The sequence below is a fragment of the Solanum dulcamara genome, chromosome 10, assembly GCF_947179165.1.
Source record: "Solanum dulcamara chromosome 10, daSolDulc1.2, whole genome shotgun sequence".
Lineage (NCBI taxonomy): Eukaryota > Viridiplantae > Streptophyta > Magnoliopsida > Solanales > Solanaceae > Solanum > Solanum dulcamara.
The window spans coordinates 2,256,902-2,328,990 of NC_077246.1; the positions used below are offsets into that span (position 1 = coordinate 2,256,902).

Below are 72,089 nucleotides of genomic sequence, written 5' to 3' on the forward strand. Positions count from 1 at the left end.
ACTAGTCTAAATAAGGAAAGAGGTGAGAAAAAAAGCAAGTTGCATGGGGAATAGTAGAAATGAATCTGATATAGCTGGAGCAAAGCTGTAAGTAAGTATATAATATTATTATGATGAGCAAAAGGAATTGAATGAATTATGAGTTGTCAGTGTCAGCAGTCATATAAATTTTTTATTATAATTATATATTATATTATATAGTCTTCATTTGCTTTTGAATGAAAGCAACAACTTTGGCTTTGGCTTTGTTAAAAAAAGTAAAAAAGTGAACTATCTGACTTCACTTCAAACATTTTTTGTCTTTTTTATTTATTTATATTATATAGTCTTCATTTGCTTTTCACTTTAATCTTTTACCACTTTGTCACAAACTCTCCTCACCAAATTGTAAAAATTCTTGAGACATCTTCATTTCATATAATTGCTAGTCCACTCATCCTTTTTCTCAAACACCTGGACTCTAAAGGGCGGGAGCGGAGCCACATCGTAGCCAGAGAGTTTATTCGAGCTTACTTTGATAAAAAAATATATTATTTATATATAATTAAAGTAATTTTTTATATATAAATAGTAGATATCGAACCTCTTTTGGCTAGTTCGTGTGTCTACATTTTCAGATTTTAAACTCTCTTATTAAAAATCCTGACTCCGCTATTGCTAAAGGGAGTAAGCACTTCATTGGCTATGGGATGAGATAAATATATATATAACAACAACAACAACAATAATAACAACGATCCAGTAAAATTTTACAATGTGGATCTGGGGATTTAGAGTTATTAGAATATTGGTGTATTAGTAAAAAAAAAAGAAGTATTAAGTGGTAATTGAATTTTAATTGTTAAAGTAAATAATTGAAAATTCAACTACGTGTGTCACTTAGCGTGCTTGTATTTATTTTACCCTACCTAAGAACTTTTCATTTTTTATTTTTTTTATTTTCTTGATAACTCGAATTTCCAATCACAACCTCAAGATTGATGGTAAAAGATATTTATCATTAGAGTAACATTTTTTTGGTCAAATTTGTAGTGTTAGATTTTTGTCTACCCACAATAGAAAAGCCACCCCACTAGACAAGAGGCCACATGTCATAATGCATTCAAATCATTATGAATCAAGATATGAATAAACCATCTCAAGTAACATTTTTTTATTTTATTTTCAACGGGCATTGTAAACAGATCGTAAAAAAAAAGAATAAAAAGTAAGACTCTTATTTAAAACGAGGAGAGTAATAATAATTAATCAGTTGTAAGAAGTTTCTTCAAGTGTGGAAAGAAGTTTCCTTGTTAGAAATAGTAGTACTATTAATAGAACATAAATATAGAATATTAATGGGAGCAAAGCAACGCGTTATAAGGTGAACCACACAAATGATTAAAGCATCTGTCACCTTTTAGAGCACAGTATTTGTCTCTTCGTTTAGGACCCCCATTGATCATAATTCATAGAGTACGAAATAATATCCACCATGAATAATGATTTAAAAAAGTTTTCTGACCTGTGTTTGGTATTCATTTTTAAATTTGATTAATTTAAATTCGCGTTACATCAAGCATACTAAAAAGAGAAATGTTTTCTATTAAGATTTACTACTATTTTCACAATTTGAGATTTGTCCGAATTTGACTCGTAGGACGTAACATTTTCAATGAATTTTTGATATTTTTCATTTTTTATTTTTTTTATTTTCAATATTTAAATTTGAGACTTTAAATCTAACTAAATTTGAACGATTTAAGTTTTTTTTTAATTCCTTCTGATTATCTCCTAAATGTCTGGTGTTCGACACTGAAGATGACATTGTACAATTGCTCGAACAACAGATCTATATGAGAAGCCGATATTCTTTTTTATCGTTAAAGATTGTAGTGGAATGACAAGATTTAGTATTATTAGAAAATAAGAATTTTTGATGAAGTGTTTGATTAGACATTCATCGAGATTTGATTCGTAGGTAATGTTTTCAATGAATTTTTAACCTTTTTAGTAATAATTTTTTTTTAATTTTCTTGATTCAAATTCAAAACTTTAGATTTAACTAATGGTGGATGATTCAAGATTTTGATTTTATTCAAGATGACACTGTCCAATTGCTCGAACGAAAGATCAATATGAGAAGCAAATATTTCTTTTTTATTGCTAAAGATTGTACGGAAATGACACGAATTCAAATCTTAAGAAAAAAATATTTTTTTAAAAAAAATGATTTATTTTGAAGCGAGACATTCCGACGTGAAACCGAATGAATAAGTAAACCTACTTTTTTTACTAATAGAGAGTAAATACTATTGCATAGAGTAAGTTAGTTCAAGTATCTATTTTCCAAATTATTATATTTATGTTTAGACATTGACTAATTCTATAATTAATCACCACGTGACTACTTGAAATATAATTTGTGGTGGTACCATTTATTAATTAAACATAGTGATTAGTAGTATTAATTAATTATACACGCGTCAACTAAGATTAATATTGATCTGTTCTTCATACCAATTATACTTAATTAATTAAATTGCGTGATTAAGTCTTTCAATCTGAATATTAAAGATGGAATAAAAACAAGGATTATAATTGACTTAGAGTTTACTTTACGAAAATAATAAAAAATTAAAAATTAAGAACCTAGAAGAAGAACGACGAGTGTTCTCCTAATCTCTTGAAGAAATGATTATTTCGTATTTTAGGGTTTATTTTTAAGAGAGGCACTTTCAACAATTTTTCTTTAGTTTTTTTAGTTTTCATTGACTGAATCCAAAGATTAATTTTTTTTTATTAAGGACTAAAAAATTTCAACCATCTCCTTATAGCTATACTGATAAAAGTTAGGACGACTTAAAATTCCATCCACCAACATTAAAGTTAAAAGGTTTTCATTATTACCATATAATCATATATGTAGGTACTCCTCTTACTTTTAAACAAGTGTTCTCCTATTATTAATTTGTAAGAATATGTATATAATCATATCGCTTATATGAAAAATAATATGCAAATCGTTTTAAATATTTTCTTATAGCGTAAATATACAATGTAAGAATATTTATATCTTTAAAAAAGTCAATAATCCTAAATTAGATATTTAGAATCAAATAAGTATCATTAATTTACTTTTTCTGAGGAATTATTCGACGAATTAAAAAAAAAAAGAGTTCAACTTTTTTGTTCATCAATGGAAACTCGAATATTAAAAGGAGAAAAATAAATAAATTTACAATCCTTTTACTTTATCGTACGATCATATTGTCAAAATATTACAAATATAAAATTGACCAAAAAACAATCCTTAATTACTGGACTGCCCTTCCTTTTTTTTACTGTAGTTGCACCTAATCATAATAAATAATAATCAATAATCTAATAAAAATATAACAACAAATTTGATATCACACCTACACGTCCTCTCCACATTAAAGAGACAGAAGTAGAAATCTGAAATGAGAGTTCTTGGTAAGTCTATTTATTGAACCTAATTTATATTAAGGTTCGAAAGGATAATGTATACACAATTTTATTTTTATCTTGTAAAAATAGATACTCGAGATATTATCTAACTTAATTTCAAATATCAAATCATTAAAAAAAATGAAAAAAGAGATGAGATCATAAAGAAGATCAATAGCTGTAACACTACCATAGCAAACTGGAGATGGAAGAAACGTATAAAGTTCATCAATAATTTCCACCTATTTTTTAAAAAAAAACTAAAGTGTAAATTAATTATAAAAAAGAAAAGAAAAAGATTAGCAGAAAAACAACATTTTTTTTTATTTCAATGTTGCCATAAAAAACTCTCAAAACTAGTTGAAACCACATTTTCTAATCCTGTAAATTCCATATTACTAATATAATTCTCTTCACCAAAAAAATATTCACAATTTCTATAATTATCCCACCATTCATCTGGCTCGAATAAACTCAGCACTTCTTGAGTTGACTCAACCGATTCATAACTCGTTCCCAATCTCGGTAGCTCCACTATCTCACTCAGCTCCTCTTGCTGTCCCGTCGCCTCCGGAAGAATCTCTTCTTCGGGAGACAACGGTCTCGATTCCTCGTCGTTTTGCGAGCACGACGAGGAGGAGGTAATGCCCGAAACCAACGATAGGGAAGATGAGGATGACGTCAATATTGACGTCTCTTCTGGCGCTGTCGATGGTTCGGACACCGAGGATAAGGAGGAGGAAGAGTTTTTTGGGTTTAGGTGATCCATGTGAGCTGCTTTTACGGCGGCGGATTGGACGTCACGTGGGGAGCATGTGGCGGGTCGGGGCAATAAATGAGCAAATTGGGGGAAATTGAGTATAGCTGAGGTACCTTTAATGGACATGGCGGCGACGTCGTGAGCACGCGCCGCCATTTCCGGGGTAGCAAAAGTACCCAACCAAATCCGTGATTTCTTTTTGGGTTCACGGATTTCGGATACCCATTTACCCCATGCCCTCATTCGTACACCCACGTATGATGACAATGACGATGATGAGTTATTCTTCACATCAGTACTACGAATATGAGTAATATTTCCATCATTGTTCTTACTGATCTTGCAATTTGAAGATCCATATTTAACATCTTCGTCTTCTTCTTTTTCTCCCCTGCATCTTTTGAGTCGATTTTTCGAATTGATTTGTGGAAATGAGTGAAGAACAATAGAAGAAGGCAAAGAAGAAGAAGAGTTACAGCTAGATTCAGTACTTTCTGAACAATTGGTTTGTTCTGTAGGCATTATTATTATGTACGAAAAACGCCCTTTTTTTTGCTCTATTTTTTTTGTAACAAAACTCTTCACCAAAAACTTCGACTAGTAGGTCTGTATATTTGCAACTTTCAATAACGTGAACGCACTGTACTGGAGATGTTGAAAAACTGATAAAGCTTATAGTTTTAGTGAAGAAGAATTGAGAGAGAAAGTGAAAGAAAAGGAGAGAGTTGAACAGGGGAGGAACAAATTGAGTTTTTTTTGTTAAGTGGTAGCTAGTTTATATATAGTAAGAGCTTTGTTAAAGAGAATGTATATTGTGTCCTTATCAAGGAACAGTAAGAAGGAGCAGTGATGTAATTACTTTGGGCCTTTGGTCCGATCAAGATAAATAAGTTGGATAGATTCAATTTAAGTAAATAGTTTACTCCCTTGATATATATTTATAATACAGACAAATTCTCATTTTATTTGTTTAAGAGATGTGTCAAGTGAAGACCGGATAAATAAAATCATATGGAGGAAATATAATGTAATACCGGAAACAAGTGTGAAATTTTAGATTCATATATTATACTTTCTCTGTCTCAATTAATGTGATATTGTTTAACTTAATATTTATAGTCTAAACTAAGTTATTTGTGTTTATATGACTATAAATCATATTATTAAGGATTAAATTGATATTTTAAAATTAAATTATTTTAAGTATGGATTCAAGTCACATATATTGATGATAGTATGAATTCTTTTACACTATTGCATTGCTTGACATATGATAGCACATTATTTATTAATACTATTCAACGTACAATTGACCTTCAATATAGTTGCAACAATGTTATGTGCATATAATTTGAAAAAACTATATATATTAGATTAACTGATCATATATATAGTTGATGTTTTCACACACATATAAAAAACTATATATATTAGATTAACTGATCATATATATAGTTGATGTTTTCACACACATATATATACATATACATTAAGTTTTTGCTTTGGAAAATACGTATATGCACATATAGTTAATTATACATACTTTCAACTTCGTTTTTAAAAATATATGCATAAACTAATACACATATATACAACTATAAAAAACAGATCGAAAATCAAGGGCCGAAATTGAGAAACGATCTTGAATTTTTTTTCCTAAAATCAATAAAAAATCAAAGAACTCAACTAAGTCAGAAAATGATGGGTCGGTTAGAAAAAATCGACATCTTCCCTCAATTTCTTCGATAAAATTGAGGTATGTCGTCAATTTTTTAAAATAAATAATTGATATAATTTAATTTATATTCTCAAAAAACATTTTCTACTTAAAAAATTGACAGAGTTCCTCGATTCTCATTTAAAATAAATAGAGGAACTCCATCGATTTTTTAGAAAAATCAACAGGCGTTCGTTGATTTTCTTTAAAAAAATCCATCAATTTTCTTTAAAAATTAAAAACAAATCAAATTCGTCGATTTTTAATGTCACTATATTTTATAAAAACAAATGCAAATAGCGTTATTCATAAAAAATTCATTAGAGATTTTGGATTTCAAACTTATTTTTATATTTGCTAAATAAATTTAAATTAGTAAATTATAAATAGTTAAATACCAAATAGTCAACCAAAAAGATCTAAGTGAGGGGAGACAAGGAAAGGCCTCACAACCGACCGAAGCCTTTACCCATCCAATCCTTAATTACGGAGCACACAACCAGAGAAATAAATTTAATTTTAATACATAGAATCTAATTATTAAATATTAATTAATTAGTATTCTATTTAATTAATAATATACTCAAATTCAGAAACACTTACAAATAAGGGAAGTAGACTTAAATGACAAGCATTAATTAAAACAGTGTGGGGGTGGGGTAGATTTTTGTATTTTTATTTTTTTAACATTAAAGTGAGAACAAGAATTTATTATTATTATTATTATTAAAATAATAATTTAGAAGACTAAGGTGTACTTAGAAGTGTAGGAGAAGATTAAGCCTAGATTTAACCGTCTAAAAAGGACAAAGCCGTTTTTCCAAGTGACTTTTTTCTTCACTAATCATAGGAATATGGTAGGATCTCTTCTCTTTTTTTTTGTTTAAATATTTGAGGCTCGATTGATCTAAATTCATGTTGAAAATTTTCACTTTAAAGGATAAAGTACTTTTCATCGAAGGCGACTTCATGTCAAGATACAAATTCACGACTTATCTTTGATTAAAAATAAAAAAAAATACATATCACTTCATCGTAATCTTTGATGATCAAATTATCTATAACCTAAATTTATTTTGAACGCATTCACTCAATTACAAAAATTCTCTTTTTTTTCTTTTTGTCACTTTCTTTCTCTTCTACACCGCCCATTTGAATTTATATGACATAATTTTATTGGATGCATAATTTAAAAAAAAGAATTTTTTTTTGGAAACTTGTAATTATAAATATGCTATTATTACTATAAAAGCTTCTTAATTATTAGAATAAAATAGAAAAGTTTTAACATGAATGAATTATTTATGTATTAAAATAGCATAACTAATATCTTGTTTGGTAACTTTTTAGTTGTTTTGTATAAAATTCAGCCCATCAAGTATAATTTTGGTTATCATTTTACATTAATCTCACGTAAATAAAATATATATAAGTTATTAGTCAATTTATATATTATTTTGCCTTAAATTAAAGGTGAATAACTAGTAGTCTAATATATGGATTAGTTATAAATAAAAACTAAACTCTATGCAATTAATTCATATATTATTTTTGCTCGTATAATTCTAATCAACAATCAAACGATCTTTTTGAAATAACATAATACAATATATTATTAATTTTGTTTTTTGATTTTCCACCCGGTGTCCGGTATTCACATTGGAGCTCGACTAAATTTGGATTCGCGCCGAAAGTCCCACATTTGGGGGTAAAACGTTTCCTAACAAAGGCAACTCCGTACTCAAAGGAATTAGAATTCGAGACCTCTTGATTAAGAATGAAGGAGTACTTACCACTCCACCTCAACATTTATTAGTATGTGCTATTAATATTACTAAGATGAATATGATGGTTTTGACTTTGGATTGGAATGGGGTAATATTTTCTCCCTTTCACCAAAGATTTAATTGCTATGTTTGAGTTGGAAAGTGGAGAAAGAACTAAAATATTCACCTTACTTGGTAAAAGAAATAGTTGGGGCAAGTCAAAGGTTGTCTTTAGATCTCTTTGTCAGCCTTTTTATTAGCTATGGCATGTGAAACAGTGAAAGAATGAGATACTATTTTTAGCTATCCACTCCAAAATAAAATACTCTAAGATGTTTAATAATACTTGTTTAATTTATAAAATTAATAAATAATTTATTATTATATGTCTATTTTATTTTTATTATTAAATATTATTTATTTTTTAATGTTTAGATGACTTGTATTTAATAAGAGTGATTTGGTAAAATTATTTCCATCATTTACTACTTCTTAATTGCTGTGTCAAGTTAATAGTGGACAACTATTGTTGGATAGAAAGAGTATTAACAATCTTTTATTTATTTAATATCCACGAATAGATATTTTTACTATCATGAATTTCAACAACAATAACAATAACATATTTAGTACTCGTAATTTTATAAGTGATGTCTAAGGATTTTTATAACTTCCTCCGTCTTATATTAGTGGAGCATTATACTAAAATAGTTGTCTCATATTAGTTCTCCACCTTATTAAATCAAGAAAACATTAATTAATTTTTTTCTATATTACCCTTGCAATTAATTTTTTTTTTGAAAGTGTTCATAATTGTTTGTAAAATTCCCGAGAAACTTTTTAAGGGGTGAATTAGTAATTACCTTCTTATTTATGATTTTTTAAGTAGCAAAATGAAAAGTGATCAACTAATATGGAACAAAGGAAGCACCATCATTACCTTAAATAATGATTTTTAATTTTCACTACGAATAGATGAGAAATTTGTGTTATAAAATATTATTTTTCCACCATACTAGATCACTAAGCAAGCACACGATAGGAAACAAATTCTCATTGAAATACTAGGAAGCTTCCTAATTTTTTTGTGTGAAAACACTGTTTAAATCAATCAAAATATCCATGAAAATAGTCACTGGACATTTTTCAGTTGCAAAAATAGTGATTTTTTAGTAGTGGCTGAATTTCTCATATACTAAGTTTCATTACACTAAAGAGTTTGACCTATATACTCCATCCGTACCTATTTACTTGTCAAATACTTTCTAATTTAATTTTCCTTTTGACTTATTAATTTTGACAAATCAAGAAACGATAATTTTTTCCTTTCTATTATATTCTCAATTTATTAACATTGAGTTAATGTCTTTGAAAAATATAGTGAATAAATATTTTTATAACTCTATCAATTAATAGGGGTAAAATGATAAACTCACTATAACAATAATATTTTTCTTAATAAGAGTGTCAAATCAAAATTTGACAAGTAAATAAAAACGGAGGAAGTATATCACTAGTGCAAAACTAAAATTTATATTATCAAGTCTTCTTTATTTATTGTAGTAAAAATATTTTAATTTCAAAATTATAAATCTCATATTTTAAGAAGGCTTACCTTTAAATAGGAACGAATTTACAATTTTGTTTATAATCGACAGAATCAATAAAGACTTCATTTATACATTGTATTTGTATTAAACGTCCATTGAATATGTATATAGAATATATTTAGAGCTTAAAAATTGTCTTTTTTAGGATCCAAAATTGATAAATTCAAAATTGTTACTCCGCCTTTTGTCTGTAGATATTATTTAAGTAATCTTATAGAGTAATATATTTTCTATTGATAGTGTATATAAGCAAACTTATATTCTTAAGAATAAATACACAAAAATGTGTTGACGTGTCTCATCATTGATTCTTCCTCTATCCCATATATAATAGCAGAATCAGAATTTTCACTCAGTAGATCTAAAATCTAAAAAAATAGACATACGAACTAGCTGAAGGGGTTCAACATCTACTATGTATATAAAAAATTATTTTAATCATATATAAATAATGTAATTTTTTGCCAAAAAAGATTCAAATGAAACCCCAAACCATAAGGTGGATTCGCCCTACCCATATATATATATATATATATATATATATATATATATGAAGCTATATTTATCATCATGTTGGTCAAATATTTTTATAACATTATCTTTTTCAGATATTTTTCTTATAAAAACTTGTCATCTAGCTATAATATACTTTTAAGTTGCTATATACATAAGTTTAATTTCTAAAATTCATACAAAAATTAATGCATTAATTGACCCTCATGTTTTGAAAGATGTCACCTATTTGGTACGACGAGAATAAATTTGTTATTAAAACATAAATAGCAGTTGAAAAATCAAAGAAAGAGGTCTATGAGACATTCTTTGACTTCCCTAATAATTATTTACCTACAAGGTACATAGCAAAATAAATCCAAACCCGCTTAATTCGTTCCACTCTTTTGATATTTTTATAAATTGAATCATGATCTGTTTGTCGAATCGAACCCAAAAATGATTCATGAAACAAACTTTGGGGCCATGAAACTAATTTAATCTAGGTTGAATCCATCGGTGCTTTCTAAAGCTGGCACCAACTTTCACTTAGACATCTTAATTATAATTTGTTTATTTTAGACACATTATATTATGTCCCGCTATGTTATTTTGACACCTTTTTGACAATTAATTAAAATTACAAAATACTTATATCCATCGTAGGTTACTTGGCTTATTGACTAATAAAAGGAAGACATGTGTCAGTTTGATTCACAAAAAAAGTAATTAATTATACGAAGAAGAAGAAAGAAAAACTATTTAAACATAGTTAAAGAATATATTCAATAATAAAAGAAAAAAAGTCAATTTCTAGAAAATTCATTTCAATCATCAGGAACTCCTCCTTATCAGAAGAAATTAGTTTTGCCAGAAAAAATTATGAGGATCAGATCTAATTTTTCCAATGACTTTTCATATTTTTTTTTAGAGCTAATAATTTTAATTTTAGATAAAATGTGTTTTGGTGGAAGAAAAGAAGGGAGCGAGAAAGAGAATAATGACAATGTTGAATCTCCATCTTTTCCCGCGAGGTTGTGATGGTATTTTTGACATCTGAATTTTTTTTAAAAAAAGTAGTAGTAGTTGAAAAGAAATATTTAACTCACAAATTTAAAAAAATTAGTCTGTGAATTTGCATTTGATAGAGGAAGGATCAATAAGTTTTCTTGCATTACCACTAGATCAGAATTATTTTTAATTTTCTTCTTCAATTGGCTGTTCTGTGACTTCCTAGGATCGAGAATAAACATTTAAATAATAATGAAATTCAATTTTGGAGAAGCTCAAGTGACGAAGAACTAAATAGTTGTTGTAGAATTGGTTTGGAGGAGTATTTATCGGTAGTAATTTTTTGGTGAAGTTTATTTGTATTTTGTTCTTTTATGTTCTTGTAAAGTTTTTTCAAAATCAGTGTAATGATTTGTTCAAAATCAGTGCATTGCCATATTTTTATAAGATTTTTCCAAATTAATGTGGTGGTGGTTTGATGAATGGTGGTGGAAGGTGGAAGGAGAAAGAGGGAAGAAGAAGAAAGGGAAAAAAAATATTTTTCACAAAAAAAAAATGTTTTTCACGAGCTCAAAATTAGTGCAACACACGCACTCTGTCAACTCAGCAAAAAGTGTCAAAATGACATAGCAGGACATGACATGAGGTATTTAAAATGAACAAAGCCTAATTAAGATATTTAAATAAAAATTAATGCCAACTTTAAGAAATCACCGTTGAGTTCAACCTTTAATCTCTTTTCAATCGTTTAAATTTGACTTAGCGTGCCTATTTACTACCCTAATACATACTAGACTCATAATTTGAGCAATTTATAATTTATGACTATAAGTATTTTAAAGTTTTTAAAAAGTTGTACCTTATGTAGGACTATTTTTTTTTTATTAATTCCTTTAAAGTTGTTAAAGGTAAAAGCATATACATACAAAAGAGAAAAACGACTATATATGTTCCTCAAGTGAAGTGATTAAACACCAAACGTGAACCATGCTTCGAATTAGTAGGCAATTTTGAGGCTCATTTGACTTTGATTCCTAATCAAGGCAGTTTCATAATTTAAAATTTATGAATTCGAATAAAAAATTTTATTAAAATTTATCATAATTAAAGTCAGGTCTCTAATTTGCTTATAACTAACAACATTTTGCGATAATCAATCACTAATATAATAGTATTAGGGGCCCATTTTATTGTTTAGCTACATACTTTGTCCGTCAATAATTCCTTTTTCTTTAGTAGGGTTAGTTTATATAAATTACCATGATTTTGTTTGTCCGACCCAAAGATATATATGTTGGGTTTAATTGATAATTTGAATGGGATATTGAGGAGAAAAGAAGTGAAGGGAAAAATGATATGTTCTCTCTTGCTTTATTAAATAAGTTTTGGTCCCACATAGGTGGTGGAAAAGAAAAGTCTCCTACCTAAAAGTAGAAGTACTCCTTTATGTTGCTAAAGGGTCAAGAAGAGGGTCACCCCTTGCGCCGTCGTCGTCGTCGCTCGCTCGGCTCGGCTACGGCTACGGCTACGGCTACGGCTACGGAATTGATTGATAATTTTCTTTAATTTTTAATTAATTAATATTATTTATTTAATTAATTAATTAAGTGAAAAAATCCTGACCCGTGACTCGTGACCCGCGACCCATTATCTATTCTCAACAGGTGCCTTTTAACAGTCTATATATATCTGTTAATCCTCAGAATGTTCCATACGAAATTTCTGAAATACCATCTTCTTCTTCTTTCTGCACTTCCTAAAATTCGTGTGAAATACAGCCTTCAAGTGGTTCGCAGTCACCAAAGATTTGCAGTACCTCTACTTTGGTGAGTAAATATTTCTATCCTGGGAGGAAATATTTCAAAACCTCGGGTACTTTGAGGGGAATAATTTCCTTAAGGACACACTGTGTATTCAGTGGGCTCGATTTTGTTCTAACAATAATTTTTTATATACTGTTATTATTTTCAGATTCATTCCAGATTCTGTTTTTATTAAGTTTATAAGTTATTGTTACTGTTTAATATTTTTCAATACAGTTTACTAACAATCTTAAGAAAATTATTGTTATTATTGTTTTCTGATCAAACTGTATTCTGTTTTTGGAAACTAAAACCTGTGTGGTTTTCTACTCCGTATGAAATAAATATTTTGACTTGAAGAGTATAAAAACTTCGTTGGAATATTAAAGTTCATACTTGTACAACGATTTGAAGAGTATAAAAACTTCATCATTGTTTTGTAAAAGGTCTGATATTCTGAAATATTAAGACTGTTTGTCTATTTTTTTATAGTGAAAAGAAATGACAAGTGATACTGCTACTACTTCTGCGACTGTTGCTGCAATAAGCCGCACTTCTGTTCCACCGGTAGAAAAACCAGGAAAATTTTCTGGAGTCAACTTCAAAGGATGGCAGCAAAGGGTGTTCTTTTGGCTTACCACTCTTGGTATGCAGAAGTTCACCAATGAAGACCCTCCTGTGCCCGCTGCTGATATGCCGGCCAATGAAAAATTTATGATTACTGAGGCATGGACACAAACAGATTTTCTATGCAAGGGCTACATCCTAAGTGCTTTGGATGATGATTTGTACAATGTCTACAGTGCTGTGAAAACTTCTAAAGAATTATGGGATGCACTTGAGAAGAAGTACAGGACTGAAGACGCATGCTTGAAAAAATTTGTGGCTGCTAAGTTCCTAGACTATAAAATGATAGATAGCAGAACTGTTGAAACCCAAGTTCAAGAACTACAACTTATTTTTCATGACCTTATTGCTGAAGGTATGGTAGTTAATGAAGCATTTCAAGTGGCTGCGATGATAGAAAAGTTGCCTCCTTCGTGGAGAGATTTCAAAAATTATCTAAAGCACAAGCGTAAGGAAATGAAGTTGGAAGTTCTTGTGATTCGTCTCAAGATTGAGGAAGATAACAAAACAACAGAAAAGAAGTCACGTGGAAATTTAACAAGTATGGGAGCGAACATCGTTGAAGATGCTGCTCCAAAGAATAAGAAAAGGAAGCAACCTTTTGGAAAGAATCAGGAGCAGAACAAGAAAAAGTTCAAGGGCAATTGTTATAATTGTGGGAAAGTTGGCCACAAAGCTCCAGATTATCGTCTTCCGAAAAAGGACAAGAGAAAGAGACAAGCCAATATGGTGGAAAATAAAGAAGGTATTGATGATCTGTGTGCAATGCTATCAGAATGCAACCTAGTAGGTAATCCTAAAGAATGATGGCTTGATTTGGGAGCTACTTCGCATGTGTGTGCAGTCCGAGAAGCCTTCTCTACTTATTTCCCTGCAGCACCTGATGCGACGATCTATATAGAAAATTCTGCAACTGCTAAGGTTGAAGGATATGGAAGAGTATTTCTGAAAATGACATCCAGCAAGGTGGTGACTCTGAACAAAGTTTATCATGTTCCAGAAATGCGAAAGAATTTGGTGTCTGCCGGTCTTCTTATCAAGAATGGATTCAAGTGTGTTCTAGTTTCAGACAAAGTAGTTGTCAGTAAGAATGAAGTGTATCTAGGAAAAGGCTACCTCACTGAGGGTCTTTTCAAACTAAATGTAATGGTTGTTGATGATAATAAAGTTCAAGCTTCTTCTTACTTACTTGAGTCAAATAATTTATGGCATTCACGTTTAGGACATGTCAATCATAAAACCTTGCGAAAACTGATTAACTTAAATATATTGCCTAACTTTGATTGCAATAAATCAAAATGTCAAGTATGTGTTGAATCTAAGTATGCTAAGCATCCTTATAAATCTATTGAAAGGAATTCTAGTCCCTTAGAATTGATTCACACAGACATTTGTGATATGAAGTCTACACCAACTCGTGGTGGGAAGAAGTATTTTATAACTTTTATTGACGATTGCACTAGATATTGTTATATGTATTTGCTTAATAGTAAGGATGAAGCAATTGATGCATTTAAGCAATACAAGAACGAAGTGGAAAATTAATTGAATAAAAAGATAAAAATGATTAGAAGTGATAGGGGTGGAGAATACGAATCTCCTTTTGAAGAGATATGTTTAGAATATGGAATTATTCATCAAACTACTGCCCCCTACACACCACAATCAAATGGAATTGCAGAAAGGAAAAACCGAACATTAAAAGAAATGATGAATGTTTTATTAATAAGTTCCGATTTACCGCAGAACTTGTGGGGGAAGCTATCCTTACAGCTAATCGAATACTCAACAGAGTACCCCACAACAAAACACAAACTATTCCATATGAACTATGGAAAGAAAGAAAACCCAACTTAAAATATTTTAAAGTGTGAGGGTGTTTAGCAAAGGTCCAAGTTTCTTTGCCCAAAAGGGTAAAAATCGAACCAAAGACTGTGGATTGTGTTTTTATTGGCTATGCTACAAACAACAAAGCTTGTCGATTTTTGGTTCACAAATCGGACAATCCTGAAATTAATGTTAATACGGTAATTGAATCAGATAATGCTGAATTCTTTGAAAATATTTATCCGTATAAAATTAAATGTGAGTTCTCAAGTGAAAAATCTAAACGACCACGAGTAGAACCAAAGGAAAGTAAACCAACCGAAGAGGATCCAAGGCGTAGCAAATGTCAAAGGTTATCTACTTCCTTTGGATCAGATTTTGTGACATTATTGCTTGAAAATGAGCCTCAAACATTTAAAGCTGCATTGTCTTCTTCTGATTCAGCATTTTTGAAAGATGCAATCAATAGTGAGATTCAATCAATTTTAAATAACCATACATGGGAATTGGTTGATCTTCCTCCTGGAAATAAACCTTTAGGATCAAAATGGATATTTAAAAGGAAAATGAAAGCTGATGGCACTATTGATAAATATAAGGCAAGACTTGTGGTCAAAGGTTATAGGCAAAAAGAAGGCCTTGATTACTTTGACACATACTCGCCGGTAACAAGGATAACATCTATTCGGTTGTTAGTGGCACTTGCAGCTGTATATGGTCTTGAAATCCATCAAATGGATGTTAAGACGACTTTCTTAAATGGAGAATTGGAGTAAGAAATTTACATGGAACAACCTGAGGATTTCGTAGTTCCAGGTAAAGAAAGGAAAGTGTGCAAACTTGTTAAGTCACTTTATGGATTTAAACAAGCACCTAAACAATGGCATGCAAAATTTGACCAAACAATATTGGCAAATGGATTTAAGATTAATGAGTGTGATAAATGTGTTTACATTAAAAATACTCTAAATCATGAAGTCATTGTTTGTTTATATGTTGATGACATGTTGATAATGAGTAAAGACATTGCCGATGTAAATGCTACGAAGCGTATGCTTGCTAGCAAATTTGACATGAAAGACTTAGGGGTTGCTGACTTGATCTTAGGAATTAGAATCCATAAAACTCCACAAGGTCTAGCATTATCACAGTCACATTATATTGAAAACATACTTGATAAGTTCAAGTATTTAAATTTCAATGTTGCAAAAACTCCAATTGATGTAAGTTTTGCACTTCAAAAGAATGAAGGTAAAAGTGACTCACAATTGGACTATGCACGAGTTTTGAAAAGTTTGATGTATATTATGAATTGTACACGATCAGATATAGCATGTGCTATTAGAAAGTTGAGTCGATTCACGAATAATCCCAATCAAACTCATTGGATGGCAATGAAATGAGTCTTGGGGTATTTGAAACACACCCAAAACTATGTTTTGCATTATAATAAATATCCCATAGTAATTGAGGGATATAGTGATGCAAACTGGATCACCGGATCATCTGAAGTTAAATCCACAAGTGGATATGTTTTCACCGTTGGTGGAGGAGCAGTGTCTTGGAAATCATCAAAACAGACATGCATCACCCGCTCTACAATGGAGTTTGAATTTATAGCTTTAGACAAGGTTGGTGAAGAAGCTGAATGACTCAGAAATTTTTTGGAAGATATTCCATTTTGGCCCAAACCTTTGGCACCCATATGTATACATTGTGATAGCCAAGCGGCAATAGGGAAGGCATGAAGCGTTATGTATAACGGAAAATCGCGTCATATTCGACGATGACACAATACTGTTAGACAACTACTCTCTAGTGGTGTTATCACTATTGACTACGTAAAGTCAAGAGATAACGTATCAGATCTACTAACAAAAGGCCTATCTAGAGAGGCTGTTGAAAGATCATCGAGGGGTATGAGGTTAAGGCCTAGGACAAGTCATCATGGCGGTAACTCTACCTAGTAGACTGGAGATACCAAGAACTAGGTTCAAAGAGATCAAACAAAGTTATGATTGGCGGTTAAACATTGTCAAATAATTCAACCCATTCTCGTGATAATGACAATGTTCAGAAACAAAGGATAAAACCTTAAGGCTTTTTAATGAGTTAATAAAGCATTAAAGATTTTTTAATGATTATCTAAGTCTGGTGGAAAATGACTAGATAGTGTGTCTATAGGACTACACGTTTAGAAATCACCTATGTGAATATGAAGTATAAGCCGCTTCAAGGGGAATGACGGTAAAGGCCCATTCTCTATGCATTCACGAAACCAGACGGTGTTCATGGCTGAAACGAACACAACTGTGAGAACCATAGACGGTTGATGGTTAATTGTGTGACTTATGTTGTCTAGTTATACAACAAAGTTCGATGGTTCAAAGATATCACATCTACCGATTAATCGAGTATATCTTATATAAGTTCACTATGAAAAGTTCAAAGGAAAACCTACTTATTCAGATGCAATTAATCTTCGCTTGTATATCACACACTTATCCGTGCATTCCTTTATCTTGTAGACATTCCCCATTCATATGGGGGATTGTTGGGTTTAATTGATAATTTGAATGGGAAATTGAGGGGAAAAGAAGTGGAGGGAAAAATAATATGTTCTCTCTTGCTTTATTAAATAAGCTTTGGTCCCACATAGGTGGTGGAAAGGAAAAGTCTCATACTTAAAAGTAGAAGCACTCCTTTATATTGCTAAAGGGTCAAGAAGAGGGTCTCCCCTCGCGTCGTCGTCGTCGTCGCTCGCTCGGCTTTGGCTTTGGCTTTGGCTTTGGAGTTGGATTTGGATTTGGTCAATTGATTGATAATCTTTTTGGACCAAATTTCCTTTAATTTTTAATTAATTAATATTATTTATTTATTTAATTAATTAAGTAAAAAAATCCTGACCCGTGACCTGTGACCCGCAACCCATTTCTTTCCCGGATTAATTTAAAAATATTTCCCTCCGTTTTTCCAACGGATTTTTGAAAGGTTGCAACCTTGTCGAAAAAGTTGCAAACCTTTTCTCAACAGGCAAATCTATTCCCAACAGGTGCCTTTTAACAATCTATATATATCTGTTAATCCTCAGAATGTTCCATACGAAATTTCTGAAATACCATCTTCTTCTTCTTTCTGCACTTCCTAAAACTCGTGTGAAATACAGTCTTCAAGTGGTTCGCAGTCACCAAAGATTTGCAGTACCTCTACTTTGGTGAGTAAATCGTTCTATTCTGGGAGGAAAGATTCCAAAACCTCGGGTACTTTGAGGGGAATAATTTCCTTAAGGACACACTGTGTATTCAGTGGGCTCGATTTTGTTCTGACAATAATTTTTTATATACTGTTATTATTTTCAGATTCATTCCAGATTCTGTTTTTATTACTTTCATAAGTTATTGTTACTGTTTTTATATCACATTATAAATAAACTAAAATTAGCTACAAACTTCATTGCTAATTCACGCATAATTTTTTCAAAACTAACAAAATTTTGTGATAATTCATCTCTATTCCATCGTCGCTAAATGAAATAAGAGATCGATTTCACGATTAAGCTATAAATTTGTCCGCTATTTTATTTTAATTTAGTAGTAGTTAGTTAATGTCAATTACCATGAGATATCCATGCATGAATTATTTTTTTTGAAAAAATTGTCTAATTACACATCTTATTTTATCACAATCTCTTAAAATTTTCTACCATTTAAAAAAAAATTCAAAAATCCCCTCTCGAATACATCACTTCCCTCTTGCTGATACATCCATATCCCCCTCTCGGATTCATCCCTCCTCTCTCGGATACATCCCTCCCTTATGTATCCGGATGTCTGCTGATGTATCTGGAAATTCAGTGATGTATTCGAAATTAATAAATTTTAAAAAAATTTTATAATTTAGAAAAGAGTATAGAAATAATATAATTAGCTAAAATTTATGTAAATTACACTTTTTTTTTTAAAAAATAAATAAATAGAAAAGAAAGTAATAATAATGAGACAAGATGGTTATTACACTGCCCCTACTAGACTGTTTTTCAAGTTGTAATTTTAGACATAACAATCACAAGTCCACGTGGATAACATGTGCACTGAGAATACATTGAATGTTATTGTTTCCTCTGAAAAAATCAAGAAAAAAATTGGTTGCTTTTGATTCTAGTAATTACTTGTGCTTCTTTTAACATTTTCTTGAAAGTTCTTGCAATATTCCTTGACCTTTCTCGGACTAATTTGAATTTGCAATGTGTAAAATGGATAAAATTAATAATAACCATTGTCATACATGACATTTCGAGTTACATAGGTGATCATATTCTAGAATATTATCATAGAATTTCACCTGTAAAATTTAAAATTTCATATCATTAATTAACTTTTTTTTTAAAATAAAATAAAAAGCAAAAAATAATCGACAAACGTCATTTCTACATGTAAAACTTTACTTTCTGGCTCCGATTAATTTAAATTTACAATGTGTAACACGAGTAAAATTCATAAATAACCATTGTCATGCAAAACATTTCGAGTTACATAGGTGATCATACTCTGGAATATTGTCATAGAGTTTCATATGCAAATTTTAAAATTTCATAACATTAATTAACTATTTTTTAGAAAAAATAAAAAACCAAAAATAGCCGGCAAACGTTGTTTCTACATGTAAGACTCATTAAAAGAGCCTTATAATATAATACGAGTTTAACCTTTATTCACTCATAGTAAAAAAGATATTTATACAATCAATTGTATAAGATAATAGTAATTGATAATGTGATAAAAATAAGAGTCAATATTATTACTATTACTATTATAATAGGTAAATTAGGTCGGGTTCGGGGAATGATCCGACCACAAGGGTTTATTGTACGCAGTCTTACCTTGCATTTCTACTAGAGGCTGTTTCCAAGGCTTAAACCCGTGACCTCCTGATCACATGACAACAACTTTACCAGTTACTCCATTACATGTATATATAACTTAAATTAGATAATATTATTTTATGAGATAACGTTATTTTTAGTTTACCAAAATGTGAACTTTATGACCAGTATCTGCTTCCCATAGAAATTGCTTATTCTAATAATTTAATTATTACTATTTCCCATTTTCATATATAGGGAGGAGTAAATATATGATTCTTTTTTTTTTTTAACTGACACTTTTCATATGATATTAATGAGATCAATAAATTGTAGTGGATGGGTTCCCATTAGGATTTAAGTTATATATGTTAACTAATTAGCAGTGAAATTACTTGTTAATTTTAACATGTAATAATAGATTAGTTACCATATTTACTATATAGTTAATCAATACTTATCAATATATTTAGCTTTAATTAATTAATAAATTATTCTGATAATGTAAGTATTTTTTTTACACCATCGATCTACATTCATTCCCTCCCTTGGAACTCTTACATTTAGGGTATTTTGGCACAAAGGAAAATATATTCTTTCTTCATCCTTAACCAGACGTCTCGGGTTTGAGTCCCTTGAGTACGGAGTCACCTTTGTTTGGGAGTGCTTTACCTCCAAATGTGGGACTTTCCAGCGCGAATCCGGATTTAGTCGGGCTCCAATGTGGGTACCGAACACAGAATAAAAAACCAAAAAAAATAATTAAAAAGAAATGTGTTCATGAAAAATAAATAGGTTTCTTTTAATTTACTTATTCTTTTTGTGTACGATATGTAAGTAAAATATATTCTAAAAATATTTCTATATAAATAGTATAAATATTTTTTCTAGTCTAAATAAAAAAAAACACGAAATAATGAGTTTTTTCTTCCTTCAAAAAGTTGCACTTGTCTTTTACTAGAAAAAAGAGTTGACATTAATGTAAATGATTTGAAAGTATCTTTTTTTTTAATAACAAAAAGTAAAGTTTTTAATATCTTAATATATGATTGATTAATCTTTCCATTGAAATTATCACGTTTAATTTAGAAATATTGCCTTAAGAGAATAATCTGTCTCTGCCTAAATTTTTTCCATATGAAGTCAACAAATGTAATGTACATGCATTATTAATTTCCGACAAGTTCAATGAACATAAACTTAATATTTATTATTTTATTATGCTCGTGTATGTTTATTTATTAAATTGTTCATGTTAAGTCATTTAAAGAAAGTTTTAATTATTTTGGAAAAATAGTTTTCGATTAAAAGCCTGAAATTTACATGGGGGGGGGGGGGGGGCGTCTTTTGGATAACATCTCAACAAAAGATATTTTTTTTATTTTATAATTTACTCTTACTATTAATTATTTATTGAGGAACTTTCAAAAATAGAAAAGACTTGAAACATAATTAGGTTCCTTAGCTACAGTTTGCTAATTATGTTCCATAGTTATAGTTTCAGTTGCTATGCCAATTTCCGTTTGTTTATCTCGCTGCATTATACAAATTGGGCCTTTTCGTTTGTATATCTCGCTGCATTATACAAATTGGGTTTTAAAATAGATTGTATATACAAATACAAATTTGCTTTAGAAAATTATATATGAACTCCTAAATTCATTTTGTATACAAATACAAATCTTTAGATATTGCATATGAGCCCCCCAAAATTTGTAGATGAGCCCTGAAATATACAAATACAAAAGAAAATACAAATTTGCTTTTTAGATTTTTATATGAAACCCTAAATTCGCTTTCAGATTTATATATGAGCCCCTAGATTTGTATGATAATAAATTTCATTAAACTGTAGCCGTGATTTATAATTATGTGAAACTATAGCTATATTAAATAATCCACTAATAATGCTTGTCAATTCACATAATTTTTCCTTATTTATTCCCTTAAGCATTTTCAAAGATCTAATAGTAAACATTAATTAATAGGATTAGTGTGATAAAATAATCATGTCAATTATTATTTTCTTAATGAATGTATCAAGTGTAAACGAGACAAATAAAAGTGAATGAAGGGATATTTCTTTAAAACTTTGGGGATAAAAGCTATTTGCATTTTTCAAGATTTTGGGGTTGAGGTATAATTTAAACTTTGAGAATAGGGATTACTTTGTATTTTTTAAGACTTTACACCTTAAGTTTAAATCTTTTAAACCTAAATCTACCTAATTATTAAGAAAGAATATTCTCTTCATGTTTAAAACTTATGGTGTACATATTCACTAGGCCAATTAAAATTAAAAAAGTGGGCTTAAAGTATTATTAGAAAATGACATTTCAATTGTATTGCACAATGCATTATAGATTTCCGACAATTTCAATGGAATATAAACTTTGTATTTATTATTTGATCATGTTTATGAATGCTTATTCACTAAAATAGCTCATGTTTAGTCATTTAAAGCAAGTTTTTTTAATTACAAGTACTTTACATTGATTTGTGATAATTGTATGAAAATTGAAAATGAAGTTACTAATAATTAATCAATGGCCCGTGTACTACATGAGAGGGAAAACACGTTAGCTTCAAAGACTAAGGTAATTTTTTTCGTATTATGATTAAGACGTCTCAAGGATACATATATCGAAATATTAAATTTTAGCTAGTGATGATGATTATGGTGCTGATTGGAGATGATGTATGTTGGTTGATGGCGTCGTTGTGAGTAGAAGATATTGGTGATGGTAGTTGATAGTAGTGGTTGATGGTCGTAATTGGTGATGGTGGTGGCTGATAGTTATGGTTAATGATGATGGTGGTTGATGATATACAATCGTAATTGATGATTGTGATTGTCGATAATACGTAATTAATAGTTATTGTGGTAATGATGATAGGTGGTTATAGTGTTAATAATAATTGATAGTGATGATTAATATAAATGGTGGCTAGTGACGATGATAACTAATTGTAGTAATTGACAATAATATTATTGATTGTTGTTATAATGGTTGTTGCGGATGGTTTACAAGCGACGGTAATTTATGTAATACAAAATAACAAAATACAAACACTCATTTAATGATTAAGGATCAAATCTAAAAAATAGACAAACTTTTGAATGATCAAAATTAAGATATTCAATATTACCAAAATGAGAAGGAAAAAGATTTGACCAAATTCATGTCATTTAGAAATATTAGTCATTTTGACAAACTATATTATTTTTAAAATAATGAAAAGTTATTTCTCACTCCTAGTTTTATCAGATCTATTTTTACCGTTTCAATTAATAAAATATTACTTAAGTGAGACGTTTTACAAAGGTTAAATAAAAGTAATTTTGATCAATACGGTTAAATGTCTTATTAAAGTGTATAAATTTTTAAAAATAATATGGATCAAAGAGAATAATTTATAAGCCAAAATAAAGGCTGCTCCTTATACTTATATTTTTTTAAAAAAATAAATGAAAAATTTACGTATCCCATAAAAAAGTTTGAAAAATCTATTTAGGGCCCAAAAGATCAAGGATAATTTAAATACAATGGAAATTGACAATGCAAACTAGCTGGCTTATCAGTTATCCTCAAGATTTCCCCATCTCTGCATCTGATGCGTAAAATATTTTGTGTTAGTAAAGTTTGGGAAAGAGTTTATGACATAAATAGTCTATTTTGATGCAAATATTAATGGCTATTTCCATGACTCAAACTCGTAACCTATAAGTCGCATAAAGATAATTTTTTTGTTGCTTCCAAGCTCCCCTTTACTGCACAAACACTACTAAAAACAGGGGTATTTTCCACCATAATCAGTGGAAAAAATGGGTTCTAAAACATGATTTTTCATCCCATTTTCATCGAATCAGCTTCATCGGGAAAATACATAGTAAGAAACAAATTCTCATTAAAATTCTAGGAATAACTAGCCACCGGACATTTTCCTTTTCTCACCAATTCAATTAAAATATTTGTCTGAATAGCCACCGAACATTTTATAATAAAAAATTTATTGAGAAAATAATATTTTTTTAATAGTGATAAAAAAAATCTAAAAAATTGAATGATAACATGCTGAATTTGTTGAAGCCATAACACATTTTCCAGGCTTTTAAAGCTAAGAATAAAAAATTATTAATTTTATTGCATTATAAGGTTACATATGGCTGCCCCATTTTAGTATTTCTCATTCAATACTCCCTGCATTTAGCCTTCCTACAGCTGTGACACTTCATAACGATTCTTACTAGTTCTTCTGACTCTCTCAAGGGGCGGATTTAAAATTTTAATTTTATGGGTTTGAAATTTTCTGAAATTCATAGTTCATTTAATTTTTTCGCGATTCGAACATATTATTTGTATTTTTCTTATGCGTTTTTAACATCTATCACAATATATGCGCCAAAGCTAGTTGGGTTGGTTATACCATCGGGTTTATCTGAATCCAGTACGTACTTTTAAGACTCGTGAAATATAATCTTATGCATAAAATTCACAAAGATTGAAACAAAGAGTAAATTTAAACCCTTAAATTTAAAAACACAATAGGTTCAATATAGTCCCACCGACCGAGATCCAGTACATATTTTATGGTCCGATTAATTTGAATTTGCGCTACATAATGCTTGTTAAAGAGAGAAACATTCCTTACTAGAATTTTTTCATTTTCGAGAGTCAGACTCTAAACAACAAAATCTTATTTATCTATCCCTTTTCGATGATAAATCCTCTTGTTATATCGTAAATCCTCCCCACTCGAACGTACGACATGCATTAAATTAAAAATAAGCAGTAGGCAGGTAGACTGGTAGATCAAAGATTCAAGTCTATTTGCATTAAATTGAATGTGTCTGAGTAATATAACTCTCAAAATCATAATAATCTTTAGTCTATCTATACGTACACCCTTTTAATTTATTAGCAAGCTATAATTTTTTTTTTTAAAATCTTGGATAGTTCAAGAATTTTTACTGCCAATGCTAAGAGATTTGTACATGTGGAAGAAGTCCATCGACCAAGATGTTGTAACCAACCATAGTACCACGAGTTGGATATTGGGCGGCGTGTAGTGACGGAGATAAGATTTTTAATTTTTAAAAAATAAAATATAGTTTAAAAAGTTAAACACATGATGAAGCTAATGAGATTTAGTGTAAAATCTATATAGACATCAAAAAATGTAATTTTTTAGCGAAGGAATATATCAAACTCTCATATTGGATAAGGATGGCTTCGCGACTGACAATATATTCATGATTTATAACCCATATTACCTATTTCTCTAACATAATTTATGAAGAAATTAAATAAGAAGGTTCATTTGAAATCCCTATATTCATCCCCAACTTAATATGTTCAAATCATGAATCAAAGTTATGGTGAAGTGTTAAATATTTCTTTATTCTTAATGACAAGTTTCAGGTTTTCTTGCCTTGGTGGGTATGGAGTCGCCCTTTTAATGAGCGTTCTACATTTTAAGTATTTTTTGACATAAATGCAGATATTGTGGGGCCCCAATATGAATAACGGATGCATTCATCTCTATCATTATCCTCTCATTTCACTTCATTACCTAATACAAGCCCACATAATATTGATTTGGTTTGGATCCTTGTACCAAACTTACCCTAGCCCAGACATTTTGGGCTATGTTATGGGTGGGTGGGGCTACATGATTTTAGTAATGTTGTTGTGATAGGTAGAAATGACACTTTTCAAACTTGGACCAGTAATCTGAAGTTCGAAAGTAGCCAAAACTCGTCAGAAGTTATTTCATCTCTCGTGAAAAAGACATAAAACTACAGAAATTATTTCATCTCTCGTAAAAAAGACATAAAACTAATAGCAAAATCACCTATCTTTAATGGAACAAAAGTTTAAGTCCATATTTTTACTTCAAGCAGATTATGGTACAACTTCATGCAAAAAAAACAACAAAAAACTGCTGTACAATATACAAGGGAACAGTTCCTCTCCAAAGCTCATCTTTTTGGAGGCTAGGAAACCTATGTGGCTCGACTCTCCAAAAATACTGTTGCACGCATATTAAATCCTCTAAAAATGCACTTACTTTTGGAGGATCCAATACAGACCTGATGACATTTTAAAAGTGCCAGAGCATCATAGTAGGAAAACAATTGTAACCATAATGTATTCAAACTTGTGAATCACATGCATCTGGAGAAACTTTCATCTCGCTTTCGTTTGAAAAACTCTATTGTACCAAATTGAATGAAGAGTCATATGAAACAAGTCGTATTTTACCGGCTTTGAGTGCCAAAGGAAATGGCGCTGAACCTTCCTGACAGCTAGTTGCATATCGAGATACTTCTTTTCCGGTATGGAGAGAAGTATGCTTTTCAAGTTCGGAATATCCTTCTCAGCTAGGATTAACGAGAATGCATCCCAATTCAAGACTCCGAAAAAGGGAGGCACGAAATTATCTGATATGATCACTGGCACACATTCGTAAAATATGGCTTCTACTACTCTCGGGCTGTTGACTTCATATCCCTTTGGGCAGATGCAGAATTTACTGCTCTTCATATGCTGGATATAGTTCATTTTGCTAGCAACGCCACTTGGCATTGGACCGAAGATCTCCATATTGGGATCTTTGTCCATCCAATGCTCGAGCAAGATTGGACGCAAGTATCCATGCATATTCCCAGCATAGAATGCAAGAACTTTCCTTTGAGACGGTGACTTTCCTCCGAGATCTCTTAGAGGATTTCTAGCAGACCGGACATATGTTTCCGGAAGGGACACATCCCTTCCTATTTTGAAGCCTAAGGTTATGTCAGCGTTGCAGAGGGCCTTGATACAGTGCTCCATGTGATGCCTCGTTTCATACGGAGCCTGTGATAAAATAAGATTATAAGAACAAATGTTGAACGAGTGGTATAATGTCTGGTAACTTGAAAATCACATACAAAAAGGTGGGCGTAAGAGATATATAAAACACCATCATACCCAAATTTTATACACTCCTATTTCAATTTGTTTATCTTACTTTCCTTTTTAGTCCGTTTTAGAAAAAAATGTCTCTGTAGTCCTTTTTGACAACTTTTAAGTCCAATTTTCCACATGGCATGTTTAAGGCCATAAGATTAAAATCTTCTTTACTTTCGTAAACTTTGTGCTAAGTCAAAACTATACAAACAAATTGAAATGGAGGGAGTATTGCTTTTCGATAATCTTTCAATAAGAACTTGCTAGCAGTTCTCTCTAACTGCCAATCTTACCAACAATATCTCAAGGCAAGATTTCCCTTAAAACGCTAGAAACTCATTTATCGAACCATAAAAGCATAGTGGATAACATGAAATGCATGAAGCTAAGAAAAGAAAAAGGGATGAAACAGTAACATTACCCAGTCATGGCATGCAACGAGAAAATGATCAGCCCCACCGGTTCTGTTCCAGAAACGGTATTTTGCTGCAATCTTCTCTGAGTATTCCTTCAAATACTGGCGTAGATTTGTTCGATTATGAGAATTACGAACGTATAGAGAATGCTCCAGCATCCTTGAACTAAAGGGCAGGTAGAACAAGTGAGCTTTTCGGGGATCCTTCACAACAAACTTATTGTTTCCCTCCATTAGTTTCATGAACCATCCCTCGGATGCATACAATCCTTTCATTATTGGTTGATGAAAAATGGGCTTCTCCCCTTCCTTGTAGACATAAACTTTGAGAATCCGCTCCATGAGTTCATAACTCCTGCAAATTCAAGGAGGTGTAAGTTAAAAATAAAAATAGCAGAAAATTCCTGTCCAGATTTGCTTACTAACAAAGCAACAAACCCAGTGTAATCCCACAAGTGAAGTATGGGGAGGGTACAGTCTATACAAACCTTACCCTCTACCTTTGACATAGTAGAGAGATTGTTTCCGAAAAACCCTCGGCTGAACAAACAGTGAAAAAAGGCAATAGCAACAAACAAAAACAACAACAAGATAACCAGATATCGAAGCGAAACAACAAGTAATGATAGAAATCTAAAACTAAGGGAAAGAAACGAATAATACTCAACTTTGGGAAAAGGGGAATGATTACTAACTACTATTCGACCCTAATCCTCAACCTTCACACCCTCCTATGAAGGGTCATATCCTAGGTGAGCACAAATAATAAATTTTCTATCTGTCAAATCTGTAGCACCATGAATAGTACCAATAGGCTCAAATTGATCTCTAGACAGAAAAATGCATTAGTGTTTTCAAATTAGTCAAGATTATTGTTAAGAGAGAACTGCACAGAAACTGACACGTGATTTTGAAAGATTTGAACCACTTATACGCATGAATAAGTCAAATTTCGGATTACGGGGAGGAACGAAAACAATCTTCGCACTACTTTATTTTCTCTAAGCATTTTATGTAAAATGATGCTCATAATCTGTTCACAAAAAAATAGAAACAAAGTATATGTTTACACACTGTATGCTCAACTGGATAATTGAAGCTTTTTTACTCTCTTTCTACTCTAGCTTTACAAGTTTTATCTACAAGGATTCTAGATTATACCGCAAGAGAAAACTAATGTAGAAAATATCAGCTTGTTACTCTCTCCGTTTCAATAATGTGACTTAGTTTGACTAGGAATGGAATTTAAGAAAGCTAAAGATGTGTATATGAACCAAATGCCCTATAAATCTTCTGGTCTTAAATATGTCATGTAGGATGTTGGATTTATGGAGTTACTAAATTAGAAAATGACATTCTTTTAGAAACATATTAAAAAGGAAAGTAAGATACATAAATTGAAACTGAGGGAATACTAAACAGCTACAAACCTTTTGAACATGGACAAGTTTCGAAAGGCGGGAGCATAAAGTTCTCGATCATTCCTCAGAAGTGGAGCCTTCTCAATCTGTAACCTAGCAGACAGAATTTCCTGGTCACGTTCCGAGGACCACCTAGGTCTCTGCAATCCAATTTAAACAAAATTGAGGACAGTTAATTCCATCAACACTCAACAGTACACGGAAGCAACAACTTTGAGCAGGAGAAGAAAAGCATACCATAGCACGTGAACGAGCACGATGCCTAACGAGTAACCTTTCCATCTGAGAGATTGAAGTTACTGTTTTTGGCGGCAACATGCATCTCATCTTCTTTTTGACTGTACTATTCATCATCATAAGCCCATTGCTTGAGACAGTGGTATCACTTTGCACCAACGAATGATTTCCATGATTTTGGAGAAGTTGAGTCAAATCTCCTGTTGGATACCTAGTAGTACGAATGAAGTTTATTTCATCTATGGTAACCAACGGCAAGTGATCTAGATGGTTTGAAGCAACCACAGACGACGAGTTAGTCACACTTGCAGCTTTAGTATCATTAAGCACACTATTTTGATTTGCATCTAACTCAGAGTCTGCTGAAAGTTCACCATTTGGTTTTACAACCTGCTCTAAAGAAAGGTCCCGTCTAGATTCATCGTTCTTCTGCATTGTAGTTTCCTCGTCCACGTCCACCACATCATCAAATAGATTATCATTCTCAATAGTTGCATCTTCAACAAAATCAGAGTCATTTTCCAGGGATTTGCCAACTGGATGATTGGTAGGAGGTTTTACCTCATCCTTCTCATTTATGCTCTCGTCGATTTCACCATTGTCCACAGTTTTCAAGCGATGAGCCAACATATGTACATCATCAAAGCTTGAAAGCTTTCCTGAAAGGCTTTCACCAATCTTTGCAGATTCAACGACAGAAGATTCTTTACTCGACAAACTTATCTTTTCAGGTAGCAGAATATTGCTCTCATATAACAGAGAATGAAGAGCATTTCCATACGGAAGCATCAAGGTCTGACAAAATAAATGAGTCACAGCCACCAAAACCACTACCAAAATCCATTTCCTTTTATCAATTTGACGCAGATACTGAAACTCCGAGCTGTACTTCATTCTAAAAGTTCACCTCAAAATCAATAACTCTTATATAAGTTAGGCCAATTTTCCCAAGCAACAAGTGCAAATAATATGGTCTGTTATATTACAAAAATAAATAAATTAAAAATTATGCATTTTGAATCAGAATTGTGATAGGATCAATAGAACCTATTCACATTTAATCAGACGTCTTGAATTCAAATTCTGAATATAAACGAATTCCCATTAAAAAGTGTTTTCTCTTTAAATGGTCAAATCCAAATTTTAATTATAATTTGATGGATTCACAACTCTGCCATCATAGCAATTCAAGAATCTGCTTCACGATTTCCTGCATAAAAATCGATAATTCGTAAAAATTCTTACTTGTTAATATTTATCGACACACAGAGAAGTACTTGAAAATCTAAAGCAGAAGGACGTTTTGGCCGCCCCTACTGCCTTCCACTCAAACTATACCTATTGAAACGATTTGAAAATTTTATATATTTCTTGAAAAGATTAAAGGTTATAAAACTAGAGGCAAAGTATCCCATTTATCACTACATAAACATAAACAACAACTACGCCTCGGTCTCAAACAAGTTGCAGTCAACTCAGCAATATGAACACTGACCATGTTTCCCATTTAAATTCTATCTCTGGCCAACATTATACAAGAAAATGAGAAGTACTAGAAGTTCTCTATATTTTCTACCGGCATAAGAATCTCAATTGGAGCTAAAAGAACTCTTAGATAGATAGAATCTAAAATGAAAAGTATTGATCATGATTAAAAGATATATACTCCTAACTAACTGGTATCGCCTACATAAACTAGATTTTGAAAAATATGTGTTTACACTTGTAATAAAGGAATACTCTACACCCATGGACTCGAAATTCCGAATCCACTAGTCAAACATGTAATGAAATTGAACTATCTACTCTGTAGAAGAGCTTGAATAAGCTCTCAATGTATAATCTTAAGCTTCAAATTCAAACCCCAAGAACCAAAACTACAACTAGGTATCACTAAAATGAGCATTAAAGTTACTAAAAACAACAAAAGAAGCTAAAATATGATCAACTCAAGCACAATATTTACCTTCAAATCAAGCTCCAAGAACCAAAACAACAAGTGGGTATCTCTTAAATCTGAACATAAAAGTTACTTAAAGTAAAAAAGAAATTGAATTTTGATCAAGCACAATCTTTAGCATCAAATTCAAACTCCAACAACCAAAACAACAAGAGGGTATCTCTAAAATGGGCATAAATGTTACTAAAAGCAAGAAAAGAACTTAACTTTGATCACCTCAAGCACAATCTTTAGCTTCAATTCAAGCACCAAGAACCAAAACACCAACTGGGTATCTCTACAATGGGCATAAATGTTACTAAAAGCAAGAAAAGAACTTAACTTTGATCACCTCAAACACAATCTTTGGCTCCAAATTCAAGCTCCAAGAACCAAAACAACAAGAGGGTGTCTCTAAAATGGGCATAAAAGTACTAAAAGCAAGAAAAGAACTTAACTTTGATCACCTCAAGCACAATCTTTGGCTCCAAATTCAAGCTCCAAGAACCAAAACAACAAGAGGGTGTCTCTAAAATGGGCATAAAAGTAACTAAAAGCAAGAAAAGAACTTAACTTTGATCACCTCAAGCACAATCTTTAGCTTCAAATTTAAGTTCAATGAGCCAAACAAACAATAGGGTATCTCTAAAAAGCTAAAAAGGAACACAATTTTGATAAACTCATGCATTCTTGAAAACAAACTCGACCATTTTCTACAAGAAGAATGATGAAATGAAGCATTACCCAGGAAAAAATCAAGAATTGAAAGTGAAGCTCAGCAGCAGCAGTCGGTAGCAGCCACAAACTCTCAAGTAAAAAAGAGGCAAATTTAGAGTAATAATTTGAAGTAGTTGAAAAGGTCTCATTTTTAAAGTTTATTGGATAAAAGTACAAAAATCGATTAGTTTTCTGAAATTTCGTAAATCAAAGCTAGTGTTTTGTAGTATATCACAATGGAACAAGGGTCAAAGAGTATATAGTTTTCTTTTATTACATATATATATAAAAAGACTATCTCTGTGGGGCAGCTATTATTGTTTGTCCAGTATTTTTTTCATGTTTTATTAGAAATTTTCCATTCAATTCAATTTAATCCATGTGAATAAAATTATTTTTGAGAGAATGCTTAATTCCTGGAACAAATTTTTTTGAAATATATTCGAATTAGTGAAGTTCAAAATAAATATTTGACACGTATAAAAAAATTAATTAAAAATACAATTGAGCTATATAGAAATTTTTCTCCACCCCAAATTATTTGTTGCTTTTGTTTCTCCATATTAATAGTGAATTTACACACAATTAGTGATGAATAATGCTTCACTTATCACCTTCAATGTGTATATATATATTATGTCGTTGCGTTAGGATCAACATGTGTGCAACTCGACTATTCCACCTAAGTATTTACCACCTAAATTATGTTATTCACTTCTCAATCACAGGCTATTGATAGAAAAAAATCATATCAGGATAAACATTTAAGCAACTCTATAGGAATCAGAAGAGAAAGATAAAAGTATCCACTCAATTAATATTGGAAAAAAAAGAAGACTTTATTAAAAAGGCATCCAAAGTGCATTACATGTACTTGTAGAAAAGATGCAACAAACAAAATCAAAATGATGCTTAAAAGCACTCTTTAAACTTTCTCTTCATTCTTCAATTCAATTCCATTCACCTCTGGTGAGCAATACCTTTTCCAAAACCAATGTTTTTCCCATAGCAAATAAATCTCCTCAATTGGAACTTGCTTTGTTTCAGGCAATAGAAAGTATATGAATACACTCATGATCATAATAAATCCAGAAAATACCAAAAATACGCCATATTTGAGGTGACATAATGACACCAAGAAGCATTGCGCGATTAGCGTTGTGAAGATCATGTTGACACAAACAACCATACTTTGTCCTGCTGATCTTGTTTCTAAAGGGAAAATTTCACTTGGAACTAGCCAACCTAGAGGACCCCATGATCTTCCATAAGCAAGAACAAATATGCATATTATGATTACTAGGAATATGCCAATTCCTTTTGGGAGTACTACACCTTGTCCAAACTTCAATGCTAGAGTGATGGCAACTGCTACCTGTTTGATAAAAAAAATTCTAGTAAAAACATGTACTATAGTGAAAAATTAAGAGAGGGAGAGTTGAAATTTATAGTAATGTTGATTGGGGCAAGTTGGTAGAAAATGGGAGATCAACTTCAGGATGAGAAAAGAATGATGAGGAAAGCACCTTGATGGAGATTTTTAAAAAGGGTCAACATAATGATTCGTAGGCGTATGGCCAATATTTGGTTGAAGTTGAAGTCGAAGTTGAAAAAGAACATTAAATGTGGGCACGGATTTCTCTTGAAAAAAGGTTGAAGTTTTGTGAGCGAAGACATTATATCACTTAAAAACATATCATACAAGTTTTTCAATATTGCACCAGTACTTAAAATACTAAAGTTCAGTAGAAAACGTGAGATCGACCTCAGGATGAGAAAAGAAGGCCAAACAAAGCACCTTGGTGAAATATCATACAAGTATTTCAACAAATTTTCGTTGAAAGATGAAAAAGAGTATTGAAGTTGAAGTTGAGAAAAAGATATTTGGATGTTGAAGTTCACTTAGAAATAAAACGTTGGAAATTTTGCGAGGGAAAACCATTACTTCACTTGAAATACTTTTCAAACAAGTTTTTCAACATGTAACCGGTACCTCGAATGCTAAGGTTCAGTATTTACAAATACTGACACCCAAATCAATATTTGCAAATACTGAACTTAACAAACATCAATTTCTTTACACTAACACCGTTTTTAACCTGCATTATTTTTCAGGTTTCTAATTAGATTGTCAGTGCACAGAAGTTAAACGAGAAATTACCATGACACATATCATCTCAACACCAGCTTCCAAGAAAAAAACTCTTCTACCAAACTTATCAACAAATGCCATTGAGATAAATGCACCGACAACAAGCGCGCCACCGGTGATAGCAGATGAATAGAGAGCAGCACCAGAGCCAAATCCTAAACTCTGGAAAATAACAGGGGAATAAAACAGAATAGAGTTCATGCCACTGAGTTGTTGAAATGCTGGAATTGCTAGAGCTCCAATCACCAATTGTGGTCTGTTCTTTCTTGACAGTAAGTTTCTGAATGGATGTTTTATAGCTCTTGCTGCATTACTTGCATCAATTAGATCAGCAAATTCTGCATCAACTCTTGTTGTCCCTCTAACTTTTTCCAACACTTTTCTTGCTTTCTCTAATTTGCCTGTTGAAAATATATTTCAAGTCAAAGTACTAAGTAAGTGACATAGCGGGATTTTCACTAAGGAAATTCAGAATATAAAGAAGTAACACATACGAAGAAGTTAAAGAGGATTCAGTATCCACTACATATATATAAAAGAATTTGACCTTTGTCCATTCAGTTTAATTTTCCGATGAAGGGGTTCGCCTCCTAGTACGGAGGCTTCAGGAAGAAGATACTTATCCGTACCCCTTTATTAGTAAGGAGCCATGGTGGAGCAGAATTTTCAGTAAGGGAATTCTAAATATAAAAAAACAGACATATTTTCAAGTCAAGAGGATTTAATATCTACTATGTATATACAATATAATTTTCTAGCGATTGATACTGTGAAAAAATTTACATCATCATGTCAACTTAATCGATTATAGCAAATTATTTTTTTTATTTTTCAAGTTAACATATTAGGATTGCTATGAAGATTTAACATATGATATTTATAAAATGATACTACCTCTGTCCCAATTTATATGATGCTTGGCACAAAATTTAAGAAAGAAAAGCAGATTCTTGAAATTTGTTGTCTAAAACAAACGTTACCTTGTTCTACGAGACTATTTGGCGTTTCAGGAAGGAAAAGTCCACCAACAAACATGAGTACAGCAGGAATTGTTGCTATACCAAGAGATAATCTCCATCCCCATGGATGGATTTTATCAGTTGCATAGTTGACAAAATTGGCTATTAATACTCCTAAACAAGTTGAGAGTTGAAACAATTGGTTTACTGCTCCTCTTACTTTTGCAGGTGCCATTTCTGATAGATATAATGGGACTGCCTGTAATATTTGGTAAACAAAAAAACAACATAATAAAATGTGATTGAATTGACTCAACAGGTTGAACTCGAAATGACTCATTAAACTACTTAAAAAATTGTATTGGATCGTGACAAAATCAACTCATTTTTTAGTAACTCGTCTAACTTGCTCAAGTTATGACATGTTTATTGAATTGATCAACAGGTTGAACTCAAAATGACTCATTAAATTATTTAAGATTGTATGGGATAGTCATTTTTCGAACTGATTTTTGAAAAATAATCAGTGTTTTTAAAAATTGGTTGAATAATGTGAGTTATGTTACATGGATCGTGACAAAATCAACTCATTTTTTTTAGTAATTTATATAACTTGCTCAAGTTTAAACGTGTCCAGTTATGACATGTTTATTGAATTGACTCAACTAGTTGAACTTGAAAGGACTCATTAATTTTTGTAAAATTTATACGGGTTAGTCACTTTTCTAAAAAGTAGATAGTATTTCACAATTCGCTAAATATAGACAATTTTGATGCGGAAACACCATGATAATCTCATGGACTTCGAACTTAAACAAGTGAAAAATCCATGATCCTGTCATGCGGAAATACTATGACATTGTCATGGATTTTGAACTTTAAAAAGTGAAAAATCCAGGATACTATCATGATTTTGATACAGAAACACTACGATAGTGTCATGAATTTTGAACTAAAACAAGTGAAAAATATAGGATACTATCACCATTTTGATGCGAAAATACTATGACATTGTCATGGATTATGAGCTTAAACAACAATAACAACATACCCAGTGGGATCCCACAAGTGGAGTCTGGGGAGGGTAGGGTGTACGGAAGCCTTACTTCTACCTTATAAAGATAGAGAGGCTATTTTCGAAAGAGCTCGACGCCAGGATGATAAAAAGCTTAACACCTCTCATTCTTATTACTTTTTCAATATGAAAACGAAAAAAAAACCTCAGCTCAAAAGATACATTTTCAGGTATAAGTAAAAATAAATAAGTAAATAAATACATAAGTAAAATAAATAAATACATACATATATATATATATATATTATATATATATATATATATATATAGGGAGAGATAGAGAGAGCATATTGATAAAAAAAAAAAGATGCAATGGAATATGGTAATCAAAACAAAACAAAACATTGCAACTCTAATGGCACGCCTGGACCTACGACCACCCTAAATCGACAAATGGCAAGATATCATTTTACCTCTACTAGAATTCTAGCCTAATTCGCGACCTCCACTCTTTTCTTTTCTACCTATGAGGTTAAAGCAAGTGAAAAATCTAGAATATTGTCATGTATATATAAAATCCTTAATTTACCTATCTTGATTCAAGGAAACTTTGGACCGGATGAGTCATGACTCATATGTTCATTCTAACATGCTTCAGTTGAACATCATTTGTCACCTAAAAATTTATTTTTTTAAGACATTATATATTAAATTTTGAACATCTTTAACGAAATTATGAGTAAGTTCCGACTTACCTGGTTGCTAAACCCAATGCCAATGCCAAGAAGACATCGACCAATGATGAGCACAGCAATGTTTTTAGCAGCAGCATTAAGGACAGCTCCCAAAAAGAAACTAACAGCACCACATAGAATACTGGCTTTTCTACCTTTATTCCTAGTAACATGTGATACACCAAATGTTGAAATTAGTGCAGCAATATACAAAGATGATGTGAACAATGTAAGTATTTGATTGTCATATTTGCAATAATCTGTTTCTTCTAGATGTTCTTGTTTCCTTTTGTACACTTTTGGGAAAAATATCTTCAAGAAATCATCCATCGAACTCACACCACCTGGAAAAAAAAAAGAACTTTAGAGGGTCGTGTCATTGGAAAAAGGGGAAGAAAGATTGGCCACATAAAGACAAAACATACAAAAAAAAAGTCAAAATTCAGTATGAAACTCAAAATAGGCATTTTTGGCACTTGGCAAAATCATTACGTAGAATAACAACGACAAGTCAATAACATATTCACAGTAATCACGCAAGCGAGGTATGAAGAGAATAGTGTATATGCAGATCTTATCTTTATATTTAGAGGTAGAAAAATTATTTTCGATAAATTTTAGCTTCAAGTAAAAACATTATAAAGCAGTTTGAGAAAAAAAATAAAGGTGAAGAAGTCAAGACAAAATACTGAAAAAACCATGAAAGAGCATACTTAAGAATGAGAATTAACCACAACAAAATAATATGATAATCGAAGTACAAGAAACATAAAATAGTAACAGAGATGGAATAATAAGAAACTCACAGAGTAATAGTGCTACGACTACTAGTATGGAAGAATAAGCTATACAACTCTTAACTACTTAATTAAACTCCATAACCTCATATCTAAGATTATGTGTAAGTTGAAACTGCATCATGTCATGTCTGATCACTAAGTATAATGACAGAATGTTTCTTATAATTTTTTAGAAACTATTTTAGATGGACTAATTAAAGGAGAAAAATGTAAGTAAAGAAAGTCATTTTTCCCTTTTCCTAATTTTGTGTTGAAAAATTTTGGGTGCGTTTGATACGAAGGAAAATGTTTTTCATGGAAAATAAGTTGGTTTCTGACTTATTTCTCATGTTTGGTTGGTGAGTGGAAAATATTTTCTAGTGTATGATTCGTAAATGAAAAATATTTTTTAGAAAATATATTTTATATAATCTGATCCTGATACCCGACCCCGACCTCGACCCCACCTCGACCCTCGAACCCGACTCCGACACCGACCCCGACACCACTCGAGACTCAACCTCAACACTCGATCTCGACTCCTGACCCATGATCCGACACCCGATCCTAAAATGAGATTTGGCCTCGACCTCAATTCGAGACTCAATCCAGACCTCGACCAGAGACCCCGACCCCCACCTTGACACCTGACCCGAGACCCAACCCCGACCTCAACCCGAGTCTCGACCCCAATACCCAACCCCAACATCCAAACCCGACCCCAACACCCAACCCGACCCCGACGCGAGACCCAAAACCTGACTCCGACCTCCGACTCGAGACCCAAGACCCGAGACCCTAACCTCGACCTGAGACCTGATCCCGACCTCGATCCAAGACCTCGACCCCGATTCTAACACTCAATTCGAGATCCGATCCCAATTCGAGACTCGACCTTGATCCTAACACGCAACCGCGATCCTGACACCCAACCCGAGACTCCACTTTGACTTGAGACTCGACATCAGCACTCAACTTTCGACTCCTAACTCCATACTCGAGATCCAATCCCGACACTCGATCCAAAATTCCATCTCTAATCCTAACGAGATTCGACCCCAACTCAATTTAGAACTTGAGAGTTGGGTCTCGAATTGAGAATCAGGAGTCGGATCTAGGATTTATATTGTAAATCGATATCCGAGACTTAAGTTAGAATGGAAAGTTGAGGTATGAGGTTCAAAATGGTTTTGGAAAATATTTTCCTTACTTTTTTAAGGGAAGTCATTTTCCTTACTTTTTAAAGTGAAGTCATTTTCCTTTTTATTTGAGGAAAATAAGTTGATTTGAAAAAATATTTTCCAAAACATTTAAACCAACCAAACATGAGAAAATTGAAAAACATTTTCCTTCCTACCAAACACACCCTTAGATTTGCCAGAAGATTGAACTTGTTTTTATTGAAAAATTTGTCTTCCTTCAAACCAAACACAAGATTATCTAAATCTTCCTTTTAACTAGTCACATTCATACAATAAATTGATTTGTTTTTTTCTTTCTTAATGGTTAAACTCATACAGCTTAGATCTTAGATCGACCTCTGACACTGTTCATGTATATATATTATATGTTAGATCTCTTTGACTTCTTCCTTGTTTATTTTTTTTACTCTGACTGACACATACTCAGAACAAATGTATCTAATATAAAAAGATAAAGAATTATATATATATTAATAGTTAAATAACAAAGTACTTACCAGAGACACCAAGATCATAACCAAAAAGAGAACCTCCAATGGCAGCAACAATACAAGAACAGACAAAATAACTAGTAATTTTATACTCATAAAGATGAGCTCTTGCTCCTCTACTTTTATCGTCAAATCCACCACCAGCCATTTTTAATTTCTTAATTCACCTAATTACAAATTCTAAAAACTAATTAGAAATTTTGAAGAAAAAAAAGGAATGTAGAAAGAGATTTATATTGAGAAGAAAAGTTGTTATTTATGCATGTTTTAAGGCGATTTAAAACAGACATAGGATAATATTACTCATCCTAACAAAAGAAAGAAAAAAAGTTGCCTTTTAAATCGACTGTTAGACAATTTGAAGTGAGTAAAAGTCTTCTTATTTTTTCATTAAATGAGAATCTGGTAAGATTTAGAAAAATCAAAATAAATGGAAAGGAGTTAAACAAATGGGTTAATAGCACTTTTAGTCTTTTAGTTATTATTGATAAATATCTAAAAAAAAATTAGTAAAAAGATATCTTTTCTAATCTTCAGTTAATTGAAATGTGCACTTGATCCCTTAATCAACCATGTGTGATGTTAAATTTGTGTTGTTACTCCATATTTGATAGTAATATAATTTCAAATATAATATATTTTCTGCATGTTTTATTTAATTAAAAATTAAATATGTTGAGTCATATATAACATGAAAGACTGAAATTATAATTTACCTCCTAAACAATTATATAGAGTTTAAGTTATATGCACTGACGACATTAAAATATATTGTATTTACACAATCATTAATAAGTAAAGCTTTTGATAAACATTAATTAACATTTATGTAAAAATAATAACGAACTTGCTATCACAGGATAAAATTCACTAATAGTATTAAAAAAAAAGTATATTGCTAATATGGACATTGTAAAAAAAAATTGCACTACCAAAGTACCAATGCCATTTTACCTTTAATATATGTTCGTTACTATATTATTTTCATCAAATTATTAATTAAAAAAAACTTATGATTAACCTAAAATAATTTCAAGACCCGGTCAAGGATTTGAAAATTTTCTTGAATGGATTTCTCTGAGCATAAAATAGAGTGTTTAGTTAAATATTCGTTGGCGTAAGAATATTTGTCTAAACTATGCTTTATGTCCATTTCAAAATTTTACTTAATTTAACTCTATATTAACAGAAACAATAATGATGAATTTGAAAGAAAAGAATATTATTTAGTGTTTCTTTCTTTCCTAAAATGTCGTATATAATTTCAAACCAAAGACAACCAACCATAAGTCAAAACTTGTAATATTTCCTATGGTTCTTTTATTAGCCTTATGTTAATTTTTTCCCCTTTTTACTTATTTATTTTAGCAAATTAATTTTATTATTATTTTATTTTAATATTAATTACAAGTAACTACATAAATATTAGTAGTCAAATTTGGATTTTTAAAATATAGTTAGTAAGGGTAATTTAGTAAAAAAAACACTTAATAATAAATAGTAATAATTTAATAAAATTATCAAGTTAATAAAGAACCAGTAGAAATAAAACAAAAAGTATAATTAGGTAGGTAAGAGAGTAATTTATACTCCATATGTCTTATTATGTGACAACATTTAGTACTTGGTATAGACGTTGAGAATACTAATTTGACTTGTGCATTATAAATTTGAGTAGGTGGGCTGATCGAAAATGAGTTAAATAAAAATGAATGAAATATTTAAACAGTATATAATATTTAATTGGAATGTAACAATTTTCCACGATGCAATGTGTGATAAATCTACTAATAAAGTTGTTGGAGCAAATACTGGTAGAATTATAGTAGTTGATACATGTATGAAAAAATAAAATGGTTGAAAGATTATAATAGTTGAATATAGAAAAATAATATTTTTTTAAACCACTAAACATGTTGGATTAAAGAAGGATAAGAATATAATGTTGATTCATATTAGACTTACAAATTCTAACATAATACTTATGGAATGTTTATCTTATACTAACAAAGATTTTAAGTTTCTATTAAATTCATGTATCGCAAGACTATTTTTTGAGGGCGCTTCTAATAAAAATAATTCAAAATCAGAAAACTCGAACCTAAGACATCTGATTGGGGGTGGAGAAATCTCAATTATTCCATCACAACCTATATTGATAATTTATACTCAGTTAAATATCAAAATACATACTTATTTTATCGTACCAAATATTTACATTCAACAATTGCTAATCGGTGAATGCAAGATCGATATTTACCTTTTATATACAAGTTTATTACTTAACCATGATTAACTGATATGTATTTTTATCTTATTTTTAGTTGACTAAAGCTGAAACGATTAGTTGGATCATCCTCTGGATTATCTAAAGTTGCAAAATTTATGTTTTAATGAGATTCATTTATTTCCTTTTTATATAGTTATTGAAAAAACAATTCATTCATTCCCTTTATTTGCTTCCAACCAATAACTATCTTGTAGGTTGTAACTAAAATTTTTTTTTGATTTATTATGATTTTTATATAGCTTGAATTTATAAATGGATTAATTACTCCATAATTTTTGAGTCATCGATCGAAGTTTAATATGTTTTAAATATAATTATAAATTAGAAAAATTTTAATGGGAGAATAACTTTCGGAAAGAACAACTCCAACATACAAGAATGAAATTCAAAACTCTGACAAGTGAAAAGAAAGTAGAAGTGAGGCTTGTCACACAAATTATTCTCAAGAGAGAAAGTTTGAAGTATCTTGGGTCCGTAATTCAGGAAAGTGGGGATACCGACGATGATGTCACACATCGCATTAGAGCAACATGGATTAAATGGAGGCTTGCCTCTAGAGTCTTGTATGATAACAAAGTACCACCCAAATTAAAAGGTAAGTTCTACAGAGTGGTGTTTAGATCGTCTTTATTATATGAGGTGGAGTGCTGGCCATTCAAGAACTCACATGTTTAGAAGATGCATGTTGCAAAGATGATAATGTTAAGATGAATGTGTAGGCATACTAGGAATGATAAGATTAAGAATGAAGTTATCCGAGAGAAGGTGAGAGCGGTCTTTGTGGCGTACAAGATGAAGGAGGCAACACCGAGATGGTTTGGACATGTGAAGAGGTGCGCAGAAGCCTTGAGGAGGTGCGAGAGGCTGATTGTAGGGGGTAAGCGGAGGAGTAGAGGTAGGCCAAAAAAGTATTCGGAATAGGTAATTAGACAAGACATGACACAACTTCATATTATCCGAGGACATGCGTCTAGATAGGAAGGAGTGGATGTCACGTAATAGAATAGAAAGTTAGTATATGGGTAGAGTATTGTCTTGTCTTGCTTTTGTTATCTATTGTCATATGTTATGTATTGTGTTTCGATTATTACACTATTTCACTACTGGTATCGTTTCTTTCTTGTAGGTTCTACACTGTTTTTCATATTAACTGATATACATTATTTATTATTTACTTGAGTTTGATGCACTTGAGCTAAGAGTCTTTCGGAAACAACCTCTCTACCTTCATGAGGTAATGATAAGGTTTTTGCATACCCTACTTTTTCTAGATTCTACTTAATGAGATTTCACTAAATGTGTAGTATTGTTGTTGACAAGTGGAAAGAGGTAATATAGGTGATACAATGTGAAAATAAGTATTCAGTATTAAAACTTTGAAATTCTAGCATATTATACTGGAATTTTTCCATCTTTTAGGTAAGGGTTTTGATGTTCAAATATTTCCACATTCAAGAATAATTAAATTGAATAGTTTTGAAAATGTAGCTAAAACGTAATAAACGATCCAAAAAGTAGCTATTTGTTCAATTTATCCCCTTCATATTAGCCCAATATTTAAAGGTTGTGTCTAAGTTCACAAACGAAGGATAGGCCCAAATCACATTTACTTCATACCCAAGCACAAATTACGTATTTGAAATATAGCAAATCCTCGCTATTATTTTATTTTATTTTTTGTAAAAGTCGGTGCTAATAACGTTATTTATGATTTTTTAAAATATAAATATCAGGTGCAAATAAGTTTTGAGGAAACCTCTCTCATCCACCTCTACACATATACATATATGTCTTGGGAGATTTTGATTTTGCTCGTAATACATGATTCAATACATTTAATCTGCAATTAATTAAAATATGTGCTTTTGGGGCCGTTATGTAGGGAATGTAGTATATTTGAACTATTTTTAGAAGTATATTACCCTTAAATATAGAGTAACGATAAAAGTTTAATAGAACACATCGACGATTAAATGGTAGAACAGTTAATAATTTTGAAAAAATTATGAATATTATAAGTAAAGGAATCAAAAGTGCATATTTCAATTTCAAAGTAATCGAGGTTTATATGCTTTGTCAAATATAAAAAAAAGTAAAATTTACAAAATTCAATAACCGAGGAACTAAAAATGCTATTAAACCTTTTGAAATTGTTGATTATTTAAGACATAGGTAATTAGCTAATAATGTTAAAACATATTTTTGCTGTATACGTATAAATATTTTGTGTTTTGCTTTCTCTGTTTCCATTTGATGATAACTCCCCCTTATGAAGGAAAAAAATGTAACTAAAAATATATGCTTCAAATTAATAAATAGAACCACTTGTCTTCTTAATTAAAAAACTGAAAAGTTCAATATGATTTCACAAGATCCAGTTTCATTGGAGTAACAAATTCTAATCAAAGAAAAACACCTTCAAATCAATCCTGTCTTTATAAATTATTTGGGTTCATTTAGTAATGAGATATCCAAATTCGAATTGATTCTTGATTCAAATAAGAAATTATTGTGTTCGCATCGATGATCCAATAAAAAGGCAAAGTACTGATATCTTTTTTCCCCTTATAAATGTCATATTTCGTCTGGTCCTTCCGGGTATCCACTAGCACTTTAGGCCCGAACAAAAAGAATTAGGATATAATTGTGTTACAACCTAATCCATCGGACCGTGCGGGCACCCACTCTATGACCTAAGTAGGAGAACTCTTTACCCCTTATATAAAACAACAACAACAACAACAAAAACCCAGTGAAATCCTACAACGTGGGGTCTGGGGAGGGTAAAGTCTACGCAGACCTGACTCCTACCAAGGTAGGATGGCTGTTTCTGAAAGACCCTCGGCAAATCATTGCGGAATTTATAGCAAACTTAAGTATTTAAAGCGAAAGATTTCTAATAAGTCTGTATTAAACCAGTTTATACAAATAATACTTAAACCCCCAAGGATACTAGTCTAAAACAGGTACAAGAGTTTCTAAGAAAATAATATAAATCTAGAACAGAAAAGGATCAAATATACCCTTGTACTATTGAAAATAGTTTAAATATACTCATCGTTATACTTGTGGGCTAAATATACCCCTCATGTTATCCTTTCGGTTCAAATATACCCTTCTCATAATACTTTGGTACAAATTCGCCCTTAATTTTAACGGAAGAACACTTGAAAAACTCAAAATTAAATAACTCATTCCCAATTTAAAATATAACCCTAAATCTTCATTTATTTTTTTCCTCAAAAGTTATTTATATTTTAAAAATAAAAAAGGTGAGATTGTCACTTCAGTAAAAAAAAAAATTAAGTTTAACGGGAGTTTACATTTTCGATTATCATGATTGTTTGATTACTAAAATGATTATATTATAATTTATATATTCAGTTTAATCAATATTTTGAATAACATTTGATAAATTTTGACACACTAACAGTGTATTCCTTGGCTAAAGGAATTCTGCATCTATATTTTATATCTTATTAATATAGCTTCATTAATAAGAGATGTTAGTAAGTTTTTAAAATTTTGTACCATTTTATGTCTTATCATTTTGTAAGAAAAAAAGACTCAAATTAGTACTTAGAAATTTCATGTATTAGTATTTAAATTTAAGCAACTCATTTTGTATTGTCATTTCTAAGATAAAAAACCCTCAAATTAATACTTGAAAAAATTATTTATTCCTTAAAAAATCAGATATTTAAAATTGAGAATTAGTTATTTAATTTTGAGTTTTTCAAGTATTCTTTCTTTAAAATTAGGGCAAATTTATATCAAAGTATCATGAGAGGGGTATATTTGAACCGAAAATATAACAGAGGTGGGATATTTAGCCCGAAAGCATAACGAGGGGTATATTTAATGTAGCACCCCGTGCTATCCTAAGCTAAACTAGGCTCGACGATGATGAAAAAAGTTGAGAAAAATGGACTGTACCAGTTGCTACGATGCAACCTACGACTTGTAGAAGATTCTACGAATCGTAGGATAGACTCGTAGGGTTGGTACTGTGAAGGAGGAATTTGATCAAGTGTGAAGAGCAGTTACGAGTCACCTTACGACTCGTAAGTATGTTGACGACTCATAAGAACGAGTTGTAGAGCCTTTGCCTAAAACTCTAAAAATACAAGACTCAGTACTTTTGTTACAAGTCAATAGGACGACCCACAGAGATGATTACGAGTCGTATACAACTCGTAGAAGCACCTAACGCTTAGTCAAATTTCAGTACTGGAAGGGCACTTCTACAAGGGAAATTGATGAGTCGTGGAAGCTCCCACGAGTCGTAGAAACAACCGTAGAGAAACCTCAGAGCCTCATTATTGTAGGCTTCTGAGAAACCTGCAGAACGAGTCAAGTCTACAACTTGTAGAGCCAAGTCGTAGACCATCATGTTTTCCATCCCAATTCCAAAATCGAAGAGGAAGACTCGTAGAAGTTTCTACATGTCGTACTTATGACTCATAGACGATCATATTTAGTTTTTAACGGAGGGTAGATTGGTGTCGGAGGGTCAGAGTCTAATTTTCTTGGATTCTTCTTTAGTAGAGTCCATAACGATCTAGGAAATGACTCAAATAGCCTCGGTGCAGCTTCTACGGTGTTAAGAGCATTTTACGGACGACGCAACAGAAATTAGGCAATTATGTCAGTTTTTCGTATATATTAGCCCACAGATTTTTTAGGTGTCAGGGGTCCCGGTCGAATTTTCTTAGATTCTTCTTTGGTAGCATCTATAACGACCTAAGGAGAGACTCTAGTAGCCCCGGTGCAACTTCTATGGCATTTAGGAGCATTTTAGGTGCGACACAATATGAATTAGGCGATTTGGTCAGTTTTTCATATGTGTTAGCCCACAGATTTTTTAGGTACCGGGGGTCCGGATAGAATTTTCTTGGCTTCTTCTTTAGTAGCGTCCAACGACCTAGGAATGACTCTAGTAGCCCCGGTGCGGCTTCTACGATTTTTAAGAGCATTATAGGGGTGACGCAATAGGAATTAGGTGATTTGGATAGTTTTCATGTGTGTTAGCCCACAATTTTTTTAGTGTTGGGGTTCGGGTTGAATTTTCTTGGATTTTTCTTTAGTAGCGTCCGTAACGACCTAGGAAACAACTTTAGTAGTCCAGTGCAGCTTCTACAGTGTTTAGGAGCATTTTAGGGGCGACACAATAGGAATTAAGCGATTTTATTAGTTTTTCGTGTGTGTTAGCGCATAGAATTTTTAGGTGTCGGGGGTCCGAATTGAATTTTCTCTAATTCTTCTTTAGTAGCATACATAACTACCTGAAAAACAACTCCAGTAGCCTCGGTATGGCTTCTACGGCGTTTAGGAGCATTTTAGGGGTGATGCAACAGGAATCAGACGATTTGGTCAGTTTTTCGTGTGTATTAGCCCATAGATTTTTTAGGTGCCGGGGTTCGGGTTAAATTTTCTGTGATTCTTTTTTTGTAGCGTCCATAATGACCTAGGCAATGACTCTAGTGCTCCAACGGAGCTTCTACGATATTTAGGAGTATCTTAGGGGCGATGTAACAAGAATTAGGTGATTTTGATAATTTTTCTTATTTGTTAGCCTCCGGATTTTTTAGGTGCTGGGGTTCAGGTTGAATTTTCTTAGATTTTTTTTATTAGCGTCCGTAACGACCTGGAAACAACTCCAGTATCCCCGGTATGGCTTCTGCGGTGTTTAGGAGCATTTGAGGGGTGTCACAATAGGAATTAAGCGATTCGGTCAGTTTTTCGTATGTGTTAGCCCACAATTTTTTTAGGTGCCAGGGGTCCAAGCGGAATTTTCTTTGATTCTTCCTTATTAGTGTGTGTAATGACCTGGAGAAAGACTCTAGTAACCCCGGTGTGGCTTCTATAGCATTTAAGAGCATTTTAGGGGCGACGCAACATGAATTAGGTTATTTTGTCAGTTTTACGTATGAGTTAGCCTACATATTTTTTAGGTGCATGGAGCCTGGCTTAATTTTTCTTGGGTTCTTATTTAATAGCATCCTTAAATACATAGGGTACGACTCTAGTAGCTCTAGTGCGGCTTCAATAACATTAAGGAGCATTTTAGAATCGATACAACAGGAATTAGGCGATTTGATCAGTTTTTCCTGTGTATTAGCTCATAGACTTTTAGTTGCTGGGGGTCAAGATCGAATTATATTTGATTCTTATATAGTAGCATCTGTAACGACCTGGGGATTGACTCTAGTAGCTCCAGGGCAGGTTATATGATTTTTAGGAGCATTTTAGAGGCGACGCTACAGGAATTAAGGGATTTGCTCAGTTATTCGTGTGTGTTAGCCCACAAATTTTTTAGTACGACTTCTACGGTGTTTAGGAGCATTTTAGGGACGACGCAAAAGGAGTTAGGCGATTTGGTTAGTTTTTCGGGTATGTTAGCCCATAAATTTTTTAGGTCTCCGGGGTTTGGCTCAAATTTTCTTAGATTCATCTTTAGTAGCGTCCGTAACCACATGTTATAAGACTCCAGTTGCGTCGGTATAGCTTCTACTATGTTTAGGAGTATTTTAGGGGTGACGCAACAGGAATTTAGAGGTTTGGTCAGTTTTTTTGTGTGTGTTAGCGCACGAATTTTTTAGGTATCAGGAGTCCGGGTCGAATTTTCTTGAAATTCTTCTTTAGTAGCATTGTAACAACCTGTAGAACGACTCTAGTTGCCTCAAGGCGGGTTCTACAGTATTTAGGAGCATTTTGGGGCAAACGTCTCAGGAATTAGATGATTTGGTTAATTTTTTTATGTTTGCCCACGAATTTTTTAGGTGCTGGGGGTTCGCGTCAAATTTTCTTGTATTCTTCTTTTGTAGCTTCCGCAACAGCCTAGGAAATTACTCTAGTAGCACACGTTCGGCTTCTACGGTGTTTAAGGGCATTTTAGGAGCGACGCAATAGGAATTAGGCGATTTGGTCAGTTTTTCGTGTGTGTTAGCTCACGGATTTTTGAGGTGTTGGAGGTCCGAGACAAATTTTCTTTGATTCTTCTATAGTAGGAATTAGGCGATTTGGTCAGTTTTTCGTGTGTGTTAGCTCCCAGTTGAGGCTTCTCCAGCATAGAAGTATTTTAGGGGCGACGCAATAGTAACTAGGCGATTTGGTCAAATTTTTTTGTGTTAGCTCATGAATTTTTTAGGTATCGAGGGTTAGGGTCGAATTTTATTTGATTCGTCTTTCGTGGCATCCGTAACAAATTAGGAAACGATTCTAGTAGCCTAGTTGCGGCTTCTACGGCGTAGGAGTATTTTAGGGGCGACACAATAGGACTAGGAGATTTGGTCAGTTTTTTGTATGTGTTAGCCCCCAATTTTTTTAGGTATTGATGTTTTAAGTCAAATTTTCTTGGATTCTTCTTTAGTTGCGTCCATATCGACCTAGGTAATGACTATAGTAACCCTGATGTGGCTTTTAAGGTGTTTAAGAGCATTTTAGGGGTGACGCAAGAGAAATTAGGCTATTTGGCAAGGTTTTCATGTGTTAGCCCACAGATTTTTTAGGTGCTAGGGGTCCGGGTCAAATTTTCCTATATTCTTCTTTTGTAGCATCCATAACGGTCTAGAAAACAATTCTAGTAGCCCTAGTATGACTTCTACGGCATTTAGGAATATTTTAGAGGTGATACAGCAGGACTTAGGCGATTTGGTCAATTTTTCATGTGTGTTAGCCCACGGATTTTTTAGGTGTCGGAGGTCCGGGTCAAATTTTCTTTGACTCATCTTTAGTAGCATCCGTAATGATCTAGAGAATGACTCTAGTATTCCAGTTACAGCTTCTATGGTGTAAGAGTATTTTAGAAAAGACGCAACAATAACAAGGCAATTTGGTCAGTTTTTCGTGTATGTTAATTCACAGATTTTTTAGGCGTCGGAGGTTAGGGTCAAATTTTCCTAGTTTTTTTTATAGTAGCGTCCGTAACGATCTAGAAAATAGCTTTACTAGTCCCAGGCTTTTACGACGCTTAGGAGCATTTTCGGGGCAACACAAAAGGAATTAGGTACCGAGTGTCTGGATCGAATTTTCGTGGATTCTTCTTTAGTAGCATCCGTAACAACCTGGGTAAAAATTCCAGTAGCCCCGATGAGGCTTATACGGTGTTTAGAAGCATTATAGGGGCGACACAACAGGTATTAGGCGATTTGGCCAGATTTCCGTGTGTGTTATCCCACAGATTTTTTAGGTGTCGGGGTTCCGGGTTGAATTTTCTTAGATTCTTCTTTATTAACATCCATAACAACCTAGGAAATGCTCCATTAGCCCCAATATGGCTTCTACGATGTTTAGGAGAATTTTTTAGCGATATAACAAGAGTTAAGGTATTTGGTCAGTTTTTCGTGTATGTTAGCCCACAAATTTTTTAGGTACCGGGGGTTTGGGTCGAATTTTCTTGAATTCCTCTTTAGTAGCGTCCATAATGACCTAGAAAATGACTCCAGTAGCCTCGATACAGCTTCTATAGCGTTTAGGAGCATTTTAGGGGGGACGCAACAGTAATTAGGCAATTTGGTCAGTTTTACGTGTATATTAGCCCACGTGTTTTTTAGGTGTCGGGGGTTTGGATCAAATTTTCTTGGATTCTTCTTTAGTATCATCATCAATGACTTGTAGAACGACTCTAGTAGCCCCGGTGTTGCTTCTACGACGTTTAGGAGCATTTTAGGGCAAACCTCACAGAAATTAGGCGATTTGGTCAAAGTTTCGTGTGTGTTAACCCATGACTTTTTTAGATTCCGGGGGTTCAGATCAAATTTTCTTGTATTCTTCTTTCGTAGCTTCCATAAAGGCATAGAAAACGACTCCAGTAGCCCTGGTGCGGCTTCTACGGCGTTTAGGAGCATTTTAGGGGCAATGTAATAGGAATTAGACGATTTGGTCAGTGTTTCATGTGTGTTAGCCCACATATTTTTTAGATGACGGGGGTCTGAATCAAATTTTCTTTGACTTTTCTTTAGTAGCGTCCGTAAATACCTGGAGAACGACTCCAGTAGCCCAGTTGCGGCTTCTATGGCATAGGAGTATTTTAGGGACGACGCAACAATAACTTGGCTATTTGGTCAGTTTTTCGTGTATGTTAGGTCACGGATCTTTTAGGTGTCGGGAGTTAGAATCGAATTTTCTTGGATTATTATTTAGTAGAATTCGTAATGACCTAGAGAACAACTCCAATAGCCCAGTTGCAGCTTCTACGGCGTTGAAGTATTTTAGGGGCGACGCAACAGGTCTTGGCGCTTTGGTCAGTTTTTCGTGTGTTTTTGCCCATAAAATTTTTAGGTATCGGGGGTTTGGGTCAACTTTTTTTGGATTCTTATTTAGTTGTGTCCGTAATGACCTAGAAAACAACTGCAGTAGCCCCAGTTCGGCTTCTACGGTGTTTAGGAGCATTTTAGGGGTGACACAATAGAAATTTGGCGATTTTGTCAGTTTTTTGTATGTTAGCCCACAATTTTTTTCAGTGTTAGGGGTATAGTTCGAATTTTCTTGGATTCTTCTTTAGTAGCATTTGTAACGATCTGTGAAATGACTCTAGTAGCCCCGGTATGACTTTTACGACATTTAGGAGCATTTTAGAGTAGACGCCACAGAAATTAGGCGATTTGGTCAAATTTTTGTGTGTGTTAGCCCACTGATTTCTTAGGTGTCGGGGGTTCAGGTGGAATTTTTTTGTATTTTTTTGTAGCGAACGTAATGGTCTAGGAAACAACTCTAGTAGCCACGGTGCGGTTCTACAACATTTAGTTGCATTTTAGAGGTGATACAACAGAACTTATGTGATTTAGTCAATTTTTCATGTGTTAGCCCACCGATTTTTTAGGTGCCAAAGGTTCATGTCAAATTTTCTTGGATTCTTCTTTAGTAGCATCAATAATGACCTGGAAAATAGCTTTAGTAGCACCAGTAAGGCTTCTAAGGCGTTTAGGATTATTTTTGGTGTAACACAAAAGGAATTAGGCGATTTGATTAATTTTTCGTGTGTGTTAGCCCACAGATTTTTTAAGTGTCGGGGATTCGGGTCAAATTTCCTTAGATTCTTCTTTAGTAGCATCCGTAAAGATCCGTGGAATGACTCTAGTAGCCTTAGTACGTCTTCTACGGCGTTTAAGAGCATTTTAGGGCGACGCAATGGAAATTAGGCAATTTTATTAGTTTTTCGTGTGTGTTACCCACGAAGTTTTTAGATGCCGGGGGTCCGAGTCGATTTTTTTTGTATTCTTTTTTAAAACGTCCGTAACGACTTGGACAATGACTCTAGTAGCCCCGATGCAGCCTCTATGGTGTTTAGGAGCATTTTAGAGGCGGTGCAACAAAAATTAAGCGATATGATATGTTTTTCGTGTGTGTTTGCCCACAGATTTTTTAGGTGCCGGAGGTCTGGGTTAAATTTTATCAGAATATTATTTAGTAGCGTCTGTAATGATCTGGAGAACAGCTTTAGTAGCCCAAGTGCGTTACGACATTTATGAATATTTTAGAGGCGACACAACAGGAATTAGGCGATTTGATCAGTTTTTTGTGTGTGTTAGCCTACAAATTTTTTAGGTGCAGGGAGGTCCAAGTCAAATTTTCTTCGATTCTTCTTTAATAACATCCGTAAAGACCTGAAGAACGACTCCAGTAACCTAGTTTTTATTTCTACGACGTAGGAGTATTTTTGGGGCGGCACAACAGGAACTAGGCGATTTGGTCAGTTTTTCGTGTGTGTTAGCTCTTGGATATTTTAGGTGTCGACGTTAATGTTGAATTTTCTTGTATTCTCATTTAGTAGTAATTTGAAGAATGACTCTAGTATCCCTGTTGCAGCTTCTGCGGCGTAGGAGTATTTTAGGGGTGACGCAATAGGAACTAGGCAATTTTGTCAAATTTTCGTGTGAGTGAGCTCAAGGATTTTTTAGGTGTCTGGGGTCCGGTTCGAATTTTCTTTGATTTTTCTTTAGTAGCATCTGCAACGATATGTGAAATGACTTTAGTAGCTCTAGTGTGGCTTTTACGTCGTTTAAGAGAATTTTACAAGCGACACAACGGGAATTAGGCAATTTTATCAGATTTTTGTGTGTGTTAGCCCACGTATTTTTAGGTGTCGGGGGTCCGAAATGAATTTTCATTGATTCTTCTTTAGTAGAGTTCGTAATGAACTAGGGAAGAACGCAGTAGCCCCGTTGCGGCTTCTACGGTGTTTAGTAACATTCTAAGTGCGACACAACAAAAATTAAGCGATTTGGTTAGTTTTTCATGTGTGTTAGCCCAATGATTTTTTAGGTGTCGGGGTTCTACGTTGAATTTTCTTGGAATCTTCTTCAGTAGCATCTGTAACAACCTGAGTAACGACTTTAGTAGACCAATGTGGCTTCTATAGCGTTTAGGTGCATTTTTGAAGTGATACAACTGAAATTAGGCGATTTGGTCAATTTGTCGTGTGTGTTAGCCCACGATTTTTTTAAGTACCGTGGGTTTGGGTCAATTTTCTTGGATTATTCTTTAATAGAATTCGTAACGACCTGGGAATGACTCAAAGAGCCCCGATACAACTTCTATGGCATTTAAAAGCATTTTAGGGGTGACGCAACAGTAATTAGGCGATTTGATCAGTTTTTTGTGTGTGTTAGCCGATGGATCTTTTAGGTGACGGAGGTTCGGATTAAATTTTCTTGGATTAATCTTTAGTTGCATCCGCTATGACCTGGGGAATGACTCCAATAGCCTCGGTGTAGCTTCCATGGTGTTTAGGAGCATTTTAGGGACAACACAACAGAAATTAGGCAATTTGGTCAGTTTTTTGTGTGTATTAACTCACGAATTTTTTAAATATCGGGGGTCCGGGTCAAATTTTCTTGGATTCTTCTTAATTAGCTTCCATAACAATCTGAGGAATGACTTTAGTAGCCCTAGTGTGGCTTCTATGAAGTTTAATTTCACTTTAGGGTGACGCAACAGGAATTAGGCGATTTGGTCAGTTTTTCGTGTTTGTTAGCCCACGAACTTTTTAGATGCCGGGGGATTGGGTCAAATTTTCTTGGATTTTTTCTTAATAGCATCGTTAACGACCTAGAGAATGACTCTGGTAGCTCCGATCCGGCTTTTATGGCGTTTAGCAGCATTATAAAGGCGACACAACAGGAATTAGGCGATTTTGTCAGTTTTTCGTATGTGTTAGCCCACGGTTTTTTTAGGTGCCGGGGGTTTGGGTTGAATTTTCTTGGATTCTTTTTTAGTAGCATTTGTCACGATCTAGAGAACTACTCCAGTAGGTCTAGTGTGGCTTCTACGGTGTTTAGGCTCATTTTAGGGACGACGCAATAGAAATTTGTCTATTTGATCAATTTTTCGTGTGTGTTAGCGTACAGAATTTTTAGGTGTCGAGGCTCCGAGTCGAATTTTCTTGGATTCTTCTTTAGTACCGTCCGTAACGACTAGGGGGATGGCTCCAGTAGCCCCGGTGCGGCTTTTACGATGTTTAGGAGCATTTTAGGGGCGATATAATAAAAATTAGGCGATTTGGTCAGTTTTTCGTGTGTGTTAGCACATTGATTTTTTAGGTCTCGAGTTGAATTTTCTTGAATTCTTCTTTAGTAGCATCTGTAACGACCTGGGAAACGACTCCAGTAGCCCTAGTACGGCTTCTACGGCCTTTTGAAGCATTTTAGGGGAGACACAACGGGAATTAGGCGATTTGGTCAGTTTTTTATGTGTGTTAGCGCACAGTAGGTGTCGAGGGTCCAGATCGAATTTTCTTAGATTCTTTTTTAGTAGCGTCCTTAACGACTTGGAGAACGACTCCAGTAGCACCAGGGCTACTGGAGTCACTCCTAGGTTGTTACAGACGCTACTAAAGAATAATCCAAGAAAATTCGTTAAAAACTACCCTCCCACTCTGGCGGCCATGCTCGTAGACGGTCATATTCAGTTTTTTAGTTTTATCCCACATCCTCCCGCTCTGGCGGCCAGATTTTCGCTAGAGCGATGCCACTCGGGCGGGATTGTGGGACCCAGTTAAGTTTATAACTTGTAATTTCTTCTGGCCTTAATTAACGACGGTTCGGATTGTTATAAATTGTAAGCATCATTAGTACAATTTCAATTTTCTAATTGAAATTGGTGTTTTTAATTAATTGTTTGATCCTATAATAAAAAAGATAAATAAGCCTAGAATATCAATCAAACTCTTCTTAGACTCAAGAGTTAGTTGACAAAATGTATATAAACAATTAAGTTTAAGTAAGTACTAGTTGACTCTTCAATTAATATATTACCAAAATGACAGCTACATTTGCTAAAATTTCATGCAGTTGAATTTTAAAAAATCATAATATGCAGAAAAGGGTGTGATGTTTCCTACTTCTTGACTTAGAAAGGTACTTTATTTTTTATTTATATTGTTTTTTTAAAATTTTATTTTAAAGTTGGTCTCATGCACCTAATTTTTGACTTTTCATTTTCATCCATTAAAGCCTTGACACCGCTTGATAAATTTACCTATATGATACTTATCAAATTGAATTTCACTTCCTTTTTAGAAGAAAAAAAACAAGAAAAATTTTTGCTAGAAAAATGAAGTCATATCTAGGTACCATTTGTATTTAATTGCATGATTTACGTTTCAAATGAATTATTTTTTAATTTTTATCTTTAGAAATTAAATTTATGCCTAGTGAAATATAAATTATTTATTAAAGATGTAATACATAACTTATGATATATTATAATGCAAAAATATGCGAAAAATTTATTTGTTTTATGAGGCAAAAGTTACGGACCAACACAAAACAGAGGGAAAAGTGCAAATGACCCTTCCACTTGCTGGATTTTGTTGTTCCAGCTCAAGTAAAAAAGAATATGTTTTCAAATTCAAGCATGCCCATATTTCCATCCATGAATTTAACTTATATATATTAACAGTATAAAAAACTCTTTATAATATCAAGTTATTATAAAATAACTATCAAGTAACCATCGATAAAAAATGAGATTAGTAACCTGAAAAATAAAACAAAGTTATGTACGTACATATAAAAACCTTGCATCCCCACCAAGGGGTGGATTAAGTGCTTTGATTCAAGATTCATCTTAATCCAATATTTTTGACTCGATATATAAAATTTACATAAAAAATCCCCAAGAATTACAATAAATATTAAAGGACTCACAATTTTAAAAATACAATAATTTAAGATCAAACTCATCAAATCAAAATTTTGAACCCACACGCCTCTCCCCACCTCACCCCATCCCCTTAAAATAGTTTTGTGTATACAAGAACAGACAAACTAAAAGAATACTCTTTAAGAGGACCCCATATGAAAAAAGATGCCAAGCAAACTCATGTCATGATACTAACCTCACAATCTTAAATAGAACATTATTATTCATGTCCTTTGGATATAAGTCTTGTAACTCTTTTGTAAATTTCAAAACTTTACACTCTTTTCATAAATCATTTTTGGTTGCATACGTGATGTCGAATTCAGACAGAAGAAGTAACCATCTCGCGGTTCATTCAAGTATGCTAGTTATAGCAATCCTTCAATTACTACTCCTAAATATTGTTAAAGCCTATGGCTCCACATTTCAAGAATTACCATCTTCACAAGATGAAGCAAACAATTTCAAGCCAAGTATAGCTGTTGTTATTGGTATTCTCTCCATCATGTTTTCCTTAACATTTCTTCTACTCCTTTACGCTAAATTCTGTCGTAGATCACCTCTTCCTCTCCAAAACGCAATGCAAATTGATCAATATGGACTAACAACGCTCCCAATGGAACGAGTTTCCTCAGGTATAGATAAAACTATCATAGAATCACTCCCTTTTTTCAGATTTTCGTTGCTTAAAGGCTCGAGAGAAGGCCTAGAATGCGCGGTTTGTTTATCAAGATTCGAAGATGTTGAAGTCCTTCGATTACTCCCAAAATGCAAACATGCATTTCACATCAATTGTATTGATCAATGGCTCGAAAAACATTCGAGTTGTCCTCTATGTAGACATAAAGTCAGTGCTGAGGACAATTCATTGTTAACATATTCAAATAGTTTTCGATTTTTATTAAGGAATCAATCTGAGCTAAGAGAGGATTCCAATTTGGAACTTTATGTGCAAAGAGAAGAAAATTGTCAAATTGGTATAAACAAATCATCAAGATTCAGTATTGGCAGCATGAGTTTCAAGAAATCCGAAAAGGGTGTTAGAGATGATGAAATACCAATTCAAGAAAACAGTTTTCTTGATCAAACAGAGGAAAAACAGAACATAATTGATCATGATATGTTGCACAAGTTCAATCATAGGATTGTTGTGTCTGATGTTGTCTTAAAACATCGATGGAGCAACGTCAGTTCTTCGGATTTCATGTTCTTGAATACTCAAATGATCAATGACATGACGAGCAATAGATTTTTTTCTTCATCAGATTCAAGAACCAACAATTTAGAAAGTACATCAAATGTGTTGAGACAAAATGGGAAGAGGACTATGTCTGAGATTTTGATTTGTCCAAGATTTGATGATTTCAATACTAGGAATTGTAATAGAGACAATTCTATTACTTGTGTTGTGGAAAAAAGGAGGAAACTTTGGCTTCCAATTGCAAGAAGAACAGTTCAATGGTTTGCAAATAGAGAAAAAAGGTATGCAGCACAACTAGAATATACAAGACAATCATTCAATGTATAGTTTCTTGTCTTCCATAGGTACTTGCTTAATTGGTAAAATGATTTTTCATTTTGTTTCTCATCTGATATCCGGTATATATTTTTGTGACTCGACTAATTTGAATTCACGTAGGAAAATCTCATTTTCGGGGTAAATCACACTTACCAAAGTGCATAGGCGACTCAAATACGAAACTCCTCATTAAAAATTAAGAAAGAAAGAGTACTTACCTCACGCCACAACATTTCATGATGGTAAAAAGCTTTTACTTTCATTGAATGGGATGAGGTTTTAAAAAAAAGGTCTTTCCATATGTAATGTTAATCTAGTTAAAAGAAAAGTAAACACTTTGAGGTTTTCCCACCTTTTTCCTCTCTACCTCCGTAGTAAAAGGTAAAATCTGAATGCACTATATCTTTCTCAGATTTTAGTCATGAAATTGTACCGAATATATTATTGTTGTTTTGTGATTTTTGTTCTTGTAGTGTTGTTTCTTAGCCAAAAAAAAAAGTACATTCATTATTTTTCTGTTTTATTTGTTTAATATATTATGAGTATTTTTTTTAATCGTGTGATTAGGTCTAACAAATCCTTAAAATACACAATTTATGAAATGTCACCCCATGTCCATTTCAATGACACACATCTTTTTATATTTTTGTAATTTTCTGGCTATCACATGGAATATTGTGATTTGTAAAATGTCAATTCCTTTTGGATTTTGGAAAAAATTTTGTGTCTTTATTAGCGGTTCCTTTGATTCCCCGGACCCACCATGCAAATTTAAAATATATAAAAAAAAAATATATATATATTTCAACGATATTCAACATCTATTATATAAAATATAATTTTTTGATAAAAGAAATTCAGATGAGTAATTTTCAACTTTTAAATTATGAAATATTATTGTTGATTGTACTCTTCATTATACTAATATTTTAATTTAAGCCGACTGATCATTATTTTATAGTAATAGTTAATTAACATTAACAATAAATAATGCCACTACATTGTAGTAAGTCGTACTTTTTTTCCTTAGTGTTTTCCTAGTTGCTATTATTTTTTATATATAAGCTCGTAGATACAATGTCTTGATGATGGACAATGTTGATCTAAAATCACAAAAAGAAAAAATTGTGTTTAAAGGTATACAGATCTAACTTAACTATTAAATTAAATATACCAAGTCCTTATAATTTAGATTTAATATTACTTTATGTTTACAGTAAATCTAGTGAGTATTTGTTTAAAAATTATATCCATCGTTAAATCTCCTTGACTAGTGCTAAATGTTAGTATATTCTGTTGGTTAAATTTTCTAGTTAGAATTTCTAGTTGTATCGTTATATTTTTGTTCCATCTTCAAAGGTAGGCTCCTTAATTTATTCGATTTGGTTTATATATGTCCTTTATTAATCTAGCGGCACATAAAAACGTTAATTAATCTTTTATTTTAAATAAATCCCTAAATAATTAAATTCTAATTATTCTCCTTGCATTAATGGTGAAAATCATGTCGAAGAATATTTAAATATTTTTAATTATTTAAACGTATGTTTAAACTTTTTCAATTGATCGAATATACTTCAAATTATTGTATTTGCTAGTAAATATAATTATAATTACAAAACAAATTAGATGATGAGTGACTAAAAGACAATTATATTTCATATGTCATGTTATATTTCATATAATTTGTAAACACCGCATTCATGTTTCTAGGTACGTAACAGAAATAGATATTATAATTGCTCCTTTGCCAAAAAAAAATTAAAAAAAATAGAAAAGGGCTAGAATAGAGGGCAATAATATATATACTCGAGTTTAAAATGATATGACATAATTTGAATTTCGAGATTCATAAATATGCATTCGGATATACAATATTTAAAGATTTTTAAAAGTAATTTATATATTTAGAAATTGAATAAAAAAATACTAAAAGTCACGAACATTAACAATTTAAAATATCCAAAAAAAACATAAAAATAAATTACAGTAAAAAATCTTCTTATTTGAGTTTCAAAATTTGAATTATTTCATATAAAAAACTATTAATATGTGAATTTAACTTCTATGCATTGTCATGCAAGACAATGTTCACACTAGCTATTAGATTACTTAATTTCACAATATATAATTTTAGTAACCAAAGAATATGATACACAACTTACTATAAATATTTTACAATATATAATTTGTAATGACCCGTTAGGTCATTCTGAGAACGAGTCTTCTTTCCTTCATAAAAGACTCATTCCGTACATTTAAATTGTAAATTTTAGACTATTCGATAACTTCATTTAATTAATTGATGGGTGATTTTAAATAATTAATTTAATTGATGGGCTAAAGTGTTAATTTATTTAATACTTATACCACTTTTCTTATATTTAATAAATTAGGTTAGTAGGGTTTGTCATTTTAGTACATAATTAATTTAGAAAAAAAAAGAAGGGAATAAATAATAATAATAATAATAATAATAATAATAATAATAATAATAATAATAATAATAATAATAATAATAAATTATATATATATACACAATCTGATGGCATTAAGCCATCAGATGTGCGGCGGCAAACAAGAAAAACAAAAACGCGCAGAAACAAAAAAAAAACAATACGGAGGAAGAAAGAAAAGAAAGGGGAAAAGAAAAATAAAGAAGAAGAGAAAAATATGAATTTTCATTCCAAAGCGTCAAGGTAATTATTCTCATCCTTTTCATTAAATTTTTATGTGATTATGAATATATTTTTAGGGTATATTGGTGGAGAAACAATGTTGAAATAAGAAAATATGATCCTAGGGTTCTTCATATAAAATCTTGATTTGGGGGTCGAATAACGATCCGTTTTAGCTGAAATTTGACATGTGAGTTTATTTTATCATGAGTGAACATAATCGGAAAGAAAATTTCAGATTTGACTTCAATGACATAGAATGAGCTAGTTCCTGAATTTTGATATATTAAAATAGATAATTAAATATTAGGTATATTATATATTATGAATTACATTAAATTTATAATATTGGGGTTCTTGGTTGCTGCTGCAACATGGGTGTAATTCTTTGGAATTATTGGATGACTAAATATTTGGCTACATTAGTGACTAATTAGGAGTAAAAAATTATACGAATATTATTAATTGTTAATTGGAGGAATTAAGCCATAACCCTAGACTTGAAATTTAAAAAAAAATATATAATATTTGATTTATTAATTGGCATCAAGATTTAGGAACTTGATTATAGACTTGTGTAAGTTTGGGGTCTAGGCTAGACATGGGTGTTGTTAGTTTTGAAATCTTATTGTGGTTAATTATTTGTTTAGATCATACTTATTTGGAAACCCAGCGAAAAGGGAAGGCTCGGGTCTCGGAGTAATTGCATGATTATTTAAGGCAAGTGAATTTCTAAACCTCAGTTTAAGCTTATAGATGCTTGTGTTTCTGTGTTATGTGTACTAGGAAATAATGAGAATTAGACTGGATTATTGACTATATGATTGACCTTAAAAAAAAATGGAGATGAGGGGTAAAAAAAAAATGGTGATCTAATGACATGTATTGGTGGAATTGATATGTTATGATTGTGGATTTATTTTGGACATGTGAAATGACTATGTTGATGTGAGATAGGAAAAATTATGGTTGTTGTCATATTATTATCGTGAATTATATGAACATGAATTGATTGCATTGGTTCTGACATATTGTGTTGAGATTGAAAATGATATGAAACAAAGGGGTCGGGCCACACGCTCCATGGCAGGTATTATGAAACAAAGGGGTCGGGCCACACGCTCCGTGGCAGGTATTATGAAATAAAGGGGTCGGACCACACGCTCCGTGGCAGGATATATGTATTGAGGGGTCGGGCCACACGCTCCGTGGCAGGTTACATGGACAGAAATGTCCCCCATGGGTTCCGGACTGTGATTCAGCGGATGTGTACCGATAGGACAGACATGCATCATTTCATTGCACTGCATTGCACCTTTCTGATATTTGTGTCTTTGTGCTTACCCCCATATTGCTCTGTGTGCTGAACTTGACTTGATATGATTCATTGACGAGACTATTGATGAGTATTTGTGGACTATATTACTGTTGTTATCGCACAAGTGTAGAGTTGGACTGGTTTTATGCAGGTTGTAGTTAAGGAGGTTCGGTTGGGAGGACAGGAGTACTTGTATCTATTAAGCTTTGCTTAGTTTTAGTTATCCACTTGCTGAGTACCGTGTTGTTTGGTACTCACCCCTTGCTTCCACACTTGTGTAGGTTGTGAGGCCGGACTTGTTTGATCTCCTAGTGTTTCCACCACATCTGAGGCTATCATTTCGAGTGTTGAGGTAGCTGTTACATCCATCTAGCGGACACCTCTTACTCTTTTATTATGTTTTAGTCCTACTCTAGTGACAAAGACATTGTGACTGTATTTTCTTTCGTACTTCGGTAATTTATTAGTGGCTTGTATACGTGACAACCAGTCTTGGGGGATTTTGGAGATTATTTATTTGTTTTTGACTAATTTAAACCTTATTTTATCTCAATTACTTCCGCATTTACTTTTCATTGAGTTTTAGGCTGACTTGTCTCGGTGGGTTGAGATGAGTGCCATCACACCCGAATTTGGGTCGTGACAAAGATGGTATTAGAGCCCCAGGTTCATAGGTCTCACGTGTATACAAGCCGAGTCTAAGTAGAGTCTTGAGGATCGGTACGGAGACGTCTGTACTTATCTTTGAGAGGCTATGAAGACTATTAGGAAATATCATTACCTTTTGGTTCTCTATCGTGCGTCCTTGATCCGGTCTATTTTCTATCGCCTCACTCCATTCTCTCACATATAGTGGTGACTCTTGCCTGATTCTATGTGCGTGTAGTTGAAATACCATCACGTGGTCTAGATCTAATTTGGAAGTGGAAGTAATAAACTTATGAAAAGGGTGTATGGTAAAACTTGTAATGCACGGTGATTTTAAAAGAGTAAGTAAGGTTATGGTTCAATAATGTAATTTGAGGATATGGTATAGGAAGAGGAACAATGGTATGGAGGATTATATGAGTCTTATATTTCTGGATAGTGGTTAAGAATTGAGAATGATGTTTGTTTGGCCTACCTGATATTTGAAGTGGTTCTACAATTGAGAATGGTATAATTAGGGGAATGACTATGTTGTGAGCATTGCCCTCAGAGACTACAGACCGTGAAGTTCGTCGTGAAAGAATGAGTTACATAGTGAGTGATAAGAATGATTTTGCGCTAATCGAGATCAGAATTTCTACAGCGATTTGATAGGATGGATGTATATCAGGAAATGGTTATTATAAGTCTACTACCTCGGTACTTGTGATTATTTGGTTAGGGTTACAGGTTGTGTTGCTTCTGCTATTGATCTTACCTATTGAAGGGTGATATCGATTTTGACTAGAGACTGAAATGTGTTGGTAATGTATGACAGTTACGTAATGGATAGAAATATGTAGACTATCTAGGTATGATCTTTACAGTGGGTATGATGTATTCTAGTGGTGGATCTATCAAGCTTTCACGGTATGACACTATTGGTGTACAAAAACCAATACATCGATTATCAAGTGTGATTACTAACTACTTAAGGAGTTATTAATTGTATCATCTTCTCATATGATGAGATTTGATGTTGCATTCACATTTGAAAATCCAACTAGTGTGTTACTACAGACGCTAGGGTAAGCATTATTTATAAGAAAGATCTTAGTGGTGGATTTTGGTATGATTAATGCGTTTAGGTTGTGAAGTGTATCCCTAAAATTCTAAGTGAGGACTTGTAATTTAACCGTAAACTCCAAAGGAGTGGATCGATAACAGAATGATAAGCTTATGGATAAAGAAAGTAGCAGTGAGTATACTTATGTGAAGGCAATTAAATTTTTTAGTGAGAGTGTGTATAAATTGGGTTATTACATTAGATTTGGTTGGTATAACTGGGTTTAAGGTGTCTTGTCAATTGAAAAGGTTGACTTCGAGATGATGACAATGGTTATTGAGCATAATGGCAATAAGATTTTGTGATGGATTATGATACGGACACAATCATACTTTAAGGATTTTTGGTTAAATAGATTCGATATGATAATAATGACTTGCATGTATCTAAATTATGGTTTTTTTACTATTTGGTGAGTGGCGTGGTGGTATGGAAAGTCGTAGAATGTGTTGAGACACCGCTCGGATAGAACTGAAAGAATCTAGATTCATAAATGAAAATAATTAGTGAAATGTAGTTTAGCCATCGAAACAAGGCGAGAACAATTATATTTACTCTAGTTGTAAGGGCCGAATGTATCTTCAGAGAGAGTGGAAAATTAAATTTAGTAACACGTAGTTCTATTTATTTTGCTCTATTTATGGTGGCAGTGTTATGTGTTATTCATATGGGTTAACGATTATTGGATAAGATTTGAGAAATAACTCTATAGGCATTTGACTCAAGTGTGGTAATAAGTTCTTTTGTGGTTTCGAGTTTGATAACTGGTATAATTAAATTTTAATGAAGGATACAATAAGATTAATGGAGAGGTGATCAATGATAGCTAAGATGCGAGAATTTATAAAGATCTTCAATGTATGAGCTAATATTGATAGATAATGGGATTGGGTTACATGGATGAAATTCGAAATTCAAGTTGTTCATTTTAAGTCTACATTATGGCGGTAGGTTTCGTTAAAGTATAGATCGACAAGATAAAAATTGATCGATCACACGGGATACTGAGTAGTTGAAAGAACTTGTGCAGGGTTTGAATTGTAGAGTTTATTGCTTTTGATCATTAAAAGGCCTAAGAAAGGGCTTCACTTAAAGTTTTGATTCAAAAGAATAAGATTGGTAAATGAGTTAGCAAAAGGAATAAGAGTCTGGTATATTAAATAGTTCAAGGTATTTAAAATTTGCTTCATAGAAAACATCTAAGAAATGATAAAAAAATAAGACACCATGTGTAGATCTTTAGTTCAAAGTTGAAGATTGTACGAATTTCCGCCCTTGTGTTCAGATATGACTATACAATGTCGATTGGTTCGACACAGACTTATGAGGGAGGTTACAACGACTTTTCTGGTGGTTTGGTTTTAGTTTGAATAACAAATAGTGAGGTGTCGAAGATTATGTGTTTTATGTAAGGTTAGACTCTCAAATTATGGTAGGTGACTTATAGATGCACTACAAGATGGGATATAGTTCTTCATGGTTATTAAGGATATCGAATTGGGTTGATACTACTCTGTTGATAGATTATACGAACCATTGTGATGTGTTACATTGGCACTAGAGGGTAAATAGAGGCTATGTGCTCATAGTATATAGAATTATTCAGGTGACCACAAATTTCTCTAAGTTTTGGTATGGGGAACAGACTGGTCGATTGTGGGTAGCAAAAACATCAAAGTGATGGAGTCAGATGAAGAATGAAAATGTTTGATATAAGCACTATGAGAGAAGTATCTTGTGTTATTCGATCTTGATTTCGTACATTCTTACGTAACTATCTGTTTTATTTCGGACATGAGTTGAAGTATGATTTGCTGTCTATGCCCACACGTGTTTTTACTTCAGTGGATGGATCCCTAGTGGTTGATTGGTTGTACCGATCCTACGATACCCTTTTGGTAGGGTAGGGTGCTTTTACAAACCTGGTTATTTCAGTTGTGATAGATTTGGTGTTGTTAGGGATTGTTGAAGTATAATAGTGTGAATTTACATGCACAATTCTTTTTATAAGAATTTGTAGAAAAGCTACCATGAATACTTACAGTTGTCTGACAGTCTTAAAATTCAACTCTCATCGGGGTCTCATTCTGGCTAGGTATGGTAGAATGTAGGGGGCCAATGGGTCCTAGTGTTACCGCTCTTAAGGGTCGTTTACAATCACAACTACTGATCTACCATTTTCGATAGTGTTATTAGAAGTTTTGTATGCTTGGGTGTATCGATCGCTAGGAGGGTATTCAATTATTTCATTCTTTGGGTTAGATAAATCATATTCTCCAATAATAAGTACCTAATGCCTAAAGATCAGATTTGTATAGCTTAAGATCGTAGGAAGCTTTGGTAGTAAGAATGGAATCTTAACAAGATCTGTGGTAGTCTGTGCATTATGAGTGTGGTGATTGATTAAGGTTGACTTCTGTTTGTAGCCGGTATTAGTCTAGAATTTTCACGTGGTTATGTGATGAAAGATTGTCCTGATGGTTATGATGAGGTTTAGAGGGTTTCGGTTAAGGTTTGGTTAATGGGTTAATCTGTGACGTCTAAACTATCCCTAATTTATAGATTTGCCAAAGTTTGATTCGAAAGTTCAGTTCTTAGAAGTTGATCTTGATTGAATAGTCTTAATGAGGAGCTCACTTGAAGGAAAAAAAAAAACCGACTTTTGAAAATTATAACTTAGGCTTTTGGTAACGTTGGTTATTCTCCTTTTTCCTTCTTTATGTTCGAGGACGAACATAATTTTTAGTGGTGGATAATGTAATGACCCGTTAGGTCATTCTGAGAACGAGTCTTCTTTCCTTCATAAAAGACTCATTCCGTACATTTAAATTGTAAATTTTAGACTATTCGATAACTTCATTTAATTAATTGATGGGTGATTTTAAATAATTAATTTAATTGATGGGCTAAAGTGTTAATTTATTTAATACTTATACCACTTTTCTTATATTTAATAAATTAGGTTAGTAGGGTTTGTCATTTTAGTACATAATTAATTTAGAAAAAAAAAGAAGGGAATAAATAATAATAATAATAATAATAATAATAATAATAATAATAATAATATAATAATAATAATAATAAATTATATATATATACACAATCTGATGGCATTAAGCCATCAGATGTGCGGCGGCAAACAAGAAAAACAAAAACGCGCAGAAACAAAAAAAAAACAATACGGAGGAAGAAAGAAAAGAAAGGGGAAAAGAAAAATAAAGAAGAAGAGAAAAATATGAATTTTCATTCCAAAGCGTCAAGGTAATTATCTCATCCTTTTCATTAAATTTTTATGTGATTATGAATATATTTTTAGGGTATATTGGTGGAGAAACAATGTTGAAATAAGAAAATATGATCCTAGGGTTCTTCATATAAAATCTTGATTTGGGGGTCGAATAACGATCCGTTTTAGCTGAAATTTGACATGTGAGTTTATTTTATCATGAGTGAACATAATCGGAAAGAAAATTTCAGATTTGACTTCAATGACATAGAATGAGCTAGTTCCTGAATTTTGATATATTAAAATAGATAATTAAATATTAGGTATATTATATATTATGAATTACATTAAATTTATAATATTGGGGTTCTTGGTTGCTGCTGCAACATGGGTGTAATTCTTTGGAATTATTGGATGACTAAATATTTGGCTACATTAGTGACTAATTAGGAGTAAAAAATTATACGAATATTATTAATTGTTAATTGGAGGAATTAAGCCATAACCCTAGACTTGAAATTTAAAAAAAAAATATATAATATTTGATTTATTAATTGGCATCAAGATTTAGGAACTTGATTATAGACTTGTGTAAGTTTGGGGTCTAGGCTAGACATGGGTGTTGTTAGTTTTGAAATCTTATTGTGGTTAATTATTTGTTTAGATCATACTTATTTGGAAACCCAGCGAAAAGGGAAGGCTCGGGTCTCGGAGTAATTGCATGATTATTTAAGGCAAGTGAATTTCTAAACCTCAGTTTAAGCTTATAGATGCTTGTGTTTCTGTGTTATGTGTACTAGGAAATAATGAGAATTAGACTGGATTATTGACTATATGATTGACCTTAAAAAAAAATGGAGATGAGGGGTAAAAAAAAAATGGTGATCTAATGACATGTATTGGTGGAATTGATATGTTATGATTGTGGATTTATTTTGGACATGTGAAATGACTATGTTGATGTGAGATAGGAAAAATTATGGTTGTTGTCATATTATTATCGTGAATTATATGAACATGAATTGATTGCATTGGTTCTGACATATTGTGTTGAGATTGAAAATGATATGAAACAAAGGGGTCGGGCCACACGCTCCATGGCAGGTATTATGAAACAAAGGGGTCGGGCCACACGCTCCGTGGCAGGTATTATGAAATAAAGGGGTCGGACCACACGCTCCGTGGCAGGATATATGTATTGAGGGGTCGGGCCACACGCTCCGTGGCAGGTTACATGGACAGAAATGTCCCCCATGGGTTCCGGACTGTGATTCAGCGGATGTGTACCGATAGGACAGACATGCATCATTTCATTGCACTGCATTGCACCTTTCTGATATTTGTGTCTTTGTGCTTACCCCCATATTGCTCTGTGTGCTGAACTTGACTTGATATGATTCATTGACGAGACTATTGATGAGTATTTGTGGACTATATTACTGTTGTTATCGCACAAGTGTAGAGTTGGACTGGTTTTATGCAGGTTGTAGTTAAGGAGGTTCGGTTGGGAGGACAGGAGTACTTGTATCTATTAAGCTTTGCTTAGTTTTAGTTATCCACTTGCTGAGTACCGTGTTGTTTGGTACTCACCCCTTGCTTCCACACTTGTGTAGGTTGTGAGGCCGGACTTGTTTGATCTCCTAGTGTTTCCACCACATCTGAGGCTATCATTTCGAGTGTTGAGGTAGCTGTTACATCCATCTAGCGGACACCTCTTACTCTTTTATTATGTTTTAGTCCTACTCTAGTGACAAAGACATTGTGACTGTATTTTCTTTCGTACTTCGGTAATTTATTAGTGGCTTGTATACGTGACAACCAGTCTTGGGGGATTTTGGAGATTATTTATTTGTTTTTGACTAATTTAAACCTTATTTTATCTCAATTACTTCCGCATTTACTTTTCATTGAGTTTTAGGCTGACTTGTCTCGGTGGGTTGAGATGAGTGCCATCACACCCGAATTTGGGTCGTGACAAAGATGGTATTAGAGCCCCAGGTTCATAGGTCTCACGTGTATACAAGCCGAGTCTAAGTAGAGTCTTGAGGATCGGTACGGAGACGTCTGTACTTATCTTTGAGAGGCTATGAAGACTATTAGGAAATATCATTACCTTTTGGTTCTCTATCGTGCGTCCTTGATCCGGTCTATTTTCTATCGCCTCACTCCATTCTCTCACATATAGTGGTGACTCTTGCCTGATTCTATGTGCGTGTAGTTGAAATACCATCACGTGGTCTAGATCTAATTTGGAAGTGGAAGTAATAAACTTATGAAAAGGGTGTATGGTAAAACTTGTAATGCACGGTGATTTTAAAAGAGTAAGTAAGGTTATGGTTCAATAATGTAATTTGAGGATATGGTATAGGAAGAGGAACAATGGTATGGAGGATTATATGAGTCTTATATTTCTGGATAGTGGTTAAGAATTGAGAATGATGTTTGTTTGGCCTACCTGATATTTGAAGTGGTTCTACAATTGAGAATGGTATAATTAGGGGAATGACTATGTTGTGAGCATTGCCCTCAGAGACTACAGACCGTGAAGTTCGTCGTGAAAGAATGAGTTACATAGTGAGTGATAAGAATGATTTTGCGCTAATCGAGATCAGAATTTCTACAGCGATTTGATAGGATGGATGTATATCAGGAAATGGTTATTATAAGTCTACTACCTCGGTACTTGTGATTATTTGGTTAGGGTTACAGGTTGTGTTGCTTCTGCTATTGATCTTACCTATTGAAGGGTGATATCGATTTTGACTAGAGACTGAAATGTGTTGGTAATGTATGACAGTTACGTAATGGATAGAAATATGTAGACTATCTAGGTATGATCTTTACAGTGGGTATGATGTATTCTAGTGGTGGATCTATCAAGCTTTCACGGTATGACACTATTGGTGTACAAAAACCAATACATCGATTATCAAGTGTGATTACTAACTACTTAAGGAGTTATTAATTGTATCATCTTCTCATATGATGAGATTTGATGTTGCATTCACATTTGAAAATCCAACTAGTGTGTTACTACAGACGCTAGGGTAAGCATTATTTATAAGAAAGATCTTAGTGGTGGATTTTGGTATGATTAATGCGTTTAGGTTGTGAAGTGTATCCCTAAAATTCTAAGTGAGGACTTGTAATTTAACCGTAAACTCCAAAGGAGTGGATCGATAACAGAATGATAAGCTTATGGATAAAGAAAGTAGCAGTGAGTATACTTATGTGAAGGCAATTAAATTTTTTAGTGAGAGTGTGTATAAATTGGGTTATTACATTAGATTTGGTTGGTATAACTGGGTTTAAGGTGTCTTGTCAATTGAAAAGGTTGACTTCGAGATGATGACAATGGTTATTGAGCATAATGGCAATAAGATTTTGTGATGGATTATGATACGGACACAATCATACTTTAAGGATTTTTGGTTAAATAGATTCGATATGATAATAATGACTTGCATGTATCTAAATTATGGTTTTTTTACTATTTGGTGAGTGGCGTGGTGGTATGGAAAGTCGTAGAATGTGTTGAGACACCGCTCGGATAGAACTGAAAGAATCTAGATTCATAAATGAAAATAATTAGTGAAATGTAGTTTAGCCATCGAAACAAGGCGAGAACAATTATATTTACTCTAGTTGTAAGGGCCGAATGTATCTTCAGAGAGAGTGGAAAATTAAATTTAGTAACACGTAGTTCTATTTATTTTGCTCTATTTATGGTGGCAGTGTTATGTGTTATTCATATGGGTTAACGATTATTGGATAAGATTTGAGAAATAACTCTATAGGCATTTGACTCAAGTGTGGTAATAAGTTCTTTTGTGGTTTCGAGTTTGATAACTGGTATAATTAAATTTTAATGAAGGATACAATAAGATTAATGGAGAGGTGATCAATGATAGCTAAGATGCGAGAATTTATAAAGATCTTCAATGTATGAGCTAATATTGATAGATAATGGGATTGGGTTACATGGATGAAATTCGAAATTCAAGTTGTTCATTTTAAGTCTACATTATGGCGGTAGGTTTCGTTAAAGTATAGATCGACAAGATAAAAATTGATCGATCACACGGGATACTGAGTAGTTGAAAGAACTTGTGCAGGGTTTGAATTGTAGAGTTTATTGCTTTTGATCATTAAAAGGCCTAAGAAAGGGCTTCACTTAAAGTTTTGATTCAAAAGAATAAGATTGGTAAATGAGTTAGCAAAAGGAATAAGAGTCTGGTATATTAAATAGTTCAAGGTATTTAAAATTTGCTTCATAGAAAACATCTAAGAAATGATAAAAAAATAAGACACCATGTGTAGATCTTTAGTTCAAAGTTGAAGATTGTACGAATTTCCGCCCTTGTGTTCAGATATGACTATACAATGTCGATTGGTTCGACACAGACTTATGAGGGAGGTTACAACGACTTTTCTGGTGGTTTGGTTTTAGTTTGAATAACAAATAGTGAGGTGTCGAAGATTATGTGTTTTATGTAAGGTTAGACTCTCAAATTATGGTAGGTGACTTATAGATGCACTACAAGATGGGATATAGTTCTTCATGGTTATTAAGGATATCGAATTGGGTTGATACTACTCTGTTGATAGATTATACGAACCATTGTGATGTGTTACATTGGCACTAGAGGGTAAATAGAGGCTATGTGCTCATAGTATATAGAATTATTCAGGTGACCACAAATTTCTCTAAGTTTTGGTATGGGGAACAGACTGGTCGATTGTGGGTAGCAAAAACATCAAAGTGATGGAGTCAGATGAATGAAAATGTTTGATATAAGCACTATGAGAGAAGTATCTTGTGTTATTCGATCTTGATTTCGTACATTCTTACGTAACTATCTGTTTTATTTCGGACATGAGTTGAAGTATGATTTGCTGTCTATGCCCACACGTGTTTTTACTTCAGTGGATGGATCCCTAGTGGTTGATTGGTGTACCGATCCTACGATACCCTTTTGGTAGGGTAGGGTGCTTTTACAAACCTGGTTATTTCAGTTGTGATAGATTTGGTGTTGTTAGGGATTGTTGAAGTATAATAGTGTGAATTTACATGCACAATTCTTTTTATAAGAATTTGTAGAAAAGCTACCATGAATACTTACAGTTGTCTGACAGTCTTAAAATTCAACTCTCATCGGGGTCTCATTCTGGCTAGGTATGGTAGAATGTAGGGGGCCAATGGGTCTAGTGTTACCGCTCTTAAGGGTCGTTTACAATCACAACTACTGATCTACCATTTTCGATAGTGTTATTAGAAGTTTTGTATGCTTGGGTGTATCGATCGCTAGGAGGGTATTCAATTATTTCATTCTTTGGGTTAGATAAATCATATTCTCCAATAATAAGTACCTAATGCCTAAAGATCAGATTTGTATAGCTTAAGATCGTAGGAAGCTTTGGTAGTAAGAATGGAATCTTAACAAGATCTGTGGTAGTCTGTGCATTATGAGTGTGGTGATTGATTAAGGTTGACTTCTGTTTGTAGCCGGTATTAGTCTAGAATTTTCACGTGGTTATGTGATGAAAGATTGTCCTGATGGTTATGATGAGGTTTAGAGGGTTTCGGTTAAGGTTTGGTTAATGGGTTAATCTGTGACGTCTAAACTATCCCTAATTTATAGATTTGCCAAAGTTTGATTCGAAAGTTCAGTTCTTAGAAGTTGATCTTGATTGAATAGTCTTAATGAGGAGCTCACTTGAAGGAAAAAAAAAAACCGACTTTTGAAAATTATAACTTAGGCTTTTGGTAACGTTGGTTATTCTCCTTTTTCCTTCTTTATGTTCGAGGACGAACATAATTTTTAGTGGTGGATAATGTAATGACCCGTTAGGTCATTCTGAGAACGAGTCTTCTTTCCTTCATAAAAGACTCATTCCGTACATTTAAATTGTAAATTTTAGACTATTCGATAACTTCATTTAATTAATTGATGGGTGATTTTAAATAATTAATTTAATTGATGGGCTAAAGTGTTAATTTATTTAATACTTATACCACTTTTCTTATATTTAATAAATTAGGTTAGTAGGGTTTGTCATTTTAGTACATAATTAATTTAGAAAAAAAAAGAAGGGAATAAATAATAATAATAATAATAATAATAATAATAATAATAATAATAATAATAATAATAATAATAATAATAAATTATATATATATACACAATCTGATGGCATTAAGCCATCAGATGTGCGGCGGCAA

The 72,089-nt window shown here is 32.7% G+C and overlaps 4 protein-coding genes across 11 annotated transcripts; 1 reads left to right on the top strand and 3 right to left on the bottom strand.

The window, feature by feature from the left end:
- Positions 1-3,260: 3,260 nt before the first annotated feature.
- LOC129870467 (ethylene-responsive transcription factor ERF037-like) lies at positions 3,261-5,051 on the bottom strand. The gene has a single exon (XM_055945273.1). The coding sequence runs from the start codon at positions 4,730-4,732 to the stop codon at positions 3,779-3,781; it is 954 nt and encodes a 317-aa protein (XP_055801248.1). The 5' UTR covers positions 4,733-5,051; the 3' UTR covers positions 3,261-3,778.
- Positions 5,052-25,764: 20,713 nt separating this feature from the next.
- On the bottom strand, positions 25,765-31,815 carry LOC129870197 (probable glycosyltransferase At3g42180). Of its 5 annotated transcripts, none has more exons than XM_055944858.1 (5): positions 31,633-31,815; positions 28,950-29,844; positions 28,722-28,852; positions 27,298-27,646; positions 25,765-26,783 (listed from the first exon to the last, which is right to left on the bottom strand). In XM_055944858.1, exons 2-5 carry the CDS (start codon positions 29,841-29,843, stop codon positions 26,115-26,117), a joined length of 2,043 nt encoding a protein of 680 aa, XP_055800833.1. In that variant the 5' UTR covers position 29,844; positions 31,633-31,815; the 3' UTR covers positions 25,765-26,114. The 5 variants fall into 5 exon arrangements, with proteins under 5 accessions (XP_055800833.1, XP_055800830.1, XP_055800828.1 ...); XM_055944855.1 differs by having other exon boundaries at positions 28,950-30,159; XM_055944853.1 differs by having other exon boundaries at positions 28,950-31,186.
- Positions 31,816-32,423: 608 nt separating this feature from the next.
- On the bottom strand, positions 32,424-39,174 carry LOC129870198 (sugar transport protein 14-like). Its single transcript, XM_055944859.1, has 5 exons — positions 38,944-39,174; positions 36,487-36,809; positions 34,738-34,975; positions 33,767-34,158; positions 32,424-32,980 (listed from the first exon to the last, which is right to left on the bottom strand). Exons 1-5 carry the CDS (start codon positions 39,083-39,085, stop codon positions 32,531-32,533), a joined length of 1,545 nt encoding a protein of 514 aa, XP_055800834.1. The 5' UTR covers positions 39,086-39,174; the 3' UTR covers positions 32,424-32,530.
- A 16,397-nt stretch (positions 39,175-55,571) lies between these two features.
- On the top strand, positions 55,572-61,957 carry LOC129871740 (putative RING-H2 finger protein ATL12). 4 transcript variants are annotated; one of them, XM_055946718.1, is made up of 2 exons: positions 55,572-56,917; positions 57,012-57,282. In XM_055946718.1, exon 1 carries the CDS (start codon positions 55,599-55,601, stop codon positions 56,898-56,900), a length of 1,302 nt encoding a protein of 433 aa, XP_055802693.1. In that variant the 5' UTR covers positions 55,572-55,598; the 3' UTR covers positions 56,901-56,917; positions 57,012-57,282. The 4 variants fall into 4 exon arrangements, with proteins under 4 accessions (XP_055802693.1, XP_055802692.1, XP_055802695.1 ...); XM_055946717.1 differs by lacking the exon at positions 57,012-57,282 and adding an exon at positions 60,220-61,125 and having other exon boundaries at positions 55,575-56,854; XM_055946720.1 differs by lacking the exon at positions 57,012-57,282 and adding an exon at positions 61,169-61,957 and having other exon boundaries at positions 55,576-56,854.
- The last annotated feature ends 10,132 nt before the right edge of the window (positions 61,958-72,089 follow it).

Coding starts and splice junctions, on each gene's coding strand:
- LOC129871740 (XM_055946717.1), top strand. CDS start 55,599: ATGTCCTTTGGATATAAGTCTTGTAACTCTTTTGTAAATTTCAAAACT. Junction 56,855..60,219: donor TTTGCAAATAGAGAAAAAAG/GTATGCAGCACA, acceptor TTATTTGTTTAG/ATCATACTTATTTGGAAACC.
- LOC129870467 (XM_055945273.1), bottom strand. CDS start 4,732: ATGCCTACAGAACAAACCAATTGTTCAGAAAGTACTGAATCTAGCTGT.
- LOC129870198 (XM_055944859.1), bottom strand. CDS start 39,085: ATGGCTGGTGGTGGATTTGACGATAAAAGTAGAGGAGCAAGAGCTCAT. Junction 34,976..36,486: donor GCATTGGGTTTAGCAACCAG/GTAAGTCGGAAC, acceptor CAAATATTACAG/GCAGTCCCATTATATCTATC. Junction 34,159..34,737: donor AAATAGTCTCGTAGAACAAG/GTAACGTTTGTT, acceptor TATTTTCAACAG/GCAAATTAGAGAAAGCAAGA.
- LOC129870197 (XM_055944858.1), bottom strand. CDS start 29,843: ATGAAGTACAGCTCGGAGTTTCAGTATCTGCGTCAAATTGATAAAAGG. Junction 28,853..28,949: donor GTGCTCGTTCACGTGCTATG/GTATGCTTTTCT, acceptor ATTGGATTGCAG/AGACCTAGGTGGTCCTCGGA. Junction 26,784..27,297: donor TCGTTGCATGCCATGACTGG/GTAATGTTACTG, acceptor ATTTTATCACAG/GCTCCGTATGAAACGAGGCA.